General features: G+C 44.0%; 1 protein-coding gene across 2 annotated transcripts; it reads right to left on the bottom strand.

Moving 5' to 3' along the window:
* Positions 1–7,334: 7,334 nt before the first annotated feature.
* Positions 7,335–56,259, bottom strand: IL19 (interleukin 19). Of its 2 annotated transcripts, XM_030934933.1 has the most exons (7): positions 21,398–21,650; positions 16,003–16,688; positions 13,591–13,736; positions 13,374–13,439; positions 10,280–10,432; positions 9,211–9,285; positions 7,335–7,781 (listed from the first exon to the last, which is right to left on the bottom strand). In XM_030934933.1, exons 3-7 carry the CDS (start codon positions 13,732–13,734, stop codon positions 7,686–7,688), a joined length of 534 nt encoding a protein of 177 aa, XP_030790793.1. In that variant the 5' UTR covers positions 13,735–13,736; positions 16,003–16,688; positions 21,398–21,650; the 3' UTR covers positions 7,335–7,685. The 2 variants fall into 2 exon arrangements, with proteins under 2 accessions (XP_030790793.1, XP_010360806.2); XM_010362504.2 differs by lacking the exons at positions 16,003–16,688; positions 21,398–21,650 and adding an exon at positions 55,834–56,259 and having other exon boundaries at positions 7,337–7,781.
* Between the last annotated feature and the right edge of the window lie 15,830 nt (positions 56,260–72,089).

The following is a 72,089-nucleotide window of genomic DNA, read 5'->3' on the forward strand; positions in this document are numbered from 1 at the left end:
TCTTTTGTTCTAATATTTGCTTTGTATATCTGGGTGCTCCAGTATCAAGTGCATATGTATTTAAAATTGTTATATCCTGTTGCTGAATTGACCCATTTTCATTATGTAGTGACCTTCTTTGTCTCTTCTTATAGTTTTTGTCTTGAAATCTATTTTGTCTGATTTAAGTGTAGGCATTCCTGCTCTTTTTAGTGTCCATTTGTGTGGAATATGTTTTTCCATCCCTTTATTTTCACTCTGTGTGTCTTAACAAATGAAGTACGTTTCTTGTAGGCAGTAGATCATTGGGTCTTTTTTAAAAAATCCATTCAGCCACTCTATGTATTTTGATGGGATCATGTAGTCCATTTACATTCAATGCTATTATTGAAAAGTAAGGACTTACTTCTGCCATTTTGTGATTTGTTTTCTGGCTGGTTTGTGATCTTCCCTTTCTTCTTTCTTTCCTTCCTGTCTTCCTTTTAGTGAAAGCGATTTTCTATGGTGATATAATTTAGTTTCTTGTTTTTTATTTTTGTGTATGTTTGTGTATCCATTGTATGTTTTTTGGTTTGAGGTTACCATGAGGATTGCAAATACTATTTTTTAATCCATTGATTTAACTTGATAACAACTTAACACTGCTTGCATAAACAAGGAAACAAAAATCAAGCAAAAAAAAAAAAAAAAAAAACTAATAAAGATTCTAAGCCTTAACTTTGTCCCCAAACTTTTTAACTTTTTGTTGTTACTCTTCATATCTTATTGTACTGTCTGTGTCTCTAAAACTTACTGTCTTAAAAACTTGTTCCACTCCTCAAGTGGAAGTTATTATTTTTCATAATTTTTCATCTTAAGATAAAAGTAGTTTATACACCACAGTTACAGTGTTGTAATATTCTGTATTTTTCTATGCACTTACTGTTACCAGTGAGTTTTGTACTTTCAAATGATTCCTTACTGCTCATTAATATCCTTTTCTTTCTGATTAAAGCACTCCTTTGAACATTACTTACAGGATAGGTCTGGTGTTGATGAAGGCCCTCAGCTTTTGCTCATCTTGGAAAGTCTTTCTTTCTTTTTCATGTTTGAAGGCTATTTTCACTGGATATGATATTCTAGAGTAAAAGTTTTTTTCCTTCAGCACTTTAAATAGGTTGTGATGCCACTCTCTCTCGGCCTACAAGGTTTCCACTGAAATATCTGCTGCCAGATGTATTGAAGTTATGGTGTACATTATTTGCTTCTTTTTTCTTCCTGCTTTTAGGATCCTTTCTTTACCTTTGACCTTTGGGAGTTTGATTATTAAATGCTTTGAGGTAGTCTTCTTTGAGTTAAATTTGCTTGGTGTTCTATAAACTTCTTGTACTTCAATATTAATATCTTTCTCTGTACTTGAGAAGTTCTCTGTTATTATTCCTTTCCATAAACTTTCTACCCCTACCACTCTACTTCCTCTTTAAGGCCAATAACTCTTAGATTTGCCCTTTTGAAGCTATTTTCTAGATCCTGTAGACATGCTTCATTGTTTTTTATTACTTTTTCTTTTGTCTCCTCTTACTGTATATTTTCAAATAGCCTGTCTTCTGCTTGATCAATTCTGCTATTAAAAAACTCTGATGTGGCTGGGCGCAATGGCTCACGCCTATAATACCAGCACTTTGGGAAAATGAGGCAGGCAGATCACGAGGTCAGGAGATCGAGACCATCCTGGCTAACACGGTGAAACCCCATCTCTACAAAAATTACAAAAACAAAATTAACCAGGCATGGTCGTGGGCACCTGTAGTCCCAGCTACTCCGGGGGCTGCGGCAGGAGAATGGTGTGAACCCGGGAGGCAGAGCTTGCAGAGAGCTGAGATTGTGCCACTGCACTCCAGCCTGGGCAACAGAGCAAGACTCTCTCTCTCAAAAAAAAAAAAAAAACTCTGATGTATTCTTCAGTATGCCAAGTGTATTTTTCAGCTCCAGAATTTCTGCTTTATTTTTCTCATTATTTCAATCTCTTTGTTAAATTTATCTGATAGAATTCTGAATTCCTTCTCTGTGTGATCTTGAATTTCTTTGGGTTTTCTCAACACAGCTATTTTGAATTCTCTTTCTGAAAGGTCACATATCTCTGTTTCTCCAGGATTGGTTTGTCCCTGGTGCCTTATTTAGTTCACTAGGTGAGGTAATATTTTCCTAGATTATCTTGATACTTGTAGATGTTTGTCTGTGTCTAGGCATTTAGCTATTAATTGTAAGAGTTGGGTATTGTAATCTTCACAGTCTGGGCTTGTTTGTACCTGTCCTTCTTAGGAGGGCTTTCTACATGTTCAAAAGGACTTGAGTGTTGTGATCTAAGCTCTATCTGCTTTAGGGGGCACCTCAAGCCCACTAACAGTGTGATTCTTGCAGACTTGTAGAGGTACCACCTTGACAGTCTTGGACAAGATCCGGAAGAATTCTCTGGATTACCAGGCAAAGATTCCTGTTTCCTTCCCTTACTTTCTCCCAGTCTCTCTCTCTCTGTTTTGAGACACCTGGAGTTCAGGGTGGAGTGACACAAGCACCCCTGTGGCCACCAAGGACTGTGCTGGGTCAGATCTGATGCCAGCACAGCACTGGGTCTCACCCCTTCTGTAACCATTCCCTAGCTACCGCCTATGTTTGCTCAAGGCCCTGGGGCTCTACAATCAGCAGGTAACAAAGCCAGCCAGGCCTCTGTCATTCTTATCAGTGTGACAAGTTCCCCCAGGCCCCCAGAGGTGCTATCTGGGAGTCAGAGACTAGAGTCAAAAACCTCAGGAATCTACCCTGTGTTCTGTGTTCTATTGTACTGCACCTGAGCTGGCACTCAAATCACAAGATATAGACTTTCCCACTCTTTCCTCCCCTTTCCAAAGGCAAAAGAGCCTCATTGGATGGCTACCACCACCCCAGGCCCACAGAGAGTACTGACACACTACTGCCAATGTTCCCAAGGGCTCTTCAGTCAACTTACAGTGAATGCTTCTAGGCTTGGGACTCACCCTTCAGGGCCATGGCCTCCACTGCACCCCAGGACAGGTTTAGAAATGTCATCCAAGAGCCAAGTCCTAGAATCAGGGACCCCAGGAGCCCAATTGATGCTGTATGCCATTGTGTCCAAGCCGGTACCTAAGGTGAAAAACAAAGTCCCCTTTACGTTTCCCTCCACTTTTCTCAAGCAGAAGAAGTCTCACCCCATAGCTACCATAGTCGGGAATGTGCTGAGTCTCATCTGAAGCCAGCAAGTCTCACAGTCTCACCCAAGGCCCTTGACATAGTACCTGGATATCATTGCTGGTTATTCAGGCCCAAGGGCTGTTCAGTTGGCCGGTGATGAATCCTGCCAAAACTGGGTTCTTCCCTTCAAGGCAACCGGTTCCCTTCTGGCCCACAGGGTGCCTAGAAATGTCAAGTGAGAGCTAGGACCTGGAAAGGGGGCCTCATGACTGACCATTGCCCTATCCTGATGTGGCTGAGCTGGTATCCAAGATATAAGACAAAGTCCTCCCTACTCTTTTGTCTCCACTCCTCAAGTGGAAGGAAGGAGTCTCATTATTTTGAACCATCAGTTGTGCAGCCTGGGGTTAGAGGAGGGGTAATGCTGGCACCACTTTAGCTGCCTTGGTTGGTGTCTCAGTATATTGTGTGCCCTCACACCCTAGTCTGCTGTCTCTGGGCCCAGTTCAACACTAGTACTTGCCTAGGAGTTGCAGTCCTTGTGGCCTAGACTGAATTTCAAGTTTATTTAGAACCCCAGAGCACTTCAGCCCACAGTGGTAAGTCTTGCAGAAACTCAAGTTCTGACTGTTGGGGTCAGTGACTCCCCTCTGGGTAGGGCTGGTTTAAATCTCCCTCCATGGGTGGGCATCAGGTGAATGTGTTCCAGTTTTGCTTTCTCCTATAACAAGGACAGTACTGATTTCAATGCCTCACAATTGCTGCGCTCTCCCTCTCCCTAGCACACAAAACTGCTCTCTGCACCACACTGCCACTGCTGGGGAATTGGGGACAGGGTGGCATCAGTGATTCAAGACTGTTTTTCCTACCTCTTCAGTACCTCTTTCAGCAGTATGAAGTTTCAGTAGTATGAACATGTGTGGCTGTTAACAATTTGCTCTGGAAGATGGAAGGAGGATAGAGCATCCCCAGGAGGAGCCCAGGCCTCAGCTGGGCCGGGAACATCGCGTGACACACTCAGAAGTTGGCCTCTGCTCCTTTGCTCTGTGTTGGTCCATAAATTCGTGGGTAACTTCAGAAGTTTGTGGCTAGTTAGTCCAAGCCCCTTTTGGTGCATCTGGGTTTAGTTATCTGCATTCCTGGCATTCAGCATAGTAACCTGGGTCCTAGGTTATACAGTCTTGTCCAGGATGAAATGAACTCTCCTAGCAGCAAGAGGAGAGGGCACCAAAGCCAGAAAGATGGGGCCTGGATTCATTTTCTGGATGTGCCATCCCAAAGCTATGTGGACTTGGGCAAGCTCCCCCACCTCCCTGAGTCTAAGATGCCTTCGCTGACCGTGTGAGGATAAGAACTCCAACCCCCTTGGCTTCCTCTGAGGCTTGAATGAAGTCCTACGTGTAAAGTGCCTGTCATGGCCCTGGTGCATGACATGGGTTCCCTTCCCATGCACCTTAGCAGTGGAAGTGAGCTCCAGATTTTTCAAGGGTACCTACTAGGGACTGACAGAGGACTCAGCATGGTTTGGGAGATAATGTTACTCTTGGTTTCCTAACATGTATTTCTTAAGCACCAGCTCTGTGAAGAAACACACACACACCACGATGCCAGAACTACTGTGAACTCAAAAAGCATTGGGACATATTCTTCAAGTCTGAAAAACGAGAAAGGAAAGGTAGATGAGGAAAAGAAGCAAACAAGAGACATAGGAGAGTTTCGAGCAAGATACCAGCCATTTCAGAGAGGATGAGTGAGCTCTTCTTCAATTATCTTCCTCCTGCTCCTCCTCCTCTTTTACTAGTACTTCTATCACCATTGATAATAACAATATTTCCTGCAGGTGCAGGTCATTATTGCCAGTAAATCACCTTCTCATGTGGGCTTCTTGCCACATGAGCAAGATGCACAAGCCACAACAAACCATCATGATGGAGGACTCAGGCTTTGGAGTAGGACACCCGGAATTGGTATATTGTCAAACTCACTAATCTCCAGACTTTTTTGTTTTGTTTTGTTTTGTTTTGTTTTGTTTTGTTTTGTTTTGTTTTGTTTTTGAGATGGAGTCTGGCTCTGTCACCCAGGCTGGAGTGCAGTGGAACAATCTCAGCTCACTGCAACACCTGCCTCCCGGGTTCAAGTGATTCTCCTGCCTCAGCCTCCCTAGTAGCTGGGATTACAGGCGCCCGCCACCACGCCCAGCTAGTTTTTCTATTTTCAGTAGAGACGGAGTTTCACCGTGTTGATCAGGCTGGTCTCGAACTCCTGACCTAGTGATCTGCTCACCTCGGCCTCCCAAAGTGCAGACTTCTTCACCTTATAATTATAACCTTACCTTAGAGAGCTATCATGAGGAGTAAAGAGGAGCCATAAGTTAAGTTCTCACCTTGGTGCCTGGCACATGATGAACTCACCATATGGACATTATTGTGGACATTATAGTTCATTCTGGAATGTGGCTGCCTGGATTGGAAGCTCAGCTCTTCTACTTATGCAATGTGTGGCCTAGGGTAAGTTATTTAACCTCTCTGTGCCTAGTTTCCTTCTTAGGGTTTAATTATCTGTACTGCTAGCAATCAATGAGGTAGCCTTTTTCATTTTATTTCATTCTAAAAACCCTAAAATAGGATCGTTTTGAGAAATAAATGATATATATATATCATATACACTTATATTATATTACAAGAAGTATATTTCTTAGACTGTTGGCTTGCCTATAGGAAGCACTATGTATGTGTTGGTGGTTATTCACATTTCTTGAATAAATAATCTGGGTGAATTGTGAATTTAACACCTACTAAGTGCCAGGCAGTGAACAAACTAAACCATCCCTACACTCATGAAGCTTACCTTCATATGGAGAAAGAGCTAATAAACAAAATAGGATGCTAGATAAACAGAAAAGGGGTATGAGGTGTGCTGAAGGTGGAAATGGCGGGTTATCCTCCAACAGGAGACCTTTGGAGTGAAGGTCTGAAAGATGTGGAGGTGCAAGCCATGCAGGTGTCTGGGGAAGCACATCCCAGGGCAGTGATAAAAGATCAGAAATGCTATGACTGCCATCATCCTGCCATCACCCAGCCTGCTCAGGGTGGGTGCCCATCCAAGGTCACTTTGGAAAGGTTAGGTGCTCAGCAAACAACCCTGCTCCCTAATAGCCTATGAATTCCATTAACGCATAATGTGTGGAGGGTTTCTTTTATTTTTTAACCCTACCTCAATTTATGAGTGTGCATGTACACAAAGTGCAAAGGCTGTATGGTGAGAACATGCCTGGTGTGTTTGAGAAATACAGAGCCAAACACTATGGTTGGGTCAGAGTGAGCCCAGGGAAGCAGCAGGGGCACAGTCAGGGGAAATAGCCAGGAAGGGTGTGTGTGCACATATTAGGGTTGTCAAAGCCCTCATAATGACTCCATCTTTTAAATGATTATATAGAGGCAGGTGTGGTGGCTCATGTCTGTAATGCCAGCACTTTGGGAGCCCGAGGAGGGAGGATTGATTGAGCTAGGAGTTTGAGACTACAGTGAGCTATGATCATGCCACTGTGCTCCAGCCTGGGTGACAGAGTGAGACCCTGTCTCCATAAATAAATAATCATATGGAGCAGGTAGTACAGAAGGGTCAGTATCCACACTACCAAAAACTAAGGACCAAAGAAATGTACTGACCTGCCCTGGGAAATTCATGGCAGGAGACGCCTTAGAACCAGAAGGTGGCCCCTGAATCGGCAGTCTTTATACTGCACTGTGCTGTCTCCCACCCTGCTGAGGTCATGAGAGACCTTCTCCTCACTTGATGCTCACAGCAACACTACAGGACTGGTGTTAATATCTTCACTTTACAATAGAGGACACTGAGTCTTAGAAACGTTAAGTGCTTTGTTCGAAGTCACGTAGGATTGGAACCAGATCTGTCGGACTTCAGAGGTCTTGTTCTTTCCATTAAAGCATGTGATATGAAATCTGAAAGATAGGCATTTGTGCTCTGAATCATCTATGCGGTGTCCATCTAGATGGTGGTGCCCTTTTTGGCCTCTCTACCCAGTGGCCTCTCTACTTACTTGTGGCTGTGCTTGTTCAGCTTTGTCACCATGACAACCATTCCTCTGTCAGAAACACCCTGTCCTCAGTCTTGACTGACTCTCCCTGAATGAAAAGATCCTTCCATTCATACGTAAAATACAGAATTTATTCAGAAAAACCAGTCAGTACAATGTGTACTACAGGATATCACACTCGGCTCACATCACAGACATGGACTATATGACTTCACAATAAATTAGAGGGGAGGCAGCCCTTTACTCCCTGCAGGCCTTTTCAGCAGATAGAGTTCAGTATCAATACCACAGTAGACTTTCTGACTATTTTCAAGTGGAATCAGACAGCCTGAGGCCAGCCAGTGGGACTGTCAGTTGCAAAGGGCCTTCCCCATCTCCTTCCCCTTCAAGGTGGGCCGTCTCCCACAGTAAACTGCACAGGGGATGTTCGTCACTGGATCACTATACAGGTTCCTTGTCATCAGGCTGAGGACGTTACTTCATGATTCTTAGCAATCCAGGCTAGAAAGATGTCGAGCTCTCCCAGGGATTTGATGGCAGCAGAGCGGACCTCCAGCTGAAATCAGAGATCATTGTAAGAACCCATCTTTCTAGACTGTGTAATGGTTTTCAAGTCACTTTCTTCACATGCTGGTCCCCACAAGGTTTTGTTTTTTGTCGTAAAATATATTTGCATAACATACAGACTCAGTATTCTTTTCCTCGCAGGCAATCAATTTTTTTCCCCACAAACAAGCAATTAAATCATTTCAGCTCCTTATAAACAAAACTTTAAAATTCTTCATTCTTTTCCCTCAGGTTTTTTTTTTCCTCTGTTTTTCACAGGAAAAAAATCTGCCTTACTGGCCAGTTCTGCTGATTTTCTTCTCCACATCAGCTTGCTTTAGTGCTTCTGTTATCCCAGAACATCTTCGTCCCTGTGGTGCTGGACAGTGGGTAGGGAGAGCATGTTGTCCCCATTTGACATATTAGAGCACTAAAGTCCCTAAGAGCAAGTGTCCTACCCAATGTCACACAGCCAGTTAGTAACAGAGTTGGAACTGAAGCCCAAGTCTCCTGCCTTATTCCACCTCCTTCCCCAGCAGACTGAGTTCATGCTTTTAGCATGTCCTGCAGAGCCAGCCAGTGTGGGATTGAATCCTACCTCTGCCATGCAATTGCAGTGTGAACTTAGTTTAGTTACTGCACCTGCTCAAGCCTCAGTTTCTTAATGTATCCAATGCAAATAATGACTCATAGCATTGTTCCGAACGACAAATGTGTAATACTTGTTGTGTGCCTAGAACAATACCCAGCTTATAGTAAGAACCATGTAATCCTTAGCTATTTCTATAACATTATCTTACAGAGCCTCTCCACAAAGAAGCAGAGCCCATAATAGGCTCCCTAACTCCTTGCTATTCAAAGCATTGGCATCATTTGTCAGTATGATCTAAATGCAGAAACTCAGGCTCACCCCAGCCCTGCTGAGCCAGAATCTGCATTTTAACAAGATCTGCTGATGCTCATGAAAAGCACTGCTTCTCCCTCTACATCCATGTGAGATGTGCATTTTACACCAACATTAACATGAGAAGTACCGTGTCTTCATCACTACACACAATATGGGTGGGGGGCAGGTAGTGATTGCAGTGACAGCATGCAGGTAACACGTTTTATGCATAATAGCTCACATTTCATGGGGGATCTTTGCTCCCTCTGTGTCATCCCATCTTAAGCAGTGGGTGCTTTCCCCAAATCGTACAGGTCAGGCTTGATATACGAGGCTATGAGAAAATGGTGGAGGAATGATGGAGATGGGGAGCCCAGGAGGTTAGCAAATGAGGTAAGATCAAAACTCTCTTTACAGACACAGAGAATTGAGGCCTGCCCACAATGACTGCTTATAGAGTGAATGCATGAATTTAAGTGGAGAGGAGGCTGAAGAGCTGGCACCCTCCTGATCTCTCATCTTCCATCTTCCCCATCCTCTTCCCAGATCTTACCTGATCATAGTTGTCGTGGATGACTCTGGTGACATTGGTAGCTTCCTGCCTGCAGTGACACTGCCTCTGTTCCTGCTGTGATAAAGTGGAGGAAGCTCGTATCAGAGGACATTTCCACTCGGGCCCTCTCTTATTCCTACCTGCCCGCATGAGAAGTGACATTTCTCCTCCCTCCCACAGTGAGAATCAGATGAGTAAACTCAGGTGGGAACAGCCATGGAAAACTAGAGCTTGTTTGTAGAATCACCTGCATCTGCCCACGCCTTTTGTTTTTTCTGCATTTAGAGCCCATCGGACTGTTGGCACTGGGAAAGCAGACACCATATCTGTCTTATCACCACTCTGAGTGCTGCCTTCCACAGGGTAGGCACTCAATGAACATTTGTTAAATATTAATTAGATATAAATATTAATTAGATTATTAATTAAATAACTGGTTAGGTGAATTCGTTTGAGTCCATTATCATATTAATGCAAGTAGGACAGGGACCGTCACCCCTTCTAACAATTTCAGAATCTGAGGCAGAGAGAGGTGAAGTCACTTGACACAAAGTCTCACAGGAAATCATTAGCAGGAATGGGACTAGAGCCCAGATTCTCTACTGGTCTAAGTTTTTGTTGCTTTGTGTTGGTTTTGTTTCTGATGTTGGATTTGAATAGATTGCAATGAATTTCTAGGTGACCTTTAGGGATAGGCCATACCAAGGACCTACCCAGAAGTTTATTGATGTAAAGACACCAAAGGGCCAGAAATAAAGAAACCAGGGGTATGCTTATAGTAGAACTGGTGTCCCTGCCATGCCTCTTACTAAGGAATATGTTGACATAAGTCGGTCACCCCAGGAGGGTTATCTAGGAGGAGACCGTCCGAGGAGTTGTCAGCAGGCAGGGAGCCCTGGGGAAGCAGTGGCCACTGGAAGAGGTTCTCAACAGTTCTCCACGTAGACGTGGGCAGAGAATTTCCTTTGACTCCAAGCACCATATCAGGAGGCCGATGGGGGCCAGCACATCCTGGCCTCTCCTGGGGCAGAAGGGGAGCAGATGCTGGAATCCTGACCCAGTGACTCACACATTGCCGCAGAGTTTTCTGCATGTAGAGGAAAGAGTTGGCAATGCTGCTGATTTTTCTCAAGATTTTGGGGTTTGGCTCTTGATGATCCTTGAACACCCTGTCCACGTAGAATGCTAGGAGATTCTTGGTCACACAGCACACATCTAAGGGCTACAAACACAAATTAGAGAAACACTGGAGGCCTATTCTCTCATTATGTTAGAGACCAGGGCAGTCCATTTGAGTGGGGTCAGCAACACATGAGAGAACTAAAAGTCATTTTGGAAAAATTCGTAATGGTCTCAGAGTGTTCATCCTCTCTTATTCCCAGCAAAACTACTTATGACAAAAATGGTGAGAAGAGATTCCAGTTCTCCCCATTTTTTGTAAGGCCAAGAAATACATTTACCAAGGATGGGGCCCAGAATCCATCATAGACTAATTCTCTCTACAATATCCCTAGCGTGTCATCACTAACTTCCACTTAAATCTTTCCAGGAACCAGTTGCCTCCTTTTTAAAAGGACTGATGGCTGAGCAGCTTTTTGGAAAAGGACTTCCTTACATTACAGGGGCTGAAGTCGGCCTCTCTGTTATGTCTCCTGTCTGGCAACACACAAGGACTGTTGCATGCCAGTCATCCTGCTAGGTGTGCATTCCTCCAACTGTAATCACAGTGCATTCATTCTGGCCACCTTACTCTGGGCCACACTGCTTAGCTCTCCTCTAGTCTGTCCTTTTACAACCAGAAGGAGCACTGGAATGAGGCTGAGATTTGCAAGAAGGGAGACCGACAGCTGCAGAAGTGGGCATATTTGGGTAGGTCTGCAGCCTGCAGAGTGCAGATGTCCCAAAAAGATAGTCTCTAAATTCCCAGGCACAGCCCAGAGAAGTTGGCTAGACAGTTTCCTTCTAGAAGTTTGCCTGCCATCTGCCCTGAGAGTCAGTTACTCTGCAGAAGATAAACTGTTCAGTCTAAGCAGGGAGTGGTTAACTGTGGGACAGCACATCTGTCTTCATTCAAGAAGCAAAGCCTCCTTGGCCCCAGTGGCAGCTTTTCCTAGATGGCAACACAAAAACCCTTCTCCTCCTTCACTTTTGCTGATTCCCTTAACCAGAAGGGCAAAATGTTACACTCCTCTGCACTATCAAAGACTGTGGTACTAGAAAAAGGAACACTGCAGAAAAAAGGAAGGTGGGGCTGAGAAAGGAAGGGAAGGAGAGAGGAAGGGAGGGAGAGAGGAAGGGAGGGAGAGAGGAAGGGAGGGAGAGAGGAAGGGAGGGAGAGAGGAAGGGAGGGAGAGAGGAAGGGAAGGAAAGGGAAGGGAAGGGCAGGGCAGGGCAGGGAAGGGAAGGGAAGGGAAGGGAAGGGAAGGGAAGGGAAGGGAAGGGAAGGGAAGGGAAGGGAAGGGAAGGGAAGGATAAAGACCTGAATCCTTATTGACTCCTTTTCTTATTTCACATGAGCTACTTCCCAACCTTGAAAGGAGAAAGAATCTGAAGATGGGGGCATACACTTGGGGGTCTATTCCTAGCTCTGCCACTAACTCATCATGCTGCCTCCCAAGGTCTCACTGTCCTCATTTGAAAATGATGGTTTTGGAATAGATGATCTTTTGGGTTCCTTCCAGCTGTCATATCTTATGTGTCTATAATACAGTTGGCTAGAATTTTATTTAGTAAGTGGCTACATCTCTTCACCATAAATAAATCACTGCTTAGAAGAATTATGAAGGGGTGTGTGTGTGTCTCTCTCACGTATGCAGAGAAACCTGAGAAAAAAGTAACTCAATACAAATATACCTCACACTCTGTCATATAAAATCCCCCCTTAAACTGGATCTGTCTAGAATACTTCCCAGGACTAGAGAAGCTCACTTTTAAAGGCATCTCTCATGGGCCTTTTTGTAAAATGAATGATCACCTGATAAGCCAGCTATTTTGTAACATACTCTCGTCACCTCCTGTCTAGATGGTTGGACTGATCTTCTCACTGGCTTTCCTGCCTCACGTTGTCCATTGTAAGAACAGCACCAGATTGTCTTCCTAAAACAATTTATGATCATATAACTTTGGGCTCAAAAATTTCAATGACTCTCTATTGCTGCTATTATTTTCTTTTATTCTTTTATATCTCCATGGGGCCTTCCAAAATTACCCCTAAGCTACAGAAGTCCTAATCGCCTCTGAGCACTGGGCACCCCCAATCACTCTCTAGGAGGTGGCACTTCTTTAGGTCCTCCCAGGGGCTCCAAGTCCTTGGGACACTAGTGTGCCCTAACACACATTCTTTTATTCTTTTTGGGCATCTCAATCTGGCGCCCAGGCTGGAGTGCAGTGACACAGTCATGGCTCACTGCAGCCTTCACCTCCCAGGTTCAAGCAATTCTCCCATCTCAGCCCCCCAAGTAGCTGGGACTATAGTTGCATGCCACTATGACCTGCTAATTGTTTTGTTTTGTTTTGTTTTGGAGATGAGGTCTTGCTATGTTGCCCAGGCTGGTCTCAAGCTCCTGACCTCAAGCAATCCTACCCACCTCAGCCTCCCAAAATGGCATAAACCACTGCACCCAGCCTATTGCCTGTATTATAAGCCTGAGGCTGAGCCTGGCTCCAGGGACCTTTATAAAATGACTCCAAGGTATTTTTTTGCCTCATCTCCCACCACTCACTTACATGTCCTTCGGGTCACAAACCTGGTCACCTCTCTGTCCAAACTTCACTGATCTTACAGCCATTATCTTATCTTGCCCAAATACCTTCCTCCTTCTTATCCACTGATCTATAACCTCCTCAGGTTTTAAGTCACTGTTTTCTTAGCTACCTCCATAGGACCTTCCAAAATTAGCCCTAAGCCACAGAAATCCTGTCCCCTCTGAGCACCCCCAATCACTCTCTAGGAAGTGGCACTTCTTTCATTCCTCCCAGGGGTTGCATGTCCCTGGGACACCAGCATGCCCTAACACATCATCTGACAAAGAAGAAGCCTGGTGCATTTAGAGTACATTGGAGATTAGGAAAGAGAAGATGATAATGTAGGAATTTCTTTCTCAACCCAGAGCCATTTAGACATGAAGATAAAAATATTAGAAAAAGCAGACATAGGCCAATACCTTAATGATCTGCAGAGTCTCCAATGTGGACAGGATAGTGACATTTGGGAAGGTGTCCTTAGCTTGCTGTGGAGGGAAACATAAGAACAGACATAAGCAATCAGTATCCTATGTTATTCTGAGATGCAAAAGGCAATGAGAAGGAACTCATTTTCAAGCTAAGATGTAAGGGGAGGTATACCCCATCACCCACACCTTTATACCAACCCATACTCACGATGGCTCTTTTGATTTCTTGGAAACTCTCTTCTATATGGTGCATGTCTGTGGAAATCAGACATCTCCTGAGACCATGGTTGTCTACTGAGCACAACATCAGTATTGTACCCAGGAGCCAAAGGGAAACACAATGTAACTTCATGCCTGCACAAAGGAGAGGAAGTCAGCTGTCCAGCCAAGAGTGGAGAGCAATGAAAGAGAAGAGCCCTGATTGACGTCCCCTTCCAGCCCCAAAAGCAGGCCAGGTGGAATACAAGAAAACAAGACTAAATACTTCAGCCTTGAGGAGTTTCAGGGGTATGTGTCTCCTCTGGTTTTCTTGAGTCAACTGGATATGAGTTCTTCCCCACCCTCACCCCATGCCCCCACCTCCACCCCAGAAAGCATGATACACCACTCTCTTAAGTCCCAGGAAGCATACTTGTGTGCATATCACTCTCCTATGACTCAACACAGCCTACTTTGTCAACAGGGGTGAAAAGCATTGTTTTTAATAAATTAAGTAGGAAAAGCAGGGTTGGTAAGATGCCCTAGGAATTGGGCAACAGATGTGAAAAACCATAAAAACACACTTGGTTTTTGATGTTTACCCCCAAAATAAGTAACACCCTTTTATTATAAACCTCAAGAGTGTATCTGCTTAAAATCATTTGTTTGAAGCCAGCTGTGGAGATTTCATCTTCTGGAGAGGATGGGAAAGGGAGACACAAGCCATCTTCAAGAACTAATTAGCCACAATGAGGAGCTAGGGGAAGATGCCAATGGTAGAGGGCAGCTTGGCAACTTCCCGTCTGTCACCCGCTGAGCCAAAGGGTATGAGCGGCATGTTTGCAGCTGGCTGCTTCATAGCCAGGGCCAGACCCTGAGAGGTTTGCCACCTCTTCTCATTCTCTTACCGTTCTTGAATCTGTCTTTCTTGCTGCCTCTTCATTTAACCACTTTATATTGTGCCATATAATGCACACAGAGAAAAGTGCATAAAATATAATGGTACAGCTTACGGGGTTATCTCTGCTTTCACCCACATTTCCCAAGCTTATAAACAGAGCTTAGCCTTAACGCACGTCTTACGACAACACATGTGACGAGAGCAGCCCTCTGCTATGCACTTTGCATGATGCCCACTGAGATCTCCCATTTACAGCTGTGTGTGCTAAGGTAAGTGTATCATGTGTGGCCGTGGAGGAGAGGAGGGCATCAGACACAGGGAGCCAGCTGTGGGGACTGCAGAGCTATAGTTAGAGCTGCTGTAACTCACACATGTGAGTGTGAACCCCAGCTGCCCCCACTCCCTATGCCTTCCTCAGGATTCCCAGCTCCTTCTCTGGAAAGTCAGGAAACAGGAAATCCTGTTTAGAAACCATTTTTGCCTTATCTCTCCGTAACTGGGCATCATTCCCAGGGAATAGACAGGTGTATGCTGAGACCTTACCACGTGGCAGGCATTAGGCCAAAGAGCTCCCTTCCTCTTTTATCAGCCTTTCTTTCTGGCTAAACAAAGATGGGCCCCATTGCCAGGGAAGTTTGTAGAGAGTCCCCCAGAGCTCTGTCCCCTCGGAAGGCTACTGGGGTGCTTCTAGAAAGCCAAGAAAGAGAGTGCGGTTTTTCTTCTGACAAGATAACTCTCAGAAGCAGTGGGATATTGCCTGCTCATCCCATGCCAGGAGACTTGCACATTTTGTGGAGGAGAAAGATGCCTCCCTTAGCTTGGTGAGGCAATGCCAGACATCTTGGCTATTTCAGATATTAGTAGTAGGTAACATTTATCCTACGTGCCATGTGCATAGGGCACTGTCCCAAGAATTTTACGTAATTTTCTCATTTAATGCTCACAACTACCCTGTGAGGTAGGCTCTGTTTCTGTTCCCATTTTACCAAGCAAACGAAGTAACTTGCCCAGGCCAGGGTTTGAGGGAAGGCGGGCCAGTCCCTGAGCTGGCTCTCTTTACTGCTACTCCACCCCACTAACAACACTGTTTCTCTCTGGCATCACAGCCTGGAATCCCAGTAGCTACCCTGACACCAGACAGACAGGAACCCATTTATGAACCGGTGTTGCTCCTTACATTTAAAAAGACATTTAACATTGCAAAGGATTAAACAATGATAACACATTACAAAGTGCCCAACACAGTTCTTGGAACAAAAAAGCAATAGTAAAGACGTTAGATTCCTTACCTTTCCTTCCTTCCCTCCTTCTTTCCCACCCTCTATCTCTTCTCATTGAAACTAAGGTACTAGAAAATTCACCCCTTCTATAGAGTATCTCTTCCCGTCCTATCAAATGCCCAGCATCTGGAACATCATAGCCACACACAATGGTAATAGGTCACCTCCCTGCGGCCATGAAGGAGGAGGTCTAGGATGGCGGTGCATATGAGCCCCTGACGATGGACAGCATGAGCCTCACCTCTCACTTGGTGCTTGCGGGCTGCTCCTTGTGTCTCCTCTCAGTGCTCTCTGCCATTTGGAAAGGGCTGGTCATTTTTATTCAGGTGGATAAGAGGAAATGCTGTCAAGGCTTGCTGGGTGGATCCACCTTGGGGAGATTGTTTTTTCTCTTGTTTTCTTAGTATCCTATTTCCTTAATTGTTTTCTTTCTTCTTTAAGATATAGCTGATTAATCATTACTATAAAATGCCTCTTTCTTCTGGGTCCTGACATGCAGCTTCTAGGAAAAATAAACTCCCCATTTCCATGCAAATGAGAATTTTTTGCAATTCTGTGTCCATGCAGAAAAATCCAAGTTAGGTCACTTTCCTGAGAGCTGTGGCACATTACCAACTGTACCCTGCAGGCCAACTCATGAAAGCACTCTCAGTCAGCCACACCCTGCAGCAGCCAACCCGTGAGGCTCTGCAGGTGCCTCTGGCTCCAGCATGATCCAGCTCTCCAATGCCTCGGGCAGCTATGAGTGTCTGCCATGTGCCAGGTGCTAGCTAACTGCTTTACCTGCATTATTTTGTTGAACTTCATGAGGAACAGTTTTTCCCCTCATAAAGCAAGGATTTCTTTGCACATCATCTCTTTCACCTTCATCTTGTCCCCTGGAGAGTTCTCTCATTCTTGATTAATGCAGAGAGAGAGATAATGAGACTGGAAAGAAGAGAGGTTTAAGAGAAGCCAGTGGCAGAGCCAGGACCTGAAATCCTTATTCTTGGGCTAGAAGACTCTCTATCTAAACTACCTTTTTACATAAACTTTTTACCGTGAAGTTCTCTAGGGATCAGGGTTTGGGGCAATGAAAAGATAGGGTGTAAACAGTTTCTTCCCAATAAATAAAATTTCCAGGAGGTGATTGGTTTGGACCGAGTTACTGCACTAGGCCAATAGGCCAAACCGAAATGGAATCACTCATGCTGAATGAAGTTCCACACCACCAAGCTGAAACTAAATTGTTTATCTAACCTTCTGAGAAATCAGGAGAGAGAAAGATAATAGCCAAATCCTCAAGTGAGCCAGTTTTAGCCAGCATATAAGGAAGTCTTCTCTGCTCTAACCTTTACAAGGAAAGTAGCTTGAAATGACCAGTCTGCTTTTTGTTCTCTGTTTCCGCTTCCTCCAGCCCTTGTCTGCCTATAAAACCACTCTCCTCTGTCAGCTCATGGGGCCACTCATTCTATGTCTATAAAATGGGATGTTGCCTGATTCTAGGATTGCAAATAAAAGCCAATTAAGATCTTTTAACTAAATGTGTTGTAATTTTGTCTTTTGACATCCCCAAACACAGACTCCCAGAATAAATGGAGCTTTATTCAAATGAAGTGAATAAGTCAAATGCAGTGACCTCGGGATGAGATGCAATTATGAGACCCCATTGGGCTGGTACAAACCCTGCCCCTGCAGCCAGATTCAGGAGACAGAGAGGGCGACAGGGCACCGGCAAAGAAGGAAAAGGGACAGGAAGGATTGGGGTCTTTTATGGGACAGGTGCAAGGGAAAGAAAGCCCAGGGACTTGATGTCTTGTGGTCCAGCATCTTGGACATAATAAAATGATAAGTGTTGAGGGAAGTGGTAGACTGTAGCGGTTCACAATGTAGTTCTGGGTTTAAACCCTGGCTCTCTCTCTTCTCTTCTCCCTTGTCTCCCTTCTCTTCTTGGTAGCATGCCACAGCTCTCAAGAAAGTGACTTAACTTGGATTTTTCTGTATGAACAAAGAATTGCAAAAAATTCTCATTTGCATGGAGATGGGGAGTTTATCATTTTTCCTAGAAGCTACATGTCAAGACCCAGAAGAAAGAGGCATTTCATAATAATGATTAATCAGCTATATCTTAAAGAAGAAAGAAAATGATTAAGGAAAAAAGATGAGGGTATGGCCAGGTAGGTACCCTCTCTGCCTGGCTCAGAGAGGGTACCATGCCTATTGCCTTCTGTGGGAATGAGGCTTCACGGAGTTGAGCAATATGTGGCCCTATTGCAGAGTGGATGAAATGCATTAGGTCTATAGACACTGGACAAGCTACTTAAAGCCTTTCTGAAGCTCCATAAAGTAGGTAAAATAAACTGTGAGGATTTCAATGAGCTAATGGACCTGTATCATAGTAAGTACTCCTTAATAAATGTTATGTTTTTCTAAGCTGTGTGCCAGGCACCTGGAAAAGGGGAAGACATCTTTGTAGGAGCTAATGGACATCTTTCTGCTCCTTTGGAGAGGGGGCAAAGAGCCACTCTTGACATTGGAAATCTCCCCTATTCCCACCCTTGTTTCCCCCAGAGGGGTCGGATGGAGGGAGGTGGGTGCTGTTTTCCCAGCAGGGCCTGAGCTGCCTGGCTCAGAGCCCTTCTGCACATTTGAAAAGAGCAGTTCAGAGCCCAGCCACACATATAAGAGGATTTGCAACACTGTCCTTGCTGAGTCTCACCCCACATTCACCCCTTGTGCTCAGACTATATGTTCTGACCCAGCTTTCATTTCAGGGCAAATATGTCATACCAGGAAGCTTGCAGGGGAAGGGAATAAGTGATGTGTTTATAACTCTGCTTCCAGCATGCAGTGTACCATAATTGCCGGTACTGGAAGCTGGGTTGACTGGCTCTACTTTCTATGGCTGTCAGACTGAAGGCAAGCCACTTAATCTCAGTGCCTGTTTACTCATCTGTCAAATGGTACACATCATGTCTACTGCACATTCACCATGTAGGCACAGCATGAAGATAAAGTGATTACACGTAAGTCCTTAGCACAGTGCCTGGCACATAATAAGCAACTTGAAAATGATGACATTTATTATCAATTTTACAATTCCCTTTAGAGCTCCTAAATCAGGAAGAAGGAACGATAAGAAATAAGTTCTCTTCATATTAAGCCTTGCTACCTGACCCCTAATATCAAAAATAAAATATAGATTGAGATAGAATGGCATCTTTCCCAGGATTGCAATTAAATTATGAATCTGGTCTCCAGACATATGGTTGCATCTCGCCTTAGAATTGGGACTTCTGGGACCAATGGACCCACCATTGAGATATCAGAGCTCAATTTTCCACTTGTTAAGTAGGGAAGCAGAAGGAATATGAAGCAAGATTGGCGAGCCAGAATGGAGAATGCTCTGAGTTTGATATGTTCTGGACACAACTCTCTCATGTCTTCCAATTCCTTATCCCCACCTAACATCCACTCCAACCTCATGAATTTTTCATAGTGATGCCAAGGCAATTTCCTTCCCTTAAAAGAGTTGATTCTGGCCATTCCTAAGTACTTAGTGCTGGAGCGCATACAAAAATTGCATAATTCCAGAGGGTACCATGCCTATTGCCTTCTATGGGAATGAGGCTCCATGGAGTTGAGCAATGTGTGGCCCTATTGCAGGATTTGGATGAAATGCATTAGATCTATATGAGTAATTTTGGTTAGATTTGAGAAAGAACCTGTCATTATGAGGACTATAAAACACTAAGAAGTATGACTGAGAACAAATTTGTAATAGAAAGAAATATAGGCTGGGCACGGTGATTCACGCCTGTAATCCCAGCACTTTGGGAGGCCGAGGGGGGCAGATCACGAGATCAGGAGATCAAGACCATCCTAGCCAACATGGTAAAACCCTGTCTCTACTAAAAATACAAAAAATTAGCTGGGCGTGGTGGCAGGAGCCTGTAATCCCAGCAACTCGGGAGGCTGAGGTGAGAGAATGGTGTGAACCCAGGAAGCAGAGCTTGTAGTGAGCCAAGATCGCACCACTGCACTTCAGCCTGGGTGACAGAGCAAGACTCCGTCTCAAAAAATATATATATACACACACTATATATGTATATATATAATATATGTATACATAATATATATGCATGTATAATCTGTGTATATATAACATATGTATATATTATATATGTATATATGTATATATTATATATATTACTGATAATGATGGATGGGTATTTTATTTGGGAAACTAATAGGAATTTTAAAACAATATATAAATGTTTAGATGTCTTGGTAAATATATCTAGATCATAATGATATGTGTGAACTTGAGTAGAGCTTTGAAAACAAAACAAAACAAAAAGATGAGAAAAAGAACTGGGAAATTTAAACCTAAAAAAGTTTCTCCTTTGTTTTGTTTTTGTTTTTTTATCTTTTGTCTCTCTTTTATTCTTCATTTTCAGTGGGGTTGGCTCTCCTTTGTTGTGATATTTGGAAATGAGAGTCAGAAAATATAACAGAGAACTCAGTTCAATGTTCGCATTACAGGGATGAAGAAATAGAGAAGTGAACCAGTCCTCCATGGCACAGCAAGGAAGTGGCACGACTGCTCTCAAATTTCTCTCTCCTCACCTCTGGCTCAGCGCGCTTTCTAACCCCATGCTGCCCTTTCACTCTGGGATTAGGTGGAGTGGAAAGGAACCTAGACTTGTGAGGGACCTCAAGCCCGTTCAGCAGGGGAGGTGACGTAACTCTCCCAAGCCATGCTGTTCTGACTTGTCATTACCCAGAAAGCTGATGACCTAAGGAAATCCAAACTGGCCACACCTGTGCTCCTGGGGAGGGAAGTACAAATCCACATTGGGCACCTATGCCACTTCAGCCTGGACTTCCTTCTCCTCCTTTTTTGCCCACAGGGCTCTCAGTCAAAGCCTGTTCAAAGCCTCAGGCCCCGGGTGACATATCTATGTCAATGGGCTCTGTAGCTCAAATGTTGTGAAAGAGCCCCAGTGGAAATAGGATGGAGGGATAGGTCATGGAAAGAGCCCAACTGATGCCTCCCCATTCCTCTCCTGAACAATCCACTCTTCCCTAGGCAGGTGGACTTTCTAAAATGCAAACCCAGCCTTGGAACTCTCCAGTCTAAAACTCCCAGCGTAACGCCCTGGGGCCTCTCAGTAGCAGAAAATCTGCTCCCCACAACATCCAGACCCATCGCAGCCTGGACCTTGCCTACATTTTCCACCTCATCTCTCTTGCAGGTCTCTCACACCTTACGGGCTCATCTCACCTAGAAAGCCCTCCCTGGCTCTTCTACCTTGCAAACACCAACCTAACGTCAAGACCTAGCTCCGGTGTGACTTCGTTTGTGAAACTTCTCCCCTCTTCCTTTCCTCTCCCCACTCCCCTCCTCCTCACCACTTCAACCCTGGTTGAGTTGACCACTACTTTCCTTTTTTATATTCCCACTGTATACAAGATGCACATTTAACTTTGAATTTCAGACGAAAACATCTCAGTGTTTATCTACCTGAAATTCCAAGTTAACTGGGGGTCTTGTATTTGTATTTGCTAAATCTGGCAACTGCTACAGCTCATACAATTGAGTGGGGAGGGTCCTTTTAAGAAATTGAATTCAGGCTGGGCACAGTGGCTCACACCTGTAACCTCTGCACTTTGGGAAGCCGAGGTGGGAGGATCCCTTGAGACCAAGAGTTTGAGACCAGTATGGGCAACAAAGTGAGACCACATCTCTTAAAAAAAAAAAAAAAAAAAAAAAATGCTGTGTGTGTTGGCACATGCCTGCCTGTAGTCCTCGTGCACACCTGTAGTCAGGAAGTCGAAGCAGGACAATTGCTTGAGGTCAGGAGTTGAAGACTGCAGTCTACTATAATTGCACCATTGCACTCCAGCCTGAGCAACAGAGTGAGATCCCATCTGGGGAAAAAAATTGAACTCAAAAATAGAAGTACAAAATTAGAGACAAAAGTAAATGTTTATTTAGAAAGAGAAATTACAACAAATTACAAATTCATAAAAGTTAACAAATACCACAAACACCATAAAATCCAGAAAAAAACATTTTTATTCATTAACTCCTGACAACTTTTTGTTTCCGTCTTCTATGTGAATACTTTTTTTATTGTTATTTTCTACAGAGAGAATAAAAAGATATTCAGTCTGTCCTTTGCTGTGGTTGTTTCCATCAGCTTACCCCAATGGAAGGTTAAGATTTAATTCTTTCATAACACTCCGTACAAACCTGTTATTTCTTTCCCCCATCCCACCAACATAAACGTATCACAACGGCACCTCTTTCTAGGCAACGTGTCACTCACATTGGCCCAGGGAGGTATCAGCTTTGGGAGAAGGCAGAGTCCTACTCTCCTGTAGCCTTGTGTCTCTGGGAGAACCAGAGAATGGTATTGGGTCCACATGTTTATGTACCTTTCACTCCAATTTCTAACATTTCTCATGGTCACATACTCAAGATGTTGCCAGAAAAGAGGATCCCAATCTAGACCCCAAGAGTAGGTTCTTAGATCTCACACAGGAAAGAATTGGAGCACAGAGAAAGAAGCAAATTTATTGGAAACTACTCCATTAGAGAGTAGGGCATGCCCAGAAAGCAGGAGGAGGAACCCCTGTCCTTTAGGAACATCTCTGCTTATAAGAAACTATAAGGAGCTATGATTAAACTTGGAATGTGCAGATGTGCTCACTAAAGGTACAGGCTGTTGGTGCTCTTCAACCTAAGTCTGCTCGTTGATGTTATCTCTGAGTAAAGTGGACTGTACTTGGGACATCTGGACATTCTGCAGACTTGGTGGGAGATGTCCTGTATGGCCATCAGTCTTCTGTAATTATAAGTGGTGGTCAGCTTAGAATGTGGCTATTTTCAGACCATAAAGCATTAACCCTCTAGGTGCCTTGTGAGTGCCTAGCCTACTCACTTCAGGATGGAGTCACTCCAGTCGTGTTTTATTAAACCAGAGGCCTGGTAAGCAGGAGTTCCTCCAACAAAATTCATAGACTGAAAGAGTAGACTCACACTAATAGCTAACAAGTACTGAGCACTTTTGCTGCCCCAGGGTCTGTGTGAAGCATCTATATGCATGGTCTCTTTTCATATTCACACCTATTCCATGAGGTCAACACTATTTCTGTGTCCATCATTTTGGATGAGGAATATGAGAGTTGGAGCTACTAAGTACCTCACCCAAAGATACCCAGGTGGGGTGTGGTAGAGCTGGGTGCAGTCATAGGCAGCCCACTCCAGCGCTTCATTGCACCAGACATGAAAGAGCATCTGGTCCAGCCTTCTCATTTACAGATGAGGAAACAGCTGAGGCCCAGAGAGAAGCATTTTGAAATTGAAAACTGACTTCAAAAATAGAAGGATAAAATTAGAGACAAAAGTGAATATTTATTTAGAAAGAGAAATTGCAACAAATTACAAATTTGTAAAAGCTAATAAATACCACAAACACCATAAAATCCAGAAAGAAAACAACATTTCTATTCATTAACTCCTGACAACTTTTTGTTTTCTTCTTCTATGTCAATACTTTTTTTACTGTTATTTTCTATAAAGAGAATAAAAAAATTCAGTCTGTCCTTTGCTGTGGTTGTTTCCATCAGCTTACCCCAATGGAAGGTTAAGATTTAATTCTTTCTTAACACTCCGTACAAACCAGTTATTACTTTCCCCCATCCCACCAACATAAACGTATCACAACGGCACTTCTTTCTAGGCAACATGCCACCCACATTGGCCCAGGGAGGTATCACAGATTTTTGTTTCTTTCTTCAGACAACTGAGTAGTGGTGGAGTTGGGACCGGAGGCCACATCCCTGAACTCTCAGTCCAGTGCTCTTTCCATTCACAGAATCTTTGTCCCCTCTTCTCACTTCAAACTTCCTCCCTATAGAAACAGGCATCTCTTCCCTCCAAGCGAAGGAACAGCCGAACGGCAAATGGCATACAGGATGGCTTGACAGTGTCCTTCCCAGGTGGCAAGTCCCAGGCGTGTCAGGAGGAACTCTAATTCTGTGGAAATCGGTTGTGGTTCTTGTCCCTTATTGTTAAAATAAATCATGTCAGTTGAAAAGAGTTTCTCCCATCGGTACTGGGAGCCAGGGAGTTCCTGGGGAGGGCTTCACCCCAGAGCCCTGGGAGGAGGAGAGGGTGGACTGGAGGCTGCTGGCCTGCTGCAGAGTTACAGAAAGCAGGTGGCAGAGTGAGAGCTGACTCATCTGAAATACTAAAGCGGTAAGGGCAGGCCAGGGACAAGGACTGCATCTTGCATCCACATTGTTTCCTGGAAGAAACCCCACCCAGCTGCCCTCTCCCCTACTACCTTCCCAGCTCCTCAGATCCTGTCCATTCAGAAAGCTAGTGGTGTAGTTCAGACTGCGTTTCCTAGAGGATTTTCTGCCCTGGGCTGTCTAAATCTCCACCATGTCCCGGGGCCAAAGTCATTCAATATGGCAGGTCAAATAGAAGCCAGCTATCAGCGTCTACTTAGAAGTTAGCTAGGATTTGCAGTTTAGGGCTAAAATTCAAAGCAAGGTGCAATTACTCCAGGAATCCCTCTCTCACTGCCCTCACTGCGTTATCTTCTCCTTGGTCTCCCCTCAGCGCTTGAGGACTTATTTTGAGCTCTGTTCACTTCCACTTTAGATTGTTTGGGCCACTCTGAAATCTCTCTCCTATCAGACTTGAAGGTGGAGGAAGGCTGAGACTGTGTCTCCCAAGCGGAGGGTGCATAACAGTTAGTGGCCAGATGAGAGGCCCCTTTGTTAAGTTGGTCTCTCAGTTTGAAGGTCAAGCTCTGGTTTGAATATAGACTCCACAAGGGCAGGGGTCTTGTCTGTGTTATTCATCACTTTATCCTCAAAATGTAGCACATACTGGGTGCTCCAAGTTTGTTGACTGAATGAAGGAATGACAGGGAATGAGACCTTCCAAAGGCAGGGACAGTCGTGCAGTTCTTTGGTGTTTCCCCACACCCACATGCACAGGGTTTTGGCAAGTTCCATGTGAACAGCATGCCTGTTAAGCTGGGTTCCTGGTGGGAAGGAGCCCCTGAATCCATGCTGTAGAAACATTATTCTTCTGTGCCCCTTCGGTGAAGCTCTTCCAGAGAAAAATCAGAAAGGTCAGGCCCAAAGAGTCTACCTGCTTCTCTCCCAGTATCCAACATAACTAGATTCAGAAGGGGGTGGAGACAGGCAATCCTGGCTGTTAAAGAGTTGAATTATAGTCTTTTTTCTTCCAGGGTATGCACCTAGGTTGAAGATTAAACAAAATGTGGCATCAGAAGAAAAAGTGTTGATCTTGACATCTTACAGATACTGAAGAGTTATTAAGCCGGGAGAAAGAAAAATTCAAGTTGGCCAGCTGCATCAAAGGCAAATCAATCATTTTTACTAACAACCTTGAAGCGCAGTAACAATTAAGTACATTTTAAGTGCCCAAGTAACTTGCCATCACTAAAGCTTTTCTTGTAGTATATCAATGTTAAAATACAGAAAGAGTTACTTAGGGACCAACTACAGGTCCAAGATTTTGGATTCATTTATTTGAGAAGTTGATTCAATATTTGGAATCCCTCTCCCCCCAAAAATGTACATATATGCAAACCTTCCTTCTGATGTCTTTCTGAGAACCCCTCAGGAGTCCATGAATCCTAAATTAGTAACATTAAAAGACTTGGATTCAGGGGGCCTGGCACAGTGGCTCATGCCTATAATCCCAGCACTTCGGGAGGCCGAGGTGAACAGAACACCTGAGGTCAGGAGTTTGAGAACGGCCTGGCCAACATGGTGAAACCTTGTCTTTACTAAAAATACAGAAAACTAGCGGGGTGTGGTGACAGGCACCTGTAATCCCAGGAAGCTGAGGCAGGATAATCACTTGAACCCAGGAGGCAGAGATTGCAGTGGGCCGAGATCGTGCCACTGCACTCCAGCCTGGGCAACAAGAACAAAACTCCATCTCAAAAAAAAAAAAAAAAAAAAAAAGACTTGAGGACTCAGGTCTAACTTTGACAATTGCTGGCTCTATAACTTCAGACAAATCAATTAATCTCTCTGTGCCTCAGTTTCCTCATCCGGAGAAACGGGGGTGATAATTCCTCCCCTACTCTTACTAGCTCTGTGATCTTGGGAAAACCAGGTCAGTGTATCTTTCATTAGCCCCAGTTTTCTCATATATAACATGTGGCAAATGAGGACCAGACAGTATAACATACAGGAAGCTCCTAGAAGAAGGAGGAAATGCCATACATGTTTTTGACTCGGCAGATGCAAGAAACATAAACTTAACTCACTGAAAAGAGTCCATGTTTTCCTCTATTCCACCAAATACTTTTCTCATTCACAAATAGCACCTGTCCATCACTTTATGTTCTCCAGGGCATTTTCATATATAGTATTACTTCACACTCAGAATTCCATGTCAACAGGGAAGATGTTCCATATCTAGGGAAGATGTCCTCCTTTCTTCAGATGGGAAGGCTAAGGCTCAGTGACTGAAGGATCATGCAGCCAGCTAGAGCTAGAACTCAGCCTAGCTGGGCATCTTAACTCGGTCCGGGCCTCCTCTCTGCCTTCCCCCTGGCGCAGCAGCTAGGGTTGCCCTCCATCCGGGGGCCCCAGACCTCTAGAGAGAAATAATCCACTGATATCAAGTAACAGTGCTGGGGTGAGCAGCAGGAGCAGCAGTTTTGCCCCTCATATGATACACTCAGTACCATTTCTTGGCAAAAGATTCATGGTTGAGAACATTCTTTCCCTCTGAAGACATGGTGATCCTGTTAAAACTGAAACTTGCCCCAGTCACATCCTTCTTAAGACGGAGGGAAACAGGGCTTCCACCCCCATGGCTTTGAGCATTGAGAATTCCCTCGGCAGGAACAGCTTGTGAAACCTCCAACAGGCCTTGGAAGGCTGAGAAGCCTTCCCACCACATACTATTTATTCCCTGCATTTCTTACCCATTCTTATCTTTCGGTGATGGCTCCTCCCCTCCTGACAATGGAGAGTGTTATGTTTGTTTAATAACATTTTTTTTCTCAGCCATTAGAAAAGTAATCCTTGCTTTGGTATGGAAAAATTATAGAGAATACAAAAATAAAATAGATAATGGAATAAAAACTAGAAGGAAAGAAAAATGGTCATCCACACTTATTCTACCCAGGAATAATCTTGGTGTCTTTATTTTTCTTCTTGCTCTGTCATCCAGGCTGGAGTGCAGTGGCGCGATCTCAGCTCACTGCAACCTCTGCCTCCCAGGTTCAAGCAATTCTCCTGCCTCAGCCTCCTGAGTAGCTGGGACTACAGGCGCATGCCACCATGCCCAGCTAAATTTTTTTTGTATTTTTAGTAGAGACGGGGTTTCACCATGTTGGCCAGGATGGTCTCAATCCGTGAGCCACCACGCCCAGCCACCTTGGTGTCTTTTCTAACTTGGATCACCTAGAAAAAGAAAATATTTAGGCCAGATGCGGTGGCACATGCCTCCCGGTACTTTGGGAGGCCAAGGCTAGTGGATTACTTGAGGTCAGGGGTTTGAGACCAGCCTGGCCAACATGGAGAAACCCTGTCTCTACCAAAAATACAAAAATTAGCCAGGTGTGGTGGCATGTGACTGTTGTGCCAGCTACTCAGGTAGCTGAGACAGGAAAATCACTGGAACCTGGGAGGCGGAGGTTGCAGTGAGCCAAGATTGCACCACTATACTCCAGCCCAGGTGACACAGTGAGACTTCATTTCAAAAAAAAAAAAAAAGAAAGAAAAAGAAAGGATCCATGCAGTGAAATATAACCCTAGAGCCTAACCCCCACAAGGACTGCAACCACCTGAGCCCACCCTGGTCACTTACACATTCATTCAACTGGACCCCTACAAGCCAGGCCCTGCACTAGGTTTGGGGGACACCAAAGTGGACAGCACAGTCCCGGCCCCACAGATCTCACAGTAGCAGGAGAGACTGGCCACTAAACAGTTGTCACGATCGCTCTCACCAGTCAAGACCTGGGCTCTAGGCAGGGCGCGGTGGCTCAAGCCTGTAATCCCAGCACTTTGGGAGGCCCAGACGGGCGGATCACGAGGTCAGGAGATCGAGACCATCCTGGCTAACACGGTGAAACCCCGTCTCCACTAAAAAAAAAAAATCTAGCCGGGCGAGGTGGCAGGCACCTGTAGTCCCAGCTACTCAGGAGGCTGAGGCAGGAGAATGGTGGGAACCCGGGAGGCGGAGCTTGCAGTGAGCTGAGATTTGGCCACTGCACTCCAGCCTGGGCGATAGAGCGAGACCCTGTCTCAAAAAAAAAAAAAAAAAAAAAAAAAAGACCTGGGCTCTGTGCTAAGTATTTTCAATATATTAATTTATTTAATCCTTACAACCTTGTGAGAAGGTACTATCTTTAGCCATGTCACACAGATTGATAAAACTGAAATTAAAAGAGTTTTAACACTTGGACAAGGTTGTCGAGCCTGTAAGTGAGGAGCTGAGATCCGGACCCACGGAGACTGACTCCAAAATAGAATGAGGGTTATGAGGATCAGGAAAGGTCTCTCTAAGGGAGTGAGGTTTAACCTGAGACATGGCGGAGGAGCACAAGTAGAACATTTCAACCCCATTCTTTCCCCTATATCACCCACCAGCCTCCAACATTCTCCTCTGGGATTCTTGCACCAACTTCGCCCATAGCTATGGCTCTTCATGGGCCCTGCAGCTGCCATTCCCACTTGTCTTGCTTCTCAGCCCTTCTATGCAGGGGTGTTTCCCCCATCGTCCTTCTCCATTTCCCCCTTTATGGAAGCCTCTTACCCAGGACCCAGACCTGCTCATTCTCTCGAGGGCATCTTGGAAATTCCCCTTTCCCCCTTGCCCAGAATAATTTCAGGCTTAGCCCAGAACCCCCAGTTTTCCCAGCACCAAATATTAATCACAGATCGGGCTAAAACTGCCGTGCTCAAGTTCCTCCAAATTCCAGGCAGGGTGGTGCAAGGACATGATGAGAGAACTCTGGGACTTTTCAGCTTCCGGCCACCCTAGAAAGGCAGGGCAAGAACAAGGCCTGTGGGAACTTGAAGAACCTGAACACCTCCTCCAAATTAAGGTGCAGACCAAACCCTCTCCCAAAGTGTAAGGGGCTTTCATTTCAGTGGGCGGCTTTCCTTCCAGCCTTCCCACACAGGACATCCTGGGGGACAGTAACTGTTGATCCCAGGGTGGCGGCACACCAGAGCACTCTGTCCCTGAATTCACTTCTCCCTTTCCTTAACCCTGCTGTGCCTGGGGAAGCTTAGAACCACCTGGCAGGTGGTGATCCCTGCATCCACCTGTTGCAGTGGAAGCCAATAGGAGAAAAGCTGATGGCACTAGAGCAGGGACTGAGCCTTTGCCAAGAGAAAAACACATGCAGATTCTGTCAGTCTTGAACACACTTTCTCTTCCAGAGGATTCCTCCCAGGGAACTCCCAGAGGAGGAGGAAGTGCCAAGGTCATCCAAGGTCCCTGTTAAAGAAAAACCCTAATGGGAGAGCAAAAAGAACCTTTGGCAAAGACAGCTGTATACCTGAAAGCCGCAGGCATCATAACAATGATAATAGCAACAACAAATTCTTATATGGTGCTTACTGTGTGTGAGACACTGCTCCAAATGCTTTATGGACTTGAACTCATTTAATCTTACATCCAGTAGAACCTGCTTCACTGCAGCTCTTTACAGGTGCCAGGTCCTGTTGCTAATCTGGTATTTCGATAGCATCATTTTAACTTCCAGAACCTGTCATCATCACATCACTCATTGATTCAACAGATTGAGCACCTACTATATCTTACACACTATGCTATGGTCTGGGAATGCAAAATGACAACCATTTCGTCCCCTGAAGAGCTGCTAATCTCGTGGGAAAGACAGGCAAACAAAGAGGATAATCCATTACAGCAGGATAAGTGCTTTGAAAAGGGGAAATAAAGTGTGCTATGGAACACAGTAGAGAGATAGTAATGCAAACCAAGTTGTGTGGGGGCAGGGGATATCAGGGAAGGCTTCTAGGTAGAGGTGACACCTTGGCTGAATCTTTGAGAATACATGGAAAAGGACAAGCACACTGGATGGAGCCCTAGAGATGATCAATGATGGCACATTGTGGGAAACACATGTTGGTCAATACGGGCAGAGTTTGAAAGCAGGGTGGGGAGGGAGCGGCATGAAGCCATGAGAAAAGCTGACAAGACTCTCAGAGTTGTGCTAGAGGAGCCTCACTGTGCCAGTCCCCAGCTGTTCTTTAAGCCCAGCCGATGCCACAGTAAAGTAGATGCCCACTGTTCTCACCCAGCCATGCCCACATTTCAAATTCATCAGTGAATAAATGATTGCTATTGTTTGAAGCCACTGTTGTGGGATGGTTTGTTTTTCAGCAACAAATAATCAAACAACCACTTTAGAGGTGAGGGCAGTAAGAAGGAGGGCTAAGTGGAAATGACAAGCATCAACACTGGTGCCAATATCTTGATCCTTCTGGCCCTTATGTTTGGTTAGAAGCAAACATTGTTTGTCTAACATCTGGAAGTCAGTTACAACCAGTATATGATTCTAGATGGTGCTAGTAGGTCTTTAGGCTCCAAATACAAAACATATCCCCCAGAATCTGGAGATAAGAACAGAAATGGGTTGGTATGCTGGTATCTTGAAGGTTACAGACTGGTAAACTGATATAAACCTCAAGTGGGAGGGTTTCTAATAGCCGACCACAGACCTTCATCCTTTCCCTTGTCTTAGCAATGATTTTTATCGATCACTCAGATGAAGTTTAAAGGGGCCATATTTATCAAAGTCACTAAATACATGAATCTTGGAAGGCAAGAGAGCATATGGAATGACAGGATGAGGATCCTAAAATATTTTGACAATCTGGAGCAATAAACTTAATCCAACAAGATAAAATTTAGGAGGGATAAATGTAAGACTCCGTGGTTGAATGTGAAAAGAATCCTCCACAAGTATAGAAGGAAAGGGGTGTGGCCTCGTCACAGGAGATATGACACGCACCTAAGAATTCAGGCTTTGGGGTTAGATAGACATAGGTTTACAGGTTAGGTACACCAGTTAGTAACTGTGACCCTTGGAAAATTATTCAAGCTTCTCTTAGTCTTTCCTTGCAAGAATTAGAGATAATTCATATAAAGGACCTGGCAGTTTCTGGCAAAAGTAAGTGCTCAACAAGTGACCCGTGAAAGATCTAAGTTGCTTGTAATAGTGCTGAGTCTCTACATAGCCCAGGAAAAAGCTATCCAAAAGAACTTTCTCTAATGGCAGAAATGTTCTATAATCTGAACTCTCCAATATGGTGGTCACTAGCCACAAAAGGCTATTGAGTTCTTGGAATGTGCCTATTGCAACTAAGGACTGAGTTTTACTTTTTTTTTTTTTGAGATGGATTCTTGCTCTGTCACCCAGGGTAGAGTTAATGTCGCATCTTGGCTCACTGCAATCTCCGCCTCCCAGGTTCAAGCGATTCTCATGCCTCAGCCTGCCGAGTAGCTGGGACTACAGGCACACACCACCATGACCGGCTAATTTCTGTACTTTTAGTAGAGATGGGATTTCACCATATAGGTCAGGCTGGTCTTGAACTCCTGACCTCATGATCTGCCCGCCTCAGCCTCCCAAAGTGCTGGGATTACAGGTGTAAGCTACTGCACCCAGCCCAGTTTTACATTTTAATTGTAATTAATTTAAATTTGGATGGCCACTTGTGGCTAGTAGGTTATTATATTGAACAGTGTGGGTTAAGATGATGTTAAGAAATGCTAAACTCTGAGACAGGAGGATTGTTTGAGCCCAGGAGCTTGAGGCCAGCCCAAGCAACACAGCAAGACTCATCTCTTAAAAGAAAAAAAAGTCTGGGTGCGGTGACTCACCCCTGTAATCCCAGAACTTTGGGAGGCCAAGGCAGGCCGATCACGAGGTCAGGAGTTTGAGACCAGCCTGGCCAACATAGTGAAACCCCGTCTCTACTAAAAATACAAAAATTAACTGGACGCAGTGGCGGGTACCTGTAATCCCAGCTACCTGGGAGGCTGAGGCAGGAGAATCGCTTGAACCTGGGAGGCAGAGGTTGCAGTGAGCCAAGATCATGCCACTGCATTCCAGCCTAGGCAACAGAAGTAGACTCCATCTCAAAAAAAAGAAAAGAAAAGAAAAGAAAAGAAAAGAAAGAGAAAGAAAGAAAGAAAGAAAGAAAGAGAGAAAGAGAGAGAGAGAGAGAAAGAAAGAAAGAGAGAGAGAGAGAAGGAAGGAAGGAAGGAAGGAAGGAAGGAAGGAAAGAAAGAAAGAAAGAAAGAAAGAAAGAAAGAAAGAAAGAAAGAAAGAAAGAAAGAAAGAAAGAAAGAAAGAAAGAAAGAAAGAAAGAAAGAAAGAAAGAAAAAGAAAGAAGAGAGAGAAGGAGGGAGGGAGGGAGGGAGGGAGGGAGGCAGGGAGGGAGGGAGAGAAATACCAAACTCTAAACCTAAGTAAGATCTGGAGCAGAGGGACAATTTTCACTTTTCTTTATAAACTTCTAAATGGGCTCTTTATTGTAATGAAACTGTACAATTTGATAAGCTTTGGCATATCCAGACACCCATAAAACCACCACCTCAATTGAACTGTGAACATACTCAGTAGCCCCAGCAGTTTCTCCTGCTCCATTTTAATCCTTGTCTCCTGCCCTCTCACCCACATCCCCACTCCAACCCTGCTCAGGCAAGCACTAATCTGCTTTCTGAAAGTATAGACTAATTTGGGTTTTCTAGTGTATTATGTGAATAGAATCATACAGTATGTAGTCTTTTTTGTCTGGTTTCAACGAAACATAATTATCTTGAGATTTGTCCATGATGTTGCATGTATGACCAGTTCATTTCTTTCTAATGCTTAGTAATAGCCATTATGTGGCTATGCCACAATTTGTTTGCCCATTCTCCTTCTGATGGACATTTGAGCTATTTCCAGTTTAGAGCTATTGCAAATAAAGCTGCTACAAACATTTCTGGAGAAGGTTTTTTTTAATAGACATAGGCTTTCCTTTCTCTTGGGTAGATACCTTGGAGCGAAATTGCTGGATCATATAACAGATGTCTGTCTGACTTTTCTTTTCTTTTCTCTCTCTTTTTTTTTTTTTTTTTTTGAAATGAAGTTTTTCTCTTATTGCCCAGGCTAGAATGCAATGGGACGATCTCGGCTCACTGCAATCTCTGCCTCCCAGGTTCAAGTGATTCTTTTGCCTCAGCCTCCCGAGTCGCTGGGATTACAGGTATATGCCATCATGTTCAGCTAATGTTTTTGTATTTTTAGTAGAGACGGGATTTCACCATGTTGGTCAGGCTGGTCTTGCACTCCTGATCTCAGGTGATCCACCCACCTCAGCCTTCCAAAGTGTTGGGATTACAGGAGTGAGTCACTGCACCCAGCCTGTCTGATTTATTGTTATTATTTTTTTAATTCTCAATTAGGATATGAAAGTATTCAGCAATGACCGGGTTCCTCACTATGGGTGCTGGGTCAAAGAAGTCATGGTCAGGAGTGCAGAGTACCCCTCCACACTGACCCCTCCTTAGTGCTACTTTCATGGCCACTTATGTTTGAGTCCCTTGTAAGAAAGGCAGTCGCTAAAAGGCACTAAGCTGCTGGCACCATAGAAACTCTCCGGTGATGCTTGTCTCTTCACGGTGACATACTAACCTCTTTGAAACACTTCAACAATGCCTTTAGGGGTGAAATTTTGCATCAATATCTAGCTTGGTGGCTTCCCTAGTGAGATATCCATAAGTTCTTTCTCCTTCATGGTATGACTGACACCATGTGGGAGTCCTGGTGTCTGCTGTCTGATTTTTTTAAGAAACTGCCAAACTCTTTTTCAACCTGGTTGTAACATTTTACTTTCCCATTGACAATGTTGTAAAAGCCCCTGTTCCTCTTATCCTCACCAACACTCAATGTGATCAATATTCTTAAATTTTAGACATTCTAATACATTTCAATGTCGATATATCTTGTAGCTTTAATTTGCATTTTTCCCTAATGACTCAGATCATTGAATAACTTTTCATGTGTTTATTTACCATCTGTATAATTTTTCTGATGAGGTGTCCAATCAAATGTCTTGCCCATTTTTAAGACTGAGTTGTTTATTTTCTTATTATGCAATTTAGAGAATATATTTTCTGGATACAAGTCTTTTATCAGATATACGCTTTGCAAATATTTTCTCCCAATCTGTGGCTTGTATTTTGTTTTATTTTATTTTTTATTATACTTTATGTTCTAGGGTACGTGTGCACAACGTGCAGATTTGTTACATATGCATACATGTGTCATGTTGGTGTGCTGCACCCATTAACTCGTCATTTACATTAGGTACATTTCCTAATGCTATCCCTCCCCCTACACCCCACAACAGGCCCCGATGTGTGATGTTCCTCTTCCTGTGTCCAAGTGATTTCATTGTTCAATTCCCACCTGTGAGTGAGAACATGCGGTGTTTGGTTTTCTGTTCTTGCGATAGTTTGCTGAGAATGATGGTTTCCAGCTGCATCCATGTCCCTACTAAGGATATGAACTCATCCTTTTTTATGGCTGCATAGTAATCCATAGTGTATGTGTGCCACATTTTCTTAATCCAGTCTGTCATTGATGGACATTTGGGTTGGTTCCAAGTCTTTGCTGTTGTGAATAGTGTGTGGCTTGTATTTTAATTCTCTTAACAGTGCCTTTTGAAGAGCAAAAGTTTTAAATTTTGGCCAAGTCTTATTTATCAATTGGTTCTTTTATGGATTTTGCTGTTGATGTTATATTTAAGGACTTTTTGCCTAAGCCAAAGTCGCAAAGATTTTCTTCCATATTTTCTTCCAAAAGCTTTATAATTTTAGATTGTACATTTAAGTCTATGATTCAATTTTAGCTAATTTTTGCATATGGTGCAAGGTAAAGATCCGAGTTTTCTTTTTAATATAATATCCAATTGTTATAGCCCCATTTGCAGAAAAAGCTGTCCTTTCTCCATTGATTGCCTTCACACCTTTGTTAAAAATCAGTTGTCCATATGTGTATGGGCCCGTTTCTGGCCTCTATTCTGTTTCATTGATCCATTTATCTGTCTTTATTTGCCTTGATTACTGCACCTTTGTAGTACATCTTGAAATCAGGAAGTGTTAGGCTCCAACTTTGTTATTCTTTTTAAAAATGGTTTTTAACTATTCTTAGTCCTTTGAATTTCTACATATTTTAGAATGAGCTTGTCAAATTCTACCCACACACAGAAAACTTTGGGATTTGTTTTTTAATCTGTAAATTCAACAAATAACAGTCAAAATATCAGCAGACTTTTTCTTTTCTTCTTTTTGAGGCAGGATCTCACTCTGTTGCCCAGGCTGGGCACCATGGCTCATCCCTGTAATCCCAGCACTTTGGGAAGCTGAGATGGGAGGAACACTTGAACCCAGGAGTTTGAGACCAGCCTGGGCAACATGGTAAAACCCCATCTACAAAAAAAAAAAAAAAAAAAAAATTAGCCAGGTTTGGTAGGGTACTCCTGTAGTCCCAGCTACTCAGGAAACTAATTTGGGAGGATCACTTGAGCCCAGGATGTCTAGGCTGTAGTCACCACTGTACTATGGACTGGGGAACAGAGTGAGACCCTGTCTCAAAGAAAAAAAATAAAATAAAAAGTCTACTGGGATTTTGACTCATATTTGTTGAATCTATAGATCAACAGAATTGCTATGTTAACTATTTGAGTCTTCTGACTCATGAACAAGTTGCACCTCCCTATTTATTTAGATCTTCCTTAATTTCTCTCAGCAATGTTTTATAGTTTTCACAATACAGGCCTTTTACAGTTTTTGTAAAACTTATTAGGTATTTCAAATTTTTATGCTATTGTAAATAGTGTTTTTAATTTCAATTTCTGATTGTCCATTGCTAGTATACACGACTTGATTCTTTTTTTTTTTTTTTCAGTTGCAGTCTTGCTCTGTTGCCCAGGCTGGAGTACAGTGGTACAATCTTGGCTCACTGCAACCTCCACCTCCTGGGTTCAAGTGATCCTCTTGCCTTAGCTTCCCAAGTAGCTGGGACTAAAGGTGTCTGCCACCATGCCTGGCTAATTTTTGTATTTTTAGTAGACATGTTGTTTTACCATGTTGGCCAGGCTGGTCTTGAACTCCTGACCTCAAGTGATCCACTTGCCTCGGCCTGCCAAAGTGCTGGGATTATAGGCATGAGCCACTGTCCTCGGCCTCAAACTTGATTTTTGTATATTTTAAAACAATCATTTTTTATATATTAGTTTTGCATTCTGCAACCTCTCTTGACTCACTTAACAATTTCAGAATTTTTTTAAGATTCCATAGAATTTTCTGTATAGACTGAATAAAGATAGCTTTACTTCTTTCTTTCCAATCTGGATGCCTTTTTTGTTTCCTTGCCTTATTGCTGTGGTTAAAATCTCAAGTACAATGTTAAATAGGAGTGGTGAGAGTGAACATCCTTGTATTGTTTGTGATATTAGGAAGAAAGAGAAAGTTTTCAGTCTTTCTCCATTAAGTATTATGCTAGTTATAGACTTTTCATAAATGCCCTTTATCAGATTGAGAAATTTTCTCTAATATAGGCATTTGGTGTTATAAATATTCTCCTATTGCTTTAGCAGCATTCCACAAATTCTACATATGATATTTTCATTATCATTTGGTTCAAATTACGTTGTTTTTTGTTTTTTCTGTTTTTTTTTTTTTTTTTTTTTTTGAGATGGAGTTTTGCTCTTGTTGACCAGGCTGGAGTGCAATGGCATGATCTTGGCTCACCGCAACCTCTGCCTCCTAGGTTCAAGCAATTCTCCTGCCTCAGCCTCCCAAGTAGCTGGGATTACAGGCATGTGCCACCACACCCAGCTAATTTTGTATTTTTAGTAGAGATGGGGTTTCTCCATGTTGGTCAGACTTGTCTTGAACTCCCAACCTCAGGTGATCCACCCGCCTCAGCCTCCAAAAGTACTGGGATTACAGGCTTGAGCCACCATGCCTGCTGTTTCAAAATACTTTCTAATTTATCTTTTGATTTCTTCTTTGATCCAAGGGTTATTTAGAAGTATGTTATTTAGTTTCCAAATATTTTGGAATTTTCCAAATATCATTCTGCTATTGATTTCTAATTTAATTCCATTATATTCAGAGAGCCTACTTTGTATGACTTGAATCCTTTTAAATTTACTGAGATTTGTTTTATGGTCCAGAATATGGTCTATCTTGGTAAAGATTCTGTTTGCACTCAAAAAAGATGAACATTCTAATATTGTTAGGTAGAGTGTTCTATATATGTTAATTAGGTCAACTTGGTTGACAGTGTTATTTAGGTCTACTACATCCTTGCTAATTCTGCCTACTTATTCTAAGGATTATTGAGAAAAGGGTATTGAAATCTTCTACCATAATTGGCCGAGTGTGGTGGCTCACGCCTGCAATCCCAGCACTTTTGGAGCCTGAGGCAGGCAGCAGATCACTTGAGGTCAGGAGTTTGAGACCAACCTGACCAACATGGTGAAACCCCATCTCTACTAAAAATACTAATATTAGTTGGTAGTGGTGGCACACACCTGTAATCCCAGCTACTCAGGAGGCTGAGGCAGAAGAATTGCTTGAACCCAGAAGGCAGAGTTTGCAGTGAGCCAAGATTGCACCACTGCACTCCAGTCTGGGCAACAGAGAAAGACTTTGTCTCGAATTAAAAAAAAAAAAAAGAAATCTTCTACCATAATTGTAAAATTTTCTATATCTCCTTGTAGTTCTATGAAGTTTTATCTACTTTAAAGCTCTGTTATTAGGTGCATAAACACTTAAGACTGTTATGTCCTCTTGATAAATTTACCTGTTTATCATTATGAAATGACCTTCTCTATCCCTGGTAATATGCCTCTCTGAAATATGTGTGATATAGATATAGGTAAGATTTATACCTCTAGATAAATAGGTAGACATACATGATAGCCAGCTTTCTTTTGACCATTATTAGTGTTACTGCACAAAAGTGGCTCGCTGCTGGATGTGCTAGAAGCCAATATTATGACATTGAGTTTTTGAGAAAAAAAAAGCTTTATATTGTGAGTTGACTCACAAGAAAAGAGTGTCAAGCTCAAATCTGTCTCGTTGTGCTGGCTTCAAGGCAATATTTTTATAAGGAAAAGTTCAGGGGGTGGATTCTGAGATTAGTAGGTGATTGGTGGAAGAAAAGGGGAGGTCTGGAAAGTCCTTAGGCATGCGCAGTTATCCCTTCACGTTAACTCACAGGTCATATGTGCAAATTCGGAGGAGTTAGTATGAAACATAGGGTGGAAATTTAGGCTGTGATGTCAGCAAGCTCGTTCTGTGCAAACTCCAGTAGACCATCTCAGTTCCAACTGATTCAGTCAGTTTTTTTCTTGATATCACAAGCCGAGGGAGTTTCAGCGTTTTAGCAAGTTGCTTCTTATCTGATATCCTGCCAACTCAAGAATTTCTGTTACTGGTTTCTTACTCTTTGGTGCACAGTTTCAGTTTCAACTTTTCAGCAAGTTGTTTCTTTTCTTGCCTGCTATCCTATAAACCCAAGAATTTAGTCATTGGTTTCTCTAACTCATTGAGGGACAGTTTCATTAGCATAGTGTATCTTTCTCCATTTTCTGCATTCTTTTACTGTTAACCTATTTATGTTTTTAAAGTATGTTTCTCATATAGTTTGTACCCATGTTTTTTTTTTAAAAATTCAATCTGATTATGTCTGCTTTTTAATGGTCGTATTTAGGCCATTTGTATTTAATGTGATTATTGATATGGCGAGGGTTGGGGCTATCCTCTGGCTATTTGTTTTCTATTTGTACGATCTATTTTTTTAATACATTTGCCCCCTTTTTCTGCCTTCTTTTGATTTCATTAAGTATTTTCATTATTCCATTTTATCTCCTTTGTTGACTTATTATATATAACTTTGTTTTATTATGTTAGTGGCTGCTTTAGGGTTTCATATATACCTTATACTTTTAACTCATCACAGTCTGCCTTCAAATCATACTATATATTTCATGTAAGGTATAAAAGCCTTATGATAGTGTACTTCCATTTCTTCACTCCCAGCTTTTATGCTATTATTTTCATAGATTTACCTATACCTATTTTATAAATTCCAAAATACATTATTTTAAAAAATAATTATATTTTAAAGATTTTTAAAAAATCTTATACACTTACCCATGTAGTACCATATCCAGTGCCCTTTATTTATTTGTGTATATTCAAAATTCCATCTGATATCATTTTCTTTCTGCCTAAAGGACATTAACATTTCTTGTAGCGCAGGTCTGCTTGCAATGCACTTTTTCAACTTTTATATGCCTGAAAAGTCTTTATTTCCTCTTTATTTTTCAGAGATAATTTCACTGGGTATAGAATTTTAGGCCGGCAGGTTTTTTTCTTTCAGTACAGTAATTCCTCACTTAACTTCATTGGTAGATTCTTGGAAACTGCAACTTGAAACAAAACAACCTACAATAAAAGCATTTTTTTCTCATCAATGTTATAATGAAGCAATGTCAAAGGAAACAACGTTATTCAAGAGCCTGCTGTACATCGTTTTGCTAAAAGTTGCCATTTTCAAGAACCTATCTACAATGTTAAGTGGGGACTTACTGTACTTTAAAGATATTGCTTCGCTGTCTTCTTATTTGCATTGCTTCCAATGAGAAATTTGCTATCATTTTCATCTTTCTTACTCTCCCCATAGATGTCTCTCTTATATAGCTGCTTTTAAGATATGTCTGGTTATAACTTGCTTGGTGTTATTTTCTTACCAAGACTATGTTTCATATAGGATTATGCTACTCCTTTTTTGCTGATGTTAATCTCCAAAACCAAGGTGGATAACCATGGTGGATAACTAAAGCCACCCAATCCAAAGAGAACTACATACACTTTATTTAGCAGTTAACTTGGCCAGTTAGGAATTCTCAAGAGTAAAATTTTGGCTGCCTGTTCTAATATTTCCTCTGTGGCCATTTTAAAACATGGTCCCAAAATTCTTTGACATTCTTCCCACTAAGACATGACGTCTATATCTCCTGCCCTCGAATCTGAGTTCTGTGACCACTTAACTGATAGAATCCAGCAGAACCAAGTTTTTTTGGTCCAGACATTAAGACTCTGTCAGTTTCTCATTTTCTCTCTCAGGCTGTTTGTTCTTAGAACCCAGCCATAAATGATCCCAAACATCCTGGAGATAGACTCACATGGGAGAGGTTCATAGCCCACTGCTCTGGCAGAGCTCCCAGAGAGCCAGCCTCAGTCATATGAATGAGATATCTTGAAAGTGGATCTGGCAGTCCTCGTTGAGCTGTTTCAGCTAACATTATACGGAACAGAAATGATCTATCTGTACTGAGCCCTGTCCAGATCGTATATTTGTGAGCAAAATAAATGATTATTGTTGTTTTAAGTCTCTAAGGTCTCAGATGATTCGTGACACAGAACTGTCTCCAGTAAGTAACTTCTGCTGTGATCCAGGGTGGTTTCCTCTCTTCTAACTTCTAATCTTCTATTTGACCCAAGGTGTTCCAGTCTGTTTTTCTTCTGCACTGACATAGTCCTGTCCTAGTAGTACTCATACTGCTATTCATAGAAAGTAGTTGTGCTTCCACTCTGCATACGTTCAAAGTGAATTTTGTGTGTGTGTGTGTGGTGTGTGTGTGTGTGGTGTGTGTGTGTGTGTGTGGTGTGTGTGTGTGTGTGACAGAGTCTCACTCTGTTGCCCAGGCTGGAGTGCAATGGCACAGTCTCAGCTCACTACAACCTCCGCCCCCCAGGTCCAAGAGATTCTCACGCCTCAGCCCCTCAAGTAGCTGGGATTACAGGTGCCTGTCACTATGCCTGGTTAATTTTTTGTGTGTTTTTAGTAGAGATGGGGTTTTGCCATATTGGCTAGGCTGATCTCAAATGCCTGGCCTCATGTGATCTGCCCACCTTAGCCTCCCAAAGTGCTGGGATTACAGGTGTGAACCACCGCGCCAGGCCCAAAGTGTTCTGATTCCCTCCATTATCCTCTGCAGAATGCCGCTTACCTGTTCTATGTGTTAACCATTGTCTCTTGCTGCTCTTCTAACCTACATACTTGGGTTTGCCATATTCTCTGCCTAAGCAATGTTCTATTAATATTTACTGGCTGCAATCTCTGCTCATAATTGCTGTTCAAACTTACACTTAGTATAGGAGTCTTTATTGAAAACTTCCAATTGTGCATTGCTTGACTCACTTAGAGTTCAGTCAGGAGATGGAAACCACAACAGTTATTTAAATACATGTAAATAGGTACAAATATTCTAACTAGATAACTATATCAGTCAGAGATCTCCAGAAAAACAGAACCAGCATTTCTTACTATATACAAACAGATTTATTTCAAGAAATTAACTGATACAACCATGGGGGCTAGCAAGCCTGAAATCTGTAGGGCAGGTTGGCAGGCTGGAAACTCTCAGGAAAGAGGGATTTTGCAGTCTTGAGAATTTCTTCTTCCTCCAAGAAACCTCAGTTTTTGCTCTTCAGGTCTTTCAACTGATTGAATGAGGTCCACCCACACTATTGAGGGCCATCTCCTTTACTTGAAGTCAATTTAGTGTAGCTCTGCAAGATACCTTCGCAACAATACCTGATTAGTGCTTAATTAAATAACTAGGTACTACAGCCAAGCCAAACTGATATATAAAACTAACAACCACAGTAACTAAAAAAAGTTAAAAGAGAACTCTAAAATATCATAAAGATTGCAACTGCTGAGAGCCAAGAGGCAAAGAGAAAAGGTTGAAATTACTGAAAATTAGAAACTTAGTAGAGAAGCCCCAAGGAACTGAAACTCAGATCCGTAAGAGGCATTGCTTGGCCGGTGCTTGTTGTCTGAGTTCACAGGGAGGGATCCAGGGGATTAGGACCCAAATCTCTGCAGAAAGGACACTGACTGGCTATTGCTGGTGTCCCCAAGGGAAACATGATGAAGCTGATTCTGCAACTTAGAAAAACTGAAAACTACATTTAGCTGCTGCTATAAGGAAAAAAAAAAGTTGTGATGAAAAAGCTTCTCTGGGGTAACACTCACAGGAACCACAAGCGACAGGAAACCCTCAGGAAGCATATAGAAAGGAGAAAACCCCTTGTTCTGCCTCCAGCTTTGAAGTCTCCATCTAGTGCCCCTATTGGCAGAGCCAACTGGCAATGCAGAAATGTGGTTTTTAGGGTCTGGGCTCTAGGATAACAAAGCAGACTATAGAAGGGTGGGTTTAGAACTGAGAGGCAATAACTGATACAGTTCACCCCTTTGGCTATTTAGCATTCATTACACTGCTCCACAAAAATTTGAACTTTGATACAACCACAAAACAATTCATTTCCTCCCAACAAAATGCAACTATTCAGCATATAAAACAGGCGAGCATCACCTTCTCCCCAAATTCAGAATTATAAAGTATCAAGTCATTGTATCCATCTCTGAGAAATGTTGATTCTCAAATTCAGTCACGGTCCCATCTGAATATGTTTTCTAAAAACCAAATTGCAAAGTTAACTTCCAACAAGACCTGTATGAAATGATATGAATTAGATGAAAAAATAAAACAATTAATATATACAAATACACACACAGTAAACAAGTAACTAGTCATGAGGCCATAATTGATATTTATAACTTCCTTCTTCCACTGCCTATTTTATGTTTCCTTTGCCTTCATCCAGCACCTCACATGGTTGGGGTTTTTTATGTGGTGGGGTAGTCCATCTGGCCTGAAGGGTCTGAATCATCAGTGGTTATGCCTTTAACCAGGGGCTGAGGAAGTTGTCATCTTCCGTTAACTTTTACTATTGGACATGAAAATCCTAAAAGGCACCCCAGAAAACCCCCCTGGGTTCCAGATATAGTCCTCTCTGGGCCCATGGAGTGGCAGCAATCCAATTTCACTTTGGTAATCAATCACCCTAGTCATAGAGTAACCTTCTTCTTAGCCTGTTGATTTGGCATCATGAGGAGCCCCAAATGGCCAAATGGTAGTCTCATCTTCCAAACCAATGGGACATTGATGTATTTCCTGGTAGAGACATTTGTTCCTTAGGAATCAAGACTCCAAACCAACAGAGTTCAAAGGCACAGGGATGAAAAGCAAAAATTCCGTGAGTAGGCTATGAGATGCGAAAGTGTGAAGAGCTAGTCCCCCTTCCACCCCTGATTCCCAGACCTGTGCAGTCTGGCTATGGGAAATATGGAACCATATAGTTGTCTGTGATTCCAAGTATAATCTACACCCTTTGATGTAGAACCCCATCTTTTCAGACTGTAATCTCCCAACTGGTACCATAACTGAATCTTCAGTAGACCATCAAATCTTTCTATTATGCCATCTGCTTCTGGGGATTAGGATATGTGGTTGTACCAGTTAATTCCATGAGCATAAATCCATTGCTGCAGTTCTTTTGAAATTACTTTCTTGATCAGAAGAAATGTTGTATGCAGTACACCATATTTTGTAGTCACAACTACCAGAAGATTTTTGGACAGGATAACAAATCTGTACTGAGAATTCATATGTCCTACAGTAAAGAAACATTTTTGCTTCCCTCTATGATGGAAGGGTTGCACTGTAATCAACCTGCCCCTGGGGGCTGGCTGGGCCTTTTAGGGAGTTGTACCATAACAGAGGCTTAGTTTAGTTGGCAAGCTAGGCATTCAGCAGTGTTGGTATTCAGAAAAACCTTGACTAGGGTAAATTCATGTTGTTGAATCCATGCATAGTCCCCATCCCTGACATTATGGTCACTTGATGCTCAGGGCCATTGAACAAGCACGAGAATAGCTGGAGAAAGATACTAACTGAAATCCACAGGATGCATCATTTGTCCACCTTCAGTCAAGAGATTCTAAGTCTGGAACTGGCCTAGGTCTGGAAATAGAATGAAAGGCAGCTCGAGTTTTTGGTTACCAAATTTTTTTTTTTTTGAAATGGAGTCTTGCTCTGTCGCCCAGGCTGGAGTGCAGTGGCGTGATCTCCGCTCACTGTAAGCTCTGCCTCCCAGGTTCTCGCCATTCTCCTGCCTCAGCCTCCTGAGTAGCTGGGGCTACAAGTGTCCGCCACCATGCCCAGGTAATTTTTTTTTTTTTTTGTATTTTTAGTAGAGGTGGGGTCACCAAACTTTTTATATAGCTCAGATGACATTTTAGTAAACTGGCCATCTTTTTCATTCCTAGATGCACCATGATCAATTCGCCTCACTAAAAATCTCCAGGTTTCAAAACAGTTTGATTATCATTATGCCCTTCCTGTTTTTTATGGTATTTGTCTTAGTCTATTTTGCATTGCTATACAGGAACACCTGAGGCTGGATACTTTATAAAGAAAAGAGGTTTATTTTGGCTTGCAGTTCTGCACACTGTGCAAGAAGCATTGCACTGGCATCTGCTTCTGCTGAGGGCTCCAGGAAGCATCCAATCTGGTGGAAAGCAAAGGGGGCATGTTACATGGTGAGATAGGAAACAAGAGAGATGCCATGCTCTTTTAGACAACTAGCTTTTGTGTGAACAAATAGAGTGAGAACTCACTCATTACTCTGAGGAGAACACCAAGCCATTCATGAAGGATCTGTCCCCATGAGTCAAACACTTCCCACTAGGCCCCACCTCCATCTCCAGCATTGGGGATCACATTTCAGCATGAGATTTGGAGGGGACAGACATCCAAACTATGTCAGTATTTGCAGCCCCCTTGTCTCTAATGGTTAAATTATAGCATTTGGCCTCTGCTGTATGGGAATCTCATCATTTCTATTAAAATCAGATCCAACTCAATGGAGGTGTCTCACCATCATTCCTGGCTTATAGAAGACAGCCACCACAGAGTTTTTCAGATATGCAAGTGCTACCTTTGTCAATATGTTTCTCAATGTCTTTATGAAGGGATTGTCCTCTAGGCATTCTGGGGGATGGATTTGAGTGCGGTAAATGTAGAGATTTCACGTGATAAAGTCACTCCATCATTCCTTCCTCCTTGAATCTTGGATGCCTTCCTCTACATTGTGTCAGGGAAGTTCTGGCATTCCAGGCTTATTGAACATATGCCACCATTGGGTCCAAGGTTTAGTCAGCCAACCAAGAAATTTTAGAGCCACTTTCAGTTGCAAGAGCTAGCACACTAAACCCAGAATGTCTCATAAATATACCCAATAAATTCAATCCAATCCAGTGCTATATTCTATCTTTCTTGGTCTAACACCCTTAGAATCTATTCTCACACATATTTCCCAAGATTCTGCCAGTATTTATTAGTAAAATCTTGCACTTCTTTTAGTGTATAAACTATTCTGAGTCAGACTTTGTCCATGCCCTCCAACCCCCAAAGAAAGGTGAGATCCGACCCTAATGGTGAGACTAGTGGCAATAAAGAGAGGTTGGGATGGGTCTTGAGAGGAAGGAGAATTTATTCCCTTAAAGGAAATTGCCCCAAGTGAAGTTGTCATAAGGTTTTTCGCAAACGTGGATGAGATGGTTGATTCTACACCTGGTGGTGATTGCTCAGCTGCAACATGCAATCCACTGATGAATCTGGGGAAGTTCCTGTCAAACTCATTATGAATGAAGGACAGTATCTTGCAAGTCATCTAATGGAAATTTGTCCTTATCATTATCCTGGGCCCAACTCCACCTCCCAGCTACTATATTTCTTGTTTGAAGCAGGTCTCATCTAATGCACTGAGACTGCTATGGTGCCATCTAGTGCCAATTGAACAACCCGCCTTATAGTTTACATGCTACTTACAGTCGATCAAGAGGACAAATTCACCTTTTCTGGTGATTTTCCTAAAACTAGATAGATGTCCAGAGATTGGTATGGTACTTTTACAGTCTACAGTGGTGCAGTATAAAATCATCTTTTAAAGTCCCTACCAGAGCTGTGGGCTGGGCAGAGAAATATTCTACCCAGTTGGCCAACAGAGTCTTCCTTTGAGGCTGAGCTAAAGTGAAGACCTGCAGGAAAAGCCAGTGTAGGTCAGGCCCACAGACAGCATCTTCTGAAGCTCATGCCCACCCACCCCACACCAAGTACAACTAACAGTACAGACTACAAAGCCTATCACATATGGAGATCTCACATAGGGATGTGGAAATCATGCATTATTATCCCTTCCTTTCAGATGAGAGCAGTCTTAAGATAATGAACCAGCTTGGATTTACACAGATAGTAAATAGCAGAGACAAGTATTCCAGCCCAGGTCTGCTGCCTAGGAATGCTTTATCTACCACTCTTCACTGCTCCTAGGTGCTCCTGTCTGCAGGTAGCAATGCCCATAGGGGCTGCTTTGAGGGACATCATGATCAACATACACAAAGACTGTTTGCCAAGAATAGAGAGCAGCTTTGTTCTCTCCCCCTAAACAAGACCTGCTTCTGAGTTCATGGGGAGTAGTACAAGTTTGTTTCCAGAACCTTCTGCCTTCCTTCTCTGTCATACAGAATCCTCAGGCACCCTCTTCACTCATGATGCCCCACCCAGGCTGTCCTTTCCTGGCCAGCATCTCTAGCTCCTGCAGCCTCTTCACTACATCTGTCTCTCACCTTCTTTGTTGCACCACAAGGGGTCCTTATTGTCCACAGACCAAATGGGCTGGGAGCCTTTTCTCAGGACTCCTGCTAAGACTTGTGTCAACTGTAGGCACACATACATAGCAACAAGCCCCTCCAAAGTGGATGCTTTGTCCTCATGGCAACACTTTCTACATTACTCTCTGTGAATTTAACCTACCGCGAGTTCTCTTGTACCTGGAAGTCTTAGGTGCTCCTCACCCTCCCACCTCACTCCATTTACTCTGTCTCAGTGCCAGATCTCTGCTTACCTAGTCTTTTCCTACCTCACCCCACCACGTGTGCACCTGTACGCGTGTGCACACACACACACACAAAATTCCCTTCATACCTCTCCCTAATTTTCTGAATTCTATCCTTCCTTCAAGGCCACAATCACTCTACATGCACAGTTAATTTTACTCTCAGAGCTTCACATCACGTCAGTCAGTATCTTTTGTTTGGTAGAGTTTTTTTTTTTTTTTTTTTTTTTTTTTTTTTTTTTTTTTTTTTTTGCTGTTGTTTGTTTGTTTTTGTTTAGATGGAGTTTCACTCTGTTTCTCAGGCTAGAATGCAATAGTGCAATCTTGGCTTACCACAACCTCTGCCTTCAGGGTTCAAGTGATTTTCGTGCCTCAGCCACCAGAGTAGCTGGGATTACAGGCATGTGTCACCACACCCGGCTAATTTTTGTATTTTTAGTAGAGACAGGGTTTCGCCATGTTGGCCAGGCTGGTCTCGAACTCCTGGCCTCAAGTGATCTGCTTGCCTCAGCCTCCCAAAGTGCTGGGATTACAGGCATGAGCCACCACACCTGGCCTATATCAATTTTTAAGGCACCAAATTAGGAACCAAAAGCACTATATACTTAATGTGTTTATTTACTCTTTTAAATACGTTTTCTGCTCCATTTTTTAACACCATAGTTCATCTCTTTAATAGAAAAAAATGTTTACCATCACCTTAGAAATTATAGTTAAATCAATTCCCATAATGTATTTCTATATATTTGTTTCTATATATAGTTACCCCATTTCAATGTTTCTTCTTGCCTTACTCCTACAAATATAAATTGCACACCATTTCTGTGTCATGCACTGTGCTAAGACCTGGGAATTCAGTGGCAAATAAATTAAACATGGCTCCTGCTTTTGTGGGGTTCATACTCTAAGAGAAGACAAATGTAACACAAGTAAACACATAAATATATAGCTACATTTTGTGATTAGTGGTCTGAGATAAGATGCCAAAAAAAAAAATTAAAGGAAGCTTATTTGCAGATTGTGAGACCAGAAAACATCTGAAGAGGTGACATAAGTAAGCTGAGATGTAATGAGAAAGAAGAAGCCAGGAAAAGAAAGGGTTGGGGGAAGAGAGTTCCAGGTCTAGGGAACAGCATGAGTGAAGGCCCTGAGAGAAGAAGGAGCTTAGCATGTGCACAGCAAGAACTGATCAGTGGCTATGTGACTATAGCATGGTGAGTGGAGGATAGTGTGGCTGGGCTGGGAATAACTGCAGAGGTAGAATCAGGCAAAGTCTTGAAGGTCATAGCAAGGAGCTTGAATTGACTCTACATGCCGTAGGATATGGTTTGGCTGTATCTCCACCCAAACTTCATCTTGAATTGTAGTTCCCATAATCCCCATATGTCATGGGAGGTACCTGGTGGGAGGTAATTGAATCATGGGAGCCGTTACCCCCATGCCGCTGTTCTAGTAATAGTGGGTGAGTTCTCATGAGATCTGCTGGTTTTATAAAGGGCTTTTCCCTCTTTGCTCAGCACTTCTTCCTGCTGCCATATGAAGAAGGACGTGTTTGCTTCCACTTCTGCCATGATTGTAAGTTTCCTGAGGCCTCCCCAGCCCTGCAGGACAGTGAGTCAATTAAACCTCTTTCCTTTATAAATTACCCAGTCTTGGGTATGTTTTTATAACAGTGGGAGAACAAACTAATACCCATAAGAAACTGTAAATTTATTTTAAGCAAGAAAGTGACACGATCTGGTTTACTAGACCATTGGTGACATGTAGAGAATGACTTAGAAGGGCTAAGAGTGGAAGAGACAGGCAAGTTAATAGGCTGTGGCAATAGTCCAGGTAAAATATGATATTGACTTGGACTAACAGCATACCAGGTTGATAGTGGAAAGGGGACCAATTTGTAGTGTATTTCAGAAGTAGAATGATAGGACTGGGTGATAATTTGTACCAACTCTAATTTATCCTTATTGTGATACCTTTTTTACTAGTTTGCTCAGGGAGAGTCCTGGGAATTGTATTTTCCTAGTGCATATGTTATGCATATGTTATGAGTGACAATTTACGTAGGCACACCCCATTTTCCTCTGGCGATCTCTCCCTTATTTGCAGTCCATATGACAAAGCTGACCCATCCTCTCATCCCAGGAGTGGGTATGTGCTGCCAGTGAGATTAAGGCAACAACCCTTCTCAATTGCATAGATTGATTCAAGGGTGAGTACATGACCCAAGCCAAGCCAATCAAAATCAATGAGGATTAACCCAAGGTTAATGGCACATGTATTAGGACTCTCTTTTCCACTGGGATTGGCAAACTGGGAGAAGGTAAGTCTGGAGATACTGAATGTCACCCTACAGGAGCAACCCTCCCAAGAATGACGGCAACCCAGAGAAAAGCAAGAGCAGCAGGGATGGATTCCTAGTGAACCCTTGGACTTCGTTAAGTGAACCAGCAAAATTTCTTTTTAGTTTAAGCCAGTTTGAACTGACCCTGACACAACCCAGACTACTGATGAATACAGTAAGCACATTCAGTTTTTAAAATAAGATTTTACTTAAAGCCATTATATTTTCTACATATGGCTTCTGCTCCAAGAGAGTCTGTTCATTATTTTTAGGAACTCCTGTTATGTGTAGGTTAGCTCTTTGATATCTGTATTTCATGTTTACTCTATTCTTTCATTTTCATTTCTTTATCTTTTACTTTTGTGTTCTAGGAAATTTATCTTCAGTTTGCCTTTTACTCATTATTTCAGTTTTCTGCAGCGTCCATTTGTAAGCTATGGCTTGCATTTTGGAGTTTAATTCAATAACTGTATTTTCCAGCCTGATAACATATTTCTTCCATTTGGATTGTTTCCTTTTTATAATGGCTTGCTCTAGTCACACACATGTAAATTGTTTTAGCATCTAGCACATGGCATTCTTTGATAAACAGAAAAAAGTGAATGAGGTTATTATTCATTTTTCAGGTCAATGATTTTCCTGATTCTATCACTTAACTCCCCTTAGCCTGCTTTGTCTTTATAGCCTCTACCACCTGGTATATATTTGTATCAAGACCTAGAGCAGTGGCTGCACAAGTTGTCACTAAAATCTATTTATTGGACGTGTAAATGGGTCGGTACAGATGTGTTTTCACTCTTAATTTGCTCAAAGTCCCATTGAGAAGGTAAAACTAGCACAAAAAAGTAAATAACCATCCCAGGCAGCTGAGAGCTATCAGAAATACATACATGATTAATAGCCAAATAAATTGTGCCAATACAGGTGTGTACTCTAGAATCAGAGCCAGGGATGCAGACAGCAGGAGATCATTTCATGCTTGAATGATCAGAACAGTGTCCACAGAGGATCCAAGGACTGACGGGAACTTCGAAGAAGGGTATGATTTAGAAAGAAAGGAGTCTGGTGGATTCTTCTAAAGAGCATTTCTCTGGGATTCAGATAATTTCACCCATGCAGTTAGCACTCATTCTATCCCTGAAAGATATAGCTACTCTTCCTATAAGGTAAGAGAATTTCAGGCTCGAACAGAGAATTTTAGATTGAAAAATCCAAGCCCATTTTCTGTTCCTCCAACCGCAAATAAAGGTGTGGAAAGCAGTTGAGGAAACAGATTGAGGTGAGTTTCATTGAAGCCTTGCTCTCTTACATCTCTGTTTGATCCCTGGGTCATTCTCTCAGGCATCTCTGGTTGGAAACACTTTCCAACCCCAAATCTCATCCTTATTGGGTTTGCATTGTGCTTAGAAAGATGTTGACACCAATAAAAGCTTGTTGCTTAAAGACACAGCCTATGACTCACACAATGCACACTTTATACACCCTAATTGCTTCCGTCTCTAGTAACTTTCAGCTTCTCATTACCTAAATTATTTCATTGCACTCAACCTGGGGGTTATCATCATATAGGGAATCAAAGGAGGTGCCAGAAACAGATAAAAATCAAGAAAACAACCATTTGAAAAGGTTATCATCGGCATCAGGGAATGTCCGTGTTGGAAAGGATCTCCAGGTTCATTAGCCCCCGCTCCCAGCACAGGAACCCTCTTTGTTATGACTCGGACAGATGTTATCCAATTTTGCTTCACAACTTTCAAGGCCTGGGTGCCACATTTTGCAGCTGTCATATGCAGACTTGACAGGCAGGTGAATGTGGCAAGCAACCCATATTTAAATATAGTTGAAGCCCTCCTGGAATTTACACAGCTACATCTTTCCCTGTACTGCCCCGCAAGAAACATGAGAGAGGAAGCTCTTCTGAGCCTCATGCCATGTTATACAGAGCAAGAAAGAGAAGGGAAGAGACAGGGTGAAGAGAGAAAGGATGACTTAATATTGTAGTGTTCAAGCTGGAATAATTTTCCCTCCCACCTTACTGGAGTGCTTTCCAAGTGCTATTTCCTGGAGCAATGCCAGATTAGTTATTCCAGAATTCCCGGGGACTTTGCACAGAGTCCCAGACCCCATCCCTGAGAGATGAATTTGGTACATCTGGGATGAGGCCTGGGCATCTCTATTTGTTAAAGCTTCCGATTATTTTGAAGCGCAGTCAGGTTGAAAGTCACTTTATTAGAGGGCTCTGGACTAGGTCACCCCATTCCTGGTGGTTGAAAAACCTCATGCAAGCAGATCACTCCTATGTCCTCTGGCAGTTTTCTGTAAGCATGTTTTTGTGTTGCTGAAGGCAGCCCCATCAGCCCCTGGGGGAATAATCCTTTCCTGTTCTCTCCAGCCATGCCCTACAGGATCACCTGAGGCCTGTGTCTGGGCCTCTTTACTGCAGCACAGCATCCAGCTTGTACTCTTTGTTGTGGGCTGGCCAAGATGCTGACAGGAACAAAAATGACTTGTTTTTGAGAGTAAAGATACAAGCTTTGACTGAGATGACGCACACATGTTCATGGAGGGAGACTCTCACATCCGACCTACCTTCTTCCGTCCACAGAGAGTCACGTTGCTACTCTAACCACATCACTAATTCCGAAAGATGGGGACTCCTACACAGGGCCTGAGGTCAATGCCTCTGATTAGGGCAAGGAACTGGAAGGCATCCAACCCCAACTTCCTGGCACTCCAAGTTCTCTCAGCAGCAATAGAGAAAGCCCATGGATGTAATTGCATTACCGAAGGCAAGGCCCTCAATGTGTAGACTCTCTGGGGTGCTGGTTTTAAAAAGGCAAACTCTCAAGCCCCACAAAAAGACGTTTTGAAGATCAGAGTGAGGACAGGAAATCCACCTTTTGAGCAAGCAGGAATAGGGAATTCTGAGTAAGGCTAGTATTTGAATTTTACCCATTTGGGACTGAACCTCAAAGGAAAAAAGGGATCTGGAAAAGGAAATGACGTCCCCTCTGCCCTTCCAGGGCCACTGGTGCATCTGTTCTTGAGATATTGGCCAGGCCCCTTATTTTTCTGACATTCCCCTTGCTTTCCTGTCACCTCATCTTCCTTAACAGGCCTTCTTATCTGCCAGAAGATTGGTCTTTCTTTAAGGCTAGCAGTTAGCCTTGCTTGGGGATCCAATTCTATACATGTGGGCATAGAGGACAGAGCAAGAAGACAGGGCAAGTGGGCAGAACTGTACAGGGAAGGGAGGGACAGTGTTGGAAGTGAAGCCCAGGCTTGGAACTTGCCTATGGCAAAAAAAAAAAAAAAAAAAAAAAAAAAAGGAAAATTTATACCTCCAATATGTCCCCAGGGATTGAAATTAAGTTATGACTCACGACTTACCCATGAAGCTCTTTCCCGATTAGTCTGGGTTGTGTCATCAAACGACCTGAATTTAAGTCATGGCTCCATCGCTTATTGGCTGTGTGATCTTGGGAAAATTATTGAACTCTCTAACATTTAGTTTCCTTATCTATAAAATAAGGGTAATCGCTTGATAAAGGTGCTGTTCGTTTTGATGAGGTGATACATAAAAATGCTTAGTCCAGGTTTTGGCACATGGAAGGCAGAAAAAAAAAAAAACACCCTAGATATGAATAATATAATTCTGTCATGTACACCTTTCCACACTTAACCTCCTCTCACAACCTACTCCTTACTCTAGGCACCAGGCAACCTGAATTACTAAGTGTTCTCTAGGGCCCCAGTAAGCCATGGGTTTTAGAATCTAATGGAATGGCCTAATCCCATCTCCATCACCAACTCATGAGCTGTGTGACCTTCCTGGGCCTCTGTTCCCTTCTCTATGGATCAATGCCAATACATCAAGTTTCTGCAAAGGCCTGGTACATTCACTGATGCGCACAAGGAGCCCGGGACAGTGCTCAGAGCACCCTGTGCTGCAGCCTCCCTTTCCCCTCCTTTCTTGCAGGCTCTCATGTTTGTCCGTGCCTTTCCACGGCAGTGCCTTTGTTCAAACTGTTTCTTCCACCAGGAATGTCCCTTCCCTTTTTCTGCTCATTGGAGTTCTTCCCAAAGCTGCCTTCATCCTACCTCAACCCCAACAGTCAAGATACCCAGATAATCACCCTTCATTGACAAATAGAGTATGTACTGAGAGTCTGTGATGTGTCAGGCACTGTTGCTCATGACCAGGGATACAGAGATGATTAAGATCTAGTCCCCAAGAAATTCAGTCTACTTAACATAAGAACATAAGAAGAATAGGAACATAAGAACAAATAACTGCCCTCCAAGGAAGTGGGGGGTAATAATAGAAGTGAATCAAAAGTGCAGGGACAGCACAGAAGAGGGAGCTCTTGGGTCTGACTCAGGTGGGATGGAGAAGCCTTTATAGAGACACAGACTTTTGACTGGAAGGGTGAGTGATGTTGGACAGGCAGAGAAGGGGGAGTAGTAGTTTGTCTAAGACTGACCCAGAGCAATAGAGGTCTGAGACAGACAGGTGGGCCAACAGTGCTGGAGGCTGACCAGGAATTGGGAGGGCACAGAGACAGAGCTATAAAGAGAAGAGGACCAGGTGCCAATGGCCTTGAGCCTGGCCAGGGAAAGGTCCAGGAAGTTGCCTCCATTCCACCCCTGCCTAGGCACATGGGGACAGTGGAGAGCAGATCCGTCATCTGTGAGGAACATTCCAGAGCAGGAGCAGTCCATGGAAATCCTTCATCTCTAGTCCCCTTAATATCATTGGCTAGAAGGCCATGGGCTACAGGCTTGTAATTCAAAAGACACAGGGGTGTGGAGGCAGACTTCTGTTGCTTTTTTTTTTTTTTTCTACAAATGGACAACTTTCTTTGATTTCTTAAATTCAATTGCAAAATTTAGAAAATCCCACTCCACTAAGGAGAGAGTGAAAGTTAGAATATCCAGTGCTTCTGAGGAAGGTTGCAATATAAGAGTGACAAATTTCACCAGAATCTCACCATCCAGCCATCTCCCTCCATGAGCCAGAGGTCAATGACCTCAGGCAGGAGTAATGTCTCATCCTAAGGCCTTCTGGAATATGTTTCTGGCCAGAGGTAGCTGGTCTCCAGGCTGTGCCTGGTCCTCATGCCCAGCCAACATCATTGCCTTCCAGACCCCAGGGCAACTGGCAGTGTCTACTTACCCACTGCCTCCTGGACTTAGCACACAAGGCCAGAAAGGGCCAGGGCCAATTTCCCCATTCTTTTCCCCATATTTTTTGTGTGCCAGATATACTAAATGTCTCACCTTCCTCCAGACACAGCAGCTCTTTCACAATGCCTAAAATCTTTTTCCAGATAAATGACTTGATCTGGAAGGGCTTGATCACCATCATTCCTATCTCCTTTCCCCATCCCGGTTCCCTAAACACACGCACACTCACATACTCAACTCCCACTCTCCCTGGCAAACTCTTATTCACCCTTCAAGTTCAGTCACGTGTCACTGTTCTCAGCAAAATCTCCCTTGACCACACCCTCCTCCTCCAGGTGGTAAATCACTCTCTCTTTGGGGTCTTACAGCACTTCTTCCCCAACCCTTAACTAATAATACTGTCATGTTCTTCACCAATACACTGGAAGCTCAATGGGGTATGGACTTTGTCTTGTTCAGCGTTGTGTCCTCGGCAGTCTGGTATGTAGAAGGCACTCAATAAAAATTGGTTGAATTAATTGCATTTAATCAAGCCAGGACAATTTTCAGTGAAATGAAACACTTGCCCAAGTTGCTTAAGTTCCTGAAAATTGATTTATCTGAAGAGTATCAATGACTCTGGATAATTATTGAATATATCCTTTTTGTACAAGCTGAGAAATATATGAAGATAAACAAACTTGCTTATAGATAGGTGGGAGAGGGGATGAGATGTTTATAAAAATAACAGTAACACAAAATAGAAAGCAATACATGCCAAGAAGAGAAAGTGCTGTGGGGATTCAGGAGAGAGGGCACTTCTTCCATAGGATTGATCAGGAGTCTTCACAGAGGACAAGCCATTTAACTTGGGACACCATTGATGATGTTTTCTACCCTGAACTTGGTCCACTGGCAGCCATGTGACCCTGGTCTCCTGGCTATACCTGATTAGAAAGTGGATAACTGACCTAAGCTGAGCTGTTGGTCTCTGTCTCCCAGTGATTTGGTCTTGGGACTTTAGAGCACCAGTCAGTCTTGGCTGGTCCCTTGAATTAAAGACTGGTAGCCTCTAGAGCTGTGTAGTTGCAATCCTCTGCATACTGCTAAGAGATGCAGAGAAAACTTCCAAGGAAAGCAGAAAGGTGTGACCATGTGGACTCAGAGAGCGAGAAGCTGAGTCCTGGCTTTCTGATGACTTCTACTCCTGGTTCCAATCCCTCAGTGTCCTGCAGCAGCTTCCATCCCACAGATATTCCAAGACACCCCAGGCTCTTTACAGTAAATTCCCCCTTTTTACTACAGCTAGCTGGACTGTACCATTGCAGTTAGCAACCTTGGTGAAGACTTGTTTGTGTGAAGAAATGGGCCATGACCAGTATGGGAGCTGATAGGGAAGGGGTATGCAGATATGGTTTATTTGTCTTCCTTTCCACCCTACACTCCCTCACTCACCCTCAGCATCTCCAGTCTGGTGACCCCTCTATCTCCCCTAAACGTAGCCAGCAGTCTGTCAAAAAGGAACCTTATGACAGACAAAGGTGTCATAGGTGTCTGGAAGTCCAGTCTTCCAGACTCTTAAAATAAATTGGATATCTCTAGTCCCAGAGAATGGCTCCACATCCACGGTCCCTATAGCAGAAGTTACTCACCCCATGGAACAGAGCCCCAAAGCACTGGCACACACACGGATATATGTGTACACACATGTGAGAGGTAAGGAACATGCAGATCTGTGTGGAAACGCTCCCTTAGTGCACATTCTTGGACTCCTGTCAGTGTGTACAAGCACTGCTCGATGGAGAAAATCATAGAGAGTCATCATTACAAAAAGGTGCACTCAGCTCCCTCCTTCTGGTGGCTTTGAGGTCGGCAAAAGTGCACACACGGCAACCTCTTTACAAAAATTCAACCCAGCTACTCTGAACCGAATCACACCCTCAATCAAGGCTTGTACTGTGTGGGAGAGCTCCAGGAGGACAGTGGTGTTTCTCAGGGCATTGTGGGACTCTGACATTTGGTAAATCGGATCGGGGAAGAGGGTGGCCAGATTTTATGAGGCCCAGAGGCATACATAATGGGAGGGAGAACTGTCTTTTAAGAAAAAAAAATGTATATATAATTACTTTGGCTGTGGAAAGGACCAATGCAAGTAAGAGACCCTGAAGCTTTTATTAGTGTCACAGGAAATTGACTTGGGGGTGGGAAGGTGGGAGCTTAAAATTAAACCCCGATTTCCTTTGCTCTGTGCTTGTCATTTCTATACAAATTGAAGCCCGCAAGGACTGCAGTTCCACAACAGCACCACTTCCCTTGCAGAGGGGATGCCTAGGCTGGAGTGTGGGCTTGCACACGCCCCCTGCAGGCTAGCAAGGTCAAGATCGGATGGAACAGTGAGCCAGGTGAAGAATGTGAACTAGGCAGCTTGGAGAGAGAGAAATGAACCACTCCTCTGACACGGCAATTCCCAAACTTGATCTTGATCCTTTTATTTCTACATCTCACAGATCATCCCCGCTCTCTGGATCCCCAAGTCACAAAATCCCTTCCTTTGGTGGGGGTCGGGAGGTGGGGCAGGTGGAGGCAGGAGGAAGATGTACCATTATTCTGTAGTACCGCCTCTAGGTCTGGGAGGCAATGAAGCCAAGAATGGGAGCTTGGAACCAGGCTTCCTGGGTGTGGAGCCCAGCTCTGCCACTTAGCTGGATGACCTTGGGCAAGTTATTTCAGCGTTCTCTCTGACTTTCAGTTTCCCCTCTGTAAAACTAAAATAAGGTTAGCCCCTATCTCATAGGGTTATGTGAAAATAATTCGGGGAAAATGTCTAACACAGTAGGGCTCGTGAGGTTGACTCTTATGGGTCATAACTCACCAGCCAGCAGCTGTTGGATTTTAATGCTCTGGCCTCCCAACCTCGTGAGGATCGTGCCCTCTTGTTGGACAAGTCTCTTTCCTCAACCCTCTCTCTGAGGAACTCAAATAATTTCTAAGATATACTGCCTTGGAGCAGAAGACAAGGAACTTGGGGCAATTCTCCCCATTTTACAGCCAGGCAAAATAAGGCCGAGAGCTGTTAGGGGCAGGGCCAAAGGCTCAGAGAAAAGTAGAGGCATGTCTACAAGTGAAGCTGAGGCCTCATGGCTCCTCGGTAGTATTCTCTGGACAGGGAAGGTGGTGGAGGTGTCCCGTGGAACACCACCACTCTGCCTGCTACTCTGCTAATGAGGAGGGGTCGTTGGCAACAGTGGCTCGCCCTGTAGTCCCAGTGACTCAGGAGGCTGAGTGGGGAGGATTGCTTGAGCCCAGGAGTTCGAGGCTGCAGTGCACTATCATTGCACCTATGAATGAAGAGCCATTGCACTCCATCCCAGGCAATATAGTGAGACCCCATCTCAAAGATAATTCAAAGGGGAAGTAGACAGCAAGAGGTCTGGGGAAAGTCATCTGACCCCATGACCTACAGCAGGTGTGCCCTGCTTCCTCCTTCAACTCCACCTCAGCACAACCAAACACAGAAGGTGCTGAGCTCTCTGAGAAAGGACTGCCTGTCAGGAGGTTTGTGGCCTGTGAGTCACAGCTCTGCCACTAGCTAGCTCTGAAATCCACTTCTTCTGCCTGTAAAATCAGGGATTAGGCTGGATGACATCTAAGGTTTTTATCTTAAACCTCTTCAGAAATTGCTTCATCTCATAGCCACATGAAGAAAGAGCCAGAAGTCAATATCCCTGAATGTGGCACTTCCTGACAACCACGACACCTTCTCCGGACTCCTATCATGTCCCAGGGAGTCCTGATCCATGTGGGGACATAGCCTGAAACGGTCAACTGCTGTCCTCCTTGGGCCATGGAACCTCTAGGGTTTGTGAGTGGTAAGAGTAGGTCTGAAGGAGGCAGCAGGAAACGTCCTTGAGAAAAAAAAAAATCAGGAAAATGATTTTTCCATTTAAAGGGCAATGTTTCAAATAATTTTTTAAGACAGATGAACACAGACAACTGCCCATTCCCAATATACAAATTCCCAAACATTTTTCTTGTTTTCCAGGAAAAACAGGAAAGGGCTCTGGATAAGCTACAGTAGCAAAAATGGAGACATTTGCAAGAATACCTGAACTCTCAGAGGTGAGGAATGTGTAAATGGGTGACTGCAGGTCAATGTGGAAACCCTCTGGTGCCTCTGACGTCCATGTGCCTGCTTAGGAAGATGTATGACATAACCTCCACCTCACCCCACCCTCCGCCATGAATTCCCTTCCTTCCTGAGAATTCTAGAATTCTACACCAGTTGAGCAAGAAAGTACAAAGGAGGACTGACTTGGCAAAATCCCATGGGGCCCTGGTGAAACCAACAGGTTTGGCAATGATTGTGTCACTGTGACCCCGGACAAGTGACTTAACTTGACCATGCAAAAGTCAAGGATGTTCACATCCTGTCCCGCAGCAAAGTCTCTACACTGCAGGGAGTGAGCCCTGACCCTTAGAGACTGACCCCAGCGAAGGAGTCAGGGAAGGTTCTTCTTCCTCCAAGTCTTACCCCAGCCTCAGCACGAGGAGGCTTTGTGATCTGGTTATCGGGCAATACTTCCCATTTACTGGGCTACGAACATCCCTGAGTCTGTAGCCCTGGGCTGGACAAAGGGTGAAAATCCAGATAAAGATTGCAAGACAGTCATTACTGTTGGGGTCTCCTAGAATGATGGAGGAAGCTGCCAGACTAATGAAGGTGATATAGAACACATTAAAATTCAGTCATGTGTCACTCAACAGTGGGGATATGTTCTGAGACATGCCTTATTAGGTGATTTTGTCATTGTGCAAACATCATAGAGTGTATTTACACAAAACCAAGATAGGCCATACAGTATAGCCTATTGCTCCTAGGCTTCAAACCTGTACAGCATGATGCTGTACTGAATACTGCAGGCAACTGTAACATGATGGTAGGTTATTTGTGTATCTAAACATATCTAAACATAGAAAAGGTATAGTAAAATACAGCATCATAATCTTATGGGACCATCATGATATATGTGGTCCATTATTGACTAAAACACCATTACATGGTGTATGCCTGTAATCCTACAGGAACTCATGGGGGAAAAACAATGGCAAGTGAAAATTAACACAGCACAAGCCACCGGCCTAGAAAAGAAAGGAGGATTGTGATGGCTAATTTATGGTCAACCTGACTGAATCACAGGATGTCCAGATGTCTGGTTAAGCATGATTTCTGGGTGTGCGTGTGAGAATGTTTCTGGAAGAGATTAGCATTTGAAGTTGTGGACTGAGTGAAACAGATTGCCCTTCTCAGTGTGAGTGGGCATGGTCTGATCTATGAAGGGTTCCAGTAGAACAAAAAAAAGTGGGGGAAAGGAGAATTCCCCCTCTCTGTCTGACTGCTTGGACTTGCACTGAAGCATCCATCTTCTCCTGCCTGGGAACTTCTTCTAGTTCTTAGGCCTTCAGAACTGAACTAGAATCTAGCCCATGGGACTCTCCAACTGGCCTTTGAACTATACCATCAGGTTTTCTGGGTCTCCAACTGCAGATAGGTGATCATGGGGCTTCTCAGCCTTCATAATCACATGATCCATACCTTATACCTTATAATAAATCACACACACACACACACACACACACATTTCTATTGATTCTGTTTCTCTGGAAAATTCTCACACAAAAATGAACTGAATTAATCAAAGAAGGCTTTTTCTTGGAGAAGGTGAGTTTCAAGACTGCTAATAGAAGGAATAAAGAGAAGGGAGCCTTTGATTGAGACACAACTAATGGAACAACAGTGGGCTATGGGGGATAACTTGAGGGCAGGCCCTGATCCAGGAGCAGGAATGTACACAGCTATCCATGTATAGAATGTAGAGGTTGTAAGAAGCTCATAGCAAATCACCCCCAAGGCTTGGGTCTGTCTGCCCATCCATAGAATGAGGAAGAAGGTAGACTAGCTAGTCTCTACAGCTCCTTCCAACTCCAGTATTCTACAGTTCACAATCCTAAAAGCGTGGGAAGGAGTCAAACGGTGAGTTGGCTTGGGTTGAGTAGAAAACAGGTGGTTAGTAGAAGGGGAGTAAGTCAGGCTCTTGAGGCATCCAATCTGAGAGTAATTTAAACATATCTGCTTGGGCCGAGCAAACTCAAACCTCATCCCTGACCAAACATCATCCAGGACTAGTTCTTATAAAGCAGCCTCAGAGCCGAAGGCAGCTTGTGTATATGACAGAATATACCCAGCTGGATGCAAAAAGACTAAAATGTTCAAGAAGGTGGGCTAGGTCTAGAAAAGTGCTGCAGCTTCAAGGTGACATGTCCGTCCCCTTTCACAACAGACCACTGTCTGAAGACTGTTGTCAGGCTGAACTGTACCAACCTTGATGGTCAGGCATTACTCTACTTCCCAATTCTCCAGCTGGCCCTTCTGTCTGGATCTAGACTGGCCTCTATGCCTAAGCTTTTTGTGGAGAATGAAAGGCCCTGAGAGACACCTGGGCCAGAGCATAACAGCCAAGGTTGCTTTAGCTGGCATGGAGAGATGGAGGAAGGGTTTTGGTGATCTGCCGGGCATGAAGCAGTTTTGGGACTCCACATCCTGCCCTGAAGGATGTACTCACTGACCCTTTTCCCTGAGATTCCAATATTTTCCATCCCACAGCACTTTTGCCAATTCACATGAGTGCTATGGGCAGAAATAGGTATGGAAAGTGGGGAGCATAGGAGGATTCCAGCTTAACAAAGCACCAGGCTTGGTACAGGTCATGAAACGTGGTCCAGGGAAATCCCCAAACAGAAGTGCCCCAGATGGTTTCCCCATTACTTTGGGTAACTTTCCATTGCCACACACCCACCCCTACCCACCTCCCAGGTCTCTTCTAAAGAACCTATTGCTCACCTTGTGACTTGGCAGGCATGAGAATCAAAAGAAGCAATGAGCCCAGTTCCTGAAGTTGAGAAGCTAAAATCTATGTGAGAATATGAAACTTACACCCGTTCTACAAGTAGGGAGGACCCAACAGGAGGAGCCGGGGCCACCCATAGTATAAGAGCTCAGAGAGGGGGTGTCGACGTGAGCTGGAACAGTGGGAAGAGGCTTCACAAAGGAGGGACACGGGGTCATGGGAATCAGTGAATGTGTGGGAGGCAGGGCAGGAGTCATGGAACAGGTGACAGACATTGGAGTACAAGATGTGATGGACCATACACAGAAATAGAGTGAAATAAACCACCACCTACTGAGTGCCTACTATGTGCCATGCCAGGCACTTTCCATCTGTTATTTCATTTTATCCTCCCAATAACAGCGGCAGTATCTTTATTTCCAAGTTACAGGTGGGGAAACTGAAAGGTTCATACGAATTTAGAGTTGTTCTGGTGGCCTATGAGAAGTCTTTCCCAGTGACCAAACTGGGGAATAACTTGATGGTGATGGTGATAGAATGAGATTGGCCTGGCCATGGTGTCCAAAGTACTGGAGAACATTGCCCATCCACCACCTGAAGAGCCATGAACCAGGAGCCCCTAGATGTCCTTGGAACATTAAGTGGTGGTCTCTGACTTAGGGATCTGTCCTCTTGACTCAGGTGCACTAGCGCTAGCCTTAGCCCAGGCTTCCACCCACAGTTCCCTGTCCCACTCTCCTTCCCCTTCTTCTCAGCCCCTGTTTCTTGTCAACAGGCACACTCCTCCCTAGCCCTTTGACCAGATGATGTCATTAATCACTACCAACTGCTAAGGAAGCCACTGAGGTGCTATCATAACAAGCACCCAAACTATGACTATGACTAATCGAGTGGTGTTAGAGATGCAGAAAACATTAATAATTATTATAATTATTTTTTTCTGCGTTGTGTTTTTTCTGCTGTTTGAGGTTCCAGGCATGAGATGGAGGGTGAAAGGAAGGCCCAACCTTTCCGGAGTTGAGAGGATGTGCCTTTTGTTCAGCCTCCCAACCAGCCTTGCAGTGGGCAAGGGGATTGCCTGCTGCAGCCTCTTTGACTCTCCAAGCAGCACCTTGACAGAGGTCTGAGCGATGCAGGGTGAGTCAGGCCAGCTGGGGGAATCGGAGGCATTCGACCAGAGTGCGACTGCCAGGCCACACAGTCGGGGAATCCCTCAAGGGAACCAGGGACCCATGCTGACCAAATCCGGCCTGTAGGAAAGCCCTGTCTTGCTACATGACCCCTGATTCATGGCTTTCCCCTCCTGGGGCCCAGCTCACATGCTGCCCCTAAAGCAGCCATCACCAGCTGCCTTACGTTATTTTTGAAACTGTTACCCCCAAAATCCTCAGAGAACCACCTCCCTGAGATGAAGAGACTGAAATGTGAGAAGCTATAAAAGTCATTGGCAGAAGGCCCCATTGGGATTTAGCTCCAGGTATAAACCTCTGAGGACGGGGCTGACCAACCCAGATGATTGTCAGCGGCTTGTGTGGGTGTCCCACAAGCGCATTCATGCACTCAGATGCAAATCCTTTTAACTCTAATGGATTCTGAAAGCCCTTCATTCCACTGTCATTAAAATGCAAACCATTCCTGGGGCAAGGGAACTAACATTTATTGTGGTACCTTTGTGCCAGGTACCACGAAGTACTTCATTTCAGCTAATAATATGCCAATTAGTTCCCCATAGCTTTGTTAAGGGACAACAGAGTGTGGCCTCTGCAGCTACACTGCCCAGGGTTCAAATCCTGGTTTTGACACTTACTAGCTGTGTGGGCTTGGATTGGTCACATCACCTCTCTGAACTCAGTTTCCTCACCTGTAAGATGGGCTTAAGAGAGATACATACATCTAGCCAGGCATACTGGCTCACACCTGTAATCCCAGCACTTTAGGAGGCCAAGGTGGGCAGATCACGAGGTCAGGAAATCCAGACCATCCTGGCCAACATGATGAAACCCGTCTCTACTAAAAATACAAAAATTAGCTGGGCGTGGTGGCATGCACCTCTAATCCCAGCTACTCTGGAGGCTAAGGCATGAGAATCACTTGAACCCAGGAAGCAGAGTTTGCAGTGAGCCGAGATCACCCCATTCCACTCCAGCATGCACAACAGAGCAACACTCCATCTCAAACAAAAAAAAAGGGGGGGCTGGGGGGAATTGTGAAATTGTGAATGTGCTAAACCACAAAGGGTCAATCAGAGCATCATGTTTTTGTCATTACCCAATTTTTTCTAGGGTGGCCCTGTGAGGGAGCATCCATCACTGCTCATAAATATAGCCTTTAATGGCGGGGTGGAGGGGTGGAGGGGTGCGAGGCCATGCCAGGTTGGGAAAGGGAAGAAAAAAATGGTTAAGGAATTTAGGTCTGCCCCTGACTCAGGAACACTCAGCAATGTTCACTCAGGAAGTGGGTAGGCAGTTGGTTTGCTTGTATACTATTTCCAGGGTAGACTTTTAAGCTGTTCCCCAGGCTTTCTCAGAATCTTGGAACCAAGAGAAGGCATCTCAGACTCAGCCCTCAGAAGCCACAAATATTACCAGGTTGGGGCAATTCCAGAGAAGTGGGCATCTGCCCGTGAGTGGCACTGCTCATCTTAAATGTTGGGAAAGGCAGATGAGCTGATAAATCCAACCAGCCTGGGAAGACCCAGGGCCTCCGCACCCCCACTCAAATGCACATACACGCACACACGCACAGGGCCAAGGATGTGCCAATTTAGATACCCTGTCTGGGATATTACCAGTGAAAATTACAAATCTTTTTCTGGGAGGGTGAAAGGTGCAGTTACAACCTATTTTTAAAAATGTTCAGTTGGCCAGTTACCTTTAAGAAAATGGGGCTTTTACAGGGGGAGGAGAAAGGAGCCTCTGGTGAGGGTGAAGTTCTTGGTGAAGGAAACCACACTGAGGCTTTGAAAGCCAAAGCACCAGTGAGAGGGCACTGGGGCTGGGGATGGGGCACAGAAAGCTTTGGGACTGAGCACAGTGTGCAGAGAGCCAAAGTCAAAACCTAGGGACCAGTCACGGTGGTTCGCGCCTGTAATCCCAGCACTTTGGGAGGCCAAGGTGGGCAGATCACTTGAGGTCAGGAGTTCGAGACCAGCCAACATGGTGAAACCCTGTCTCTACTCAAAATACAGAAATTAGCCGGGCATGGTGGCGGGCGCCTGTGATCCTAGCTGCTCAGGAGGCTGAGGCAGAAGAATCGCTTGAACCCAGGAGGTGGAGGTTGCAGTGAGCCGAGATCATGCCATTGTACTTCAGCCTGGGCAACAAGACTGAAATTCCATCTAAAAAAAAAAAACCTAAGGACCTCCTGGTCACACCCAGCAGCAGAGCTGCAGGGAATTTGCCCAGCTCCATCCTGATAATGAACCAATCACTTTCCAATTAGTCCTCTCTGTCTAACTCTACAGTTGTCCCTTGAAACAATCTCTTTCTTACCAAAAAGGAAAAGGAGGCCGGGCGCAGTGGCTCAAGCCTGTAATCCCAGCACTTTGGGAGGCCGAGACGGGCGGATCACGAGGTCAGGAGATCGAGACCATCCTGACTAACACGGTGAAACCCTGTCTCTACTAAAAAATACAAAAAAAAAAAAAAAAAAAAAAAACTAGCTGGGCGAGGTGGCGGGCGCCTGTAGTCCCAGCTACTCGGGAGGCTGAGGCAGGAGAATGGCATAAACCCGGGAAGCGGAGCTTGCAGTGAGCTGAGATCCGGCCACTGCACTCCAGCCTGGGCGACAGAGCCAGACTCCGTCTCAAAAAAAAAAAAAAAAAAAAAAAAAAGGAAAAGGAAAAGGTCACTCTGGCATTCTGATTGGTATCTGTTTATTGGTGGATACGACATACACGGTCCATCTTTGTATCTTGATCAGCAAATGAGGTGGTAAAACTGACCAGACCCGGGAAAGCCCCTCTACCTAGAAATGCCTTACACACACAGGCACTGCACAACAGAAAATAACTTAGCAAAAAGGAACGAAGAAAGATATCAAAGGTCATCTACCATGTCATCCTCAACTTTCTGGAATCTGGGCTAAGAGAAACCCCTATGGAATCAAGGCTCTTGCCTCGGTCCTGCCTGCACTGCCTTAGGTTGAGGCATGTGCTAAGCAGATTCTGGAGATGGTGAAAACCCTGACAACTTTCCAGCACCTCTAACTGCTTCTGCCTCAGCTAGTCTGGTCCTGGGGCAGTGGGGGGCAATGGGGGAAGGGGATGAGGTGTCAGAGGCCCGGACAAGTTCGTAAACCCCCAGACACCTGTCAGAGCCTTAAACTTGCGTCAGAGTCTGTCTCCACCAAAAGGAAAGAAACCAAGAGTGCCACAACCAAATCACAGTAGCCGGAGTGGAAAATGTAGCTCTGACACAGGCCGTTGGCTCTGGGGAAAATTCTGCCGATGAACCATATTGAGACTCAATGTTGTTTATCTTCTATAGTTGCCGAGCTTGGGTTTTTACATTTTACATTTTTTCCCTCTTTTTCTACCTGGGAGGTGCTGGGTATTTTCCTTCCCCTGCAGTAGAGGGGGAAGCAGGCCACAATCAGAGACAGAAACAGAACATGCCATGGGGCTCAGTTTTTTTTTCTGGGATAGTGAAAGGATGGCACAATGAGAGGACCACGCCCTGATGGCATTTTTTAGCCTTTTAAAAACTACTGGAAGAACCACAATGAGATACCACCTTACCCCAGCCAGAACGGCCATTATTAAAAAGTCAAGAAACAATAGATGCCGGTGTGGATGTGGTGAAAAGGGAACGCTTATATGCTACTGGTGAAATGTATATTAGTACAACCTTTATGGAAAACAGTATGGAGATTTCTCAAAAAACTTAAAGTGCATTTACCACTCAATCCTGCAATCCCACTACTGGGTATCTATTTAAAGGAAAAGAAGTCACTATATATATATATCAAAAAGACAACTAACTGCAAATATATGTTTACTGTAGCACAATTCACAATTGCAAAGATATGGAACTAACCTAAGTGCCCACCAACCAATTAGTGAAAAAAAATGAGATCATATCCTTTGCAGGGACATGGAAGGAGTTGGAGGCCATTATTCTTAGCAAACTGACACAGGAACAGAAAACCAAATACCACAGGTTCTCACTTGTAAGTCAGAGCTAAATGATGAGAACACATGGACACATAGACGAGAACAACACACACCGGGCCTGTCAGAGGGTGGGAGGAGGGAAAGGATCAGGAAAAATAACCAATGGGTACTAGGCTTAATACCCATATTAGTAAGACAGCAAACTCCCATGACACAAGGTTGCCTATGTAACAAACCTGCGCATGTACCCCGAGCTTAAAAGTCGAAAAAAACTACTGAAACATAAAAAAAGAAAATATGGTATATATACACCATGGAATACCACTCAACCATAAAAAAGTATAAAATAATGTCTTTTGCAGCAACTTGGATGGAACTGGAGGCCATTATTCTAGGTGATATAACTCAGGAATCAAAAACCAAATATCCATGTTCTCACTTACAAGTGGGAGCTAAGCTATGGGTTCGCAAAGGCATACAGGGTGGTATAATGGTCATCGGATCCTCAGAAGGGCAGGGGATAAGGGTTTTAAAATTACCTGTTGGATACAATGTTTAGCAATTTCCAAAAAGGGAACTTCAATGAGAAGGTTTCATAGTGTCTAATGACCCTAATGGTCAGAGCATCTTCTTCAGTTCGACAAAGATCTCTCGTACTGCACTATAAGCCCAGAGCAACCTTCTTGGAACGCCAGGACTTCAGATCATCAAATCACTTTCCAGTCAGTCCTCTCTATCTAACCCTACAGCTGTCCCTTGAAACAATCTCTTTCTTTCCAAGGAGGAAAAAGAAAAGGTCACTCTGGCATTCTGATTGGTATCTGATTATTCGTGGATACGACGTACACGGTCCATCTTTTACATCTTGATCAGCAGATGAGATGGTAAAACTGACCAGACCCAGGAAAGCTCCTCTGCCTGGAAATGCCTTACACACACAGGCACCGCACAACAGAGAATAACTTAGCAAAAAGGAATGAAGAAAGATATCAAAGGTCATCTATCGTGTCATCCTCAACTTTCTGGAATCTGGGCTAAGAGAAACCCTATGGAATCAAGGCTCTTGCCTCCGTCCTGCCTGCACTGCCTTAGGTTGAGGCATGTGCTAAGCAGATTCTGGAGATGGTGAAAACCCTAACAACTTTCCAGCACCTCTAACTGCTTCTGCCTCAGCTAATCTGGTCCTGGGGCAGTGGGGGGCAATGAGGGAAGGGGATGAGGTGTCAGAGGCCTGGACAAGGTGCACTAAAATCCTAGACTTCACCACTGTACAGTTCATCCATGTAACCAAAAATCACTTGTACCTCTAAAGTTGTTGAGACCAAAAAAAAAAAAAAAACCAAAATTTAATTATTAGAGTCACATTATTTGTCTCTGCATGGAGATATGGGTAAAAGAACGAACTGATTATCAGGAGACTTGAGCCTTATTTTATGCTACTGTAAAATAGAATTAATGATTGGATCAAATCTTTAGATTGTTGTAAAACTTAAAATGAAACAATATGAAGTGTCTTATACATAGTAAGACATCAAAGAGCGATAGGGGAGACCAACTAAGACAGGTAGTAGTTTGCCATTGGCCTCGCCTGGGGTCTGGGGCTTGGGTCAGCACATGTCTCAGTCTATAGCATATGGTGGGCACACAGTATACAGTATCAGATAACTGGCATCAGTTAGTCATAGGACAGCTGCAAAGAGTCACACACGCACACACACATGTGAGCACACTCACATAACAGATAAGATTGCTCAAGCCACCTCCGGGATCGTGAAGATGAATAAGAGGTCTGCAGACCAGTGTGTTTCCCCAACCATGTCACAAGGAAGGAAGGTCCACAGGGTCCCCAGGAACCCTGGGCAGAGGGGGATTTTAGAAGGAAGCTTGCTGAAAAACACGGATTCCCATGGCTATGAATGTGGCTGGTGGAAAGGAAAGCGAGACCTGACGGGCTGCACCACATGGTGCAGTGGAAAGGATAACACAGCCCAGGAAAAGATTGTGTGGCTTGGTGGTTTGTGGCATGGCTGGGGAGGAGAAACTCCTGGATCCTAGTCCTACCGCTGGTTCTGAGAAAAGCCACCAGAGCCTTCCTTCTTGAGTCAAGGACAAGACCACAGAGGGGCTCTTTCATGCATTTAGCTATTTTGTGGCTTTTAAGTATTTCAACCTATTGACACATCTCTTTGATCCTCTGTAAAGCAGGAGAAAGAACTGAGGAGTCTCTCCATTTCACAGAGACAGAAATCGAGACTCATTGAAGGTGGAAGACAGCTTCACAGTCACACAGAAGAAAGACAAAAACCCGGGCCTTCTTTTCCCAGACCTAGGTCTTTACCATTTGAGAATAGTAAACCTGTGCCTTAGCCAAAATGAGAAAAATATACACACCAAGCTAGACTGTGTCTCCTCTCTATCTCTGGCATATATAAAACATGGGTCCAGGCCACAGGGATGAAATACACACATATGCATATGTGCACACATGCATCCATGCAGGCAAAGACATTTCACAACTCTAAGGCAGGGTACACAAAATACTGCCAAGGATGGTCATAAGCACTGGAGGATTTTTTTTTTAATGAAATCTCAGTGGAGTCAGGTTGTTAAAGGAAGGCTCATGGAAGAGGTAGTGCTGAATTGAAAGAATTCTGTTGGAAAAAAGGATGGTGGTTATTGCAGGCCAGTGAAGCCATGCATGGAAGTAAGGAGGCGGGAGAGTACAGGGTATATTCTGACAATAGTGAGAGCCCCCTTGTTTTGGTTAGAGATCTTGTGCAGAGAACCTGTGGGAAGGAAAGTTGTGAAGGCATTTGGGAGTGCAAATGTCAAGCTAGGTTGGGCTGTGTTCTGAAAGCCCTGGGCTGCCACTGATGGTTTGTGAGAGTGGAGTTTTGCTGATAAAATGAGTGCTTTGAAAAGTGAACCTGTCTTGGTGGTTTGAAAAAACTAAGACTTTAAGAATGCTTTCTGTTCTCCTGTGGCTTGGGGGCTGGAGAACAGAATTTAACATGTTAACTTGGTTGTTCTCAGAAGGTTGATGGCAGTAACTACAACTGAATGAACCTCCATGTGGCCTTTAGCTTAGCTAGGGTGGGAAGTACTGGGGAGAAGGGTGGGGTCAATGTGAAGAGCTCAGAATCCCTCGCACCATTTCCACAGGACCACACCCTGGTTACAGTGGCCCTAGCAGCTTCAACCCCAATTTTCCTACCACTGCAGCCTATAGAGAAGCAAGTTCTGGTTCAATGTGGCCTGCTGCAACTCAGTCGCTCCTCTTCCCCTCCCATTTACTCTAAAGCCCTCTGATTTTACCTGAAATGAAACAGAAGCCCCAGCTATGGTCACAGTGACCAGAAGCTCCTGCGTCCCACTCCACCAAGGACCTTGCCTTTTAGTCCCCAGCCAACCTTCACTCACACAGAAAGCACTGTGGGGACATTAACTCTCCCTCCACTTGCACAAGTCTTTGGATGTTCAAAGTCATTTCAGGAAGCCCAGAAGAGAAAGAGGAATTGTGGTGGTATCAACAGTCATAGCTGTCCTGATAGTACTGGCCATAGTAGCTGTAGTAGTCTCAGTATAGTTACAGTCATTGTAGAGCAAGCAATGGTTTGTCAGGTAAAAGTCACTGAGTGCTTGCTATGTGCTGTGCACTATGACAAGCATTTATCCCATTTTTTTCTCATAGCCAGGAGGTAAGTATCATTATGTTTTCCATCTTACAGATATGATAGGGTATCCTTGGTGAAGACGTATATGGGATTCTGGATTCCAGTGGCAGAGCTTTGGTGAGGCCAGCTTGCCCATGACACCCTCTAAGGATGTCCTATATCCCTCCCCTTTCCCTTCCCCACCCCAAGTCCCCGTCACCACCTCTCCCGAACACACAGTTTATATCGTGCAACCTCTTTGACAAGATATATGTTTATACACTTTGGTGCAGGTAGCTTTCCAATTTTGCACAGATGTCTGTAAGTCACTTTTTTGGAACTTGGAGCAACATCTTTGTAGAAACTCTACTTATAAATGTTGATTCATTCCCAGTCTACAAAGCAATTGGGTTACACTATAAATAGCATCAAACTTAGTTCAGGTTCTTGGGAGCTAGGGGTCTATGAGATTTACAAAGGACAGCTTCTTTCTCCTACTGGACATATGAACAGCCTCAGGCAACATCTGAAATAGTCAAGGTCGTCTTGGGTCAACTTCTGTCACACTCTACTCCCTCTCCCTAGCTGCCCTCTCCGGAGGTCCCTCTGAACTTTCTCCTCTGAGGGGCTGTAGGCCCTCCATTGAAATGCTAACCTTCTGCCCTGCTTAACTACCTGCTCCCAGATGACCTACTCTCCTCCTGACCTGCCCCCACTCACCAAATCAGCCCCACAGGATCTCCGCCTCCAGGATTAGAACCACCCAGGGATTTCAGCATCATTTTCATGGCTTCTTTCCCACCACTGTATTTGACCTCCTGGCTCTCTAGCAGTTGCTGGTGATTTCGTAAAGGATTTCTCACAAGCAGGGTTAAGGAAGAGCCAATGGTTGCCACTCAAGTCCATAGAAAACAGGCACTTCTAAATTGGGGGTGGTGTATGTATTCTTTTTTTTTTTTTTTTTTTTTTTTTTTTTTTTTTTTTTGAGACGGAGTCTCGCTCTGTCGCCCAGGCTGGAGTGCAGTGGCCGGATCTCAGCTCACTGCAAGCTCTGCCTCCCGGGTTCACGCCATTCTCCTGCCTCAGCCTCCCGAGTAGCTGGGACTACAGGCGCCCGCCAGGTCGCCCGGCTAGTTTTTTGTATTTTTAGTAGAGACGGGGTTTCACCATGTTAGCCAGGATGGTCTTGATCTCCTGACCTCGTGATCCGCCCGTCTCGGCCTCCCAAAGTGCTGGGATTACAGGCTTGAGCCACCGCGCCCGGCCATGGTGTATGTATTCTTTTGCATTATCCGTATGTTTGTGTTTCATGGGTCTTCAGTCTACCTGAAGTCCATCTGCATGGACATTCCTTCAAGGATCCAAGAATCTGCTGATCCAGAGCCTGCATGGCCTGAGTGTTCATACACAGTGGTTTTCACAGGGGTCAGATATCCTGTTTCCAGCACTGGCCATTCCTCCCTACCTGCTTGGCTTTTCCCATGGGATGCAATGGAGGCACTGGGGGACTTTAAGACTTCAAAGCCCAGAGCAGCTGGCAACTCCTGGGACTGAACCAGCACCCAGACTGGCCTCACTGTGCTCTGCCATGGGAATTCAGCATCCCATGGTCGCCTCTCTCAAGGGAATGTATTATCTGAATCCCATGTCGGGAGTCAACTACGCCATGAACACTTCCCCCTCGGCATAGGCCTGCGTCGCGCAGGCATCAGAGCAACACAGACATTTTACTGCGTGGTGCAGATAATTGCTTAAGAATGCAAAGTTCTTTCTGAAAGAGATGTGAAGCGCTTTCTAGGGCTTTCCAGTAATCTTCTTTTCTCCCTGAAACAGTCAATGTGAGAAATCCACTTCCGGAAGGTGACCACCTCCCTTCCACACCCCCGCCGCCCCCAGGGCCATGCTCTTGAGGAAAAGGCAGCATCACGTCCTCCCCTACCAAGTGGAGGCTCTTCTGATTTCCACTGCTCTCAGCAGGCCTGACTCACAACGAAACTGCAAGCTCAAAGTGCTGGGGGCCAGGATTGCGAGAAGGAAATACAGGTGAACACACGCAAAAGCTGCCGGAGGAAAAGGTTTTGTTTCTCTTACAGAATGGCACTTCCAGAGCTAGGCAGAAGCTATGAGCTAGAAGAGGCTGACAGGGCCTGGTCTTGTGCTGACCTGGTGGGTTTGGAAAGGAAGGAAAATGTGTATCAGAACCACTCAGGTTCGCTCACTCCTGCCAAGGGGAACAG

The sequence above is a fragment of the Rhinopithecus roxellana genome, chromosome 8 (assembly GCF_007565055.1).
Source record: "Rhinopithecus roxellana isolate Shanxi Qingling chromosome 8, ASM756505v1, whole genome shotgun sequence".
Taxonomy (NCBI): Eukaryota; Metazoa; Chordata; class Mammalia; order Primates; family Cercopithecidae; genus Rhinopithecus; species Rhinopithecus roxellana.

Coding starts and splice junctions, on each gene's coding strand:
- IL19 (XM_010362504.2), bottom strand. CDS start 55,993: ATGATTTTCTCCATCGAGCAGTGCTTGTACACACTGACAGGAGTCCAA. Junction 13,440..13,590: donor AAGAAATCAAAAGAGCCATC/GTGAGTATGGGT, acceptor TTCCCTCCACAG/CAAGCTAAGGACACCTTCCC. Junction 9,286..10,279: donor AGAAAACTCTGCGGCAATGT/GTGAGTCACTGG, acceptor ACTTTATCACAG/CAGGAACAGAGGCAGTGTCA.